The sequence below is a fragment of the Lepisma saccharinum genome, chromosome 3 (genome assembly GCF_977018435.1).
Source record: "Lepisma saccharinum chromosome 3, izLepSacc3.1, whole genome shotgun sequence".
Classification (NCBI taxonomy): Eukaryota; Metazoa; Arthropoda; class Insecta; order Zygentoma; family Lepismatidae; genus Lepisma; species Lepisma saccharinum.
The window spans coordinates 111,888,547-111,949,494 of record NC_139231.1 but is presented as its reverse complement, the minus strand read 5'-3'; the positions used below and the strand labels follow the sequence as shown (position 1 = coordinate 111,949,494).

At 38.4% G+C, this 60,948-nt stretch overlaps 1 protein-coding gene and 1 long non-coding RNA gene across 3 annotated transcripts; both read left to right on the top strand.

Moving 5' to 3' along the window:
• Positions 1-5,178: 5,178 nt before the first annotated feature.
• On the top strand, positions 5,179-54,731 carry LOC145985962 (uncharacterized). 2 transcript variants are annotated; one of them, XR_014441470.1, is made up of 4 exons: positions 5,179-5,238; positions 50,698-50,770; positions 53,342-53,398; positions 54,084-54,731. It is a non-coding gene; the product is annotated as an uncharacterized LOC145985962 (long non-coding RNA). The 2 variants fall into 2 exon arrangements; XR_014441471.1 differs by lacking the exon at positions 53,342-53,398.
• Positions 29,368-34,360, top strand: LOC145985961 (DNA damage-regulated autophagy modulator protein 1-like). Its single transcript, XM_083120107.1, has 4 exons — positions 29,368-29,476; positions 30,557-30,695; positions 32,803-32,954; positions 34,188-34,360. The coding sequence occupies exons 1-3, from the start codon at positions 29,408-29,410 to the stop codon at positions 32,907-32,909; spliced, it is 315 nt and encodes a 104-aa protein (XP_082976233.1). The 5' UTR covers positions 29,368-29,407; the 3' UTR covers positions 32,910-32,954; positions 34,188-34,360.
• Positions 54,732-60,948: the final 6,217 nt, after the last annotated feature.

The window sequence follows — 60,948 nt, the reverse complement described above, 5'->3', positions numbered from 1 at the left end:
TTCCGAGCTCGAAATGACAGGTTTTAAAAGTTCGAATCATTGCAGGCCAGAGCCAGAATTTTATTTCGGGATGGGGATCATCCCTTATTAGCAGCCGCCACATAAAGTTGAAACAGTGGGGTTAGAAGTCCTGAAGATGAATCTCAGATTATTACAACGTATTATGCAAAGTGTTTAATCCTGCTAATGAAGTAAAATTAATTACCACTATACACTTTTTAAATTAGATATTTGTAAGATTTCGGGGAGGATGGGTTTCATCCCCCTGAGCCCTCCACCTGGCTACGTGCCTGATGTGTTTTTTTCGTTTTATGTTTAAGTCGTTCATCTTCATCACTATTAATCTAAAGAGGCGGAATATAGCAACATAAATTAAGTAATATATATATATATATATATAATTTATTTTTGATATCTTTCCCTTTAAAAAATATTCAGTTCCGTGAAGGAAGTATTCTCGCTGCTTTTGAAAATTAGAGAGGAGAAACAATTACTATTTTTGTAAATACAAGGATGGGTGAAGTCAGCATATAGGTGCTTTAATTGCTTAAGCTTTGAATTTTAATTTAGTTTGCTTCATCTTCAATATTTAAGCTTTTTCCTTTTGATAAATTTATGTTCAAGTAACAGAAATCAGCAAGACAGAAGCAAATGTAAAGTGAAAATTAGCGTAGAATTAGTTTTGCCCATGTTATTCAATTTTCCTGTTCTTCGCACTCTACCGGGTATGTTTTCCCTATTCAGCGGAGGGAACGGTAAAGGCTCTGAAGGTTGAGAGTGCGACCGGTGGACTCTCACAAGAAGGAGGTTACCCTGGGCACGGAATCACCGCGCCTGAGAAGCAGTGTTTCCTCCCCCTCTTTCCTCTCTCCTCCCTCCTCGCCAAGGGTTGTAAGGGAAGCGGGAGGAATGACGTCAGGGTGAGATTTCCTGAAGTCATTCCACCGGCTGGAGAAAGGTTCCCGGACATTCAGCGGCAAACGGTTGGAAGCATTCGCACGCTGGAAGCAAAGAAATGTATGCATCGAAATTGGTTTGGAAGGATATTGCGAAGAAATGTATACATTTTTAAAAAAAAAAAAAAAAAAACAACAACAGAAATACAGCCGGGTCATCTGCGATTACCTAAATGTCCCCGAGTATACGCCGCTGGTGTAAGGCATGATGAAATGATATCGTAAAGGAACATTCGGACCGAAGGGACATGCTACACGTGGCACATACCTCTTGAAAACACCTTATCACTGGTGCATGTAGAGTTTCAAGCCCATTCCGGTGCAGAAAGTTTCATTTTATTGGTTCCATTGCAAGTGACATGCTCAAGGCATACGAGTAAAACTGCTGCAGGATCTCGAACGAAGCACCCACCGGGGCTCGAATTAATGCCAAAAGTGGTGGCAAAAGGCAACTGTGAAGTTACTGCTTCTGAGGTTTAAGTCAAAGCAGGGCCTGCGTGGTGTGTGCAAAGAAACTCACGTTGCTTTAGGAAATAAGGATACTATTGAATATATATAAAAGAGTATATACCGCAAAATATACATTATTATTGACTCATGCATTCCCTGAAAGAAATGCATTGTTTTCTCTCACATTTCTGTCCGCAATGAATATAAATGTATAATCTATTAAATTAAGCAGGTGCATGCAGATTTAAAAATATTGATAAGATGATTGAATTGAATTGTTGTTTTTTAAGTCCACTTGTGCACAGAAAGGCTAATTGGGACTGGACCTACAGTTTATAGTGGGTTCCGAACTACTATGTGCCTCCACCGGGTATCGAACCCGGGACCCCTTGATTGAAATGTGACGACACTACGACTGCGCCATCGAGGAGGCCCTAGTCCTCTTACGGAGATAATTCGTTCGGAGCAATAGAAATGCCCTATCAAAACAATTGGGGAATATTATTTTCAAAGTGGATAGTCTTCGGAAAATATGTTTCTAACAACAGTTTACCTAAATAGTGGGGTCGTGGGGTGAGAGATAGGGACGGAGTTGGAAGAGAGAGAGGGAAAGCACACAATTTTCTGTTCAGTGCGAACCTTTGGGATTGCTTTTTCCTAGCGCACCAGAAACACAATACGTATAACCCAAATACAACCCAAACCTTCAATGGCAAAATTGTGAGTCAATCACTCAACTGGAATAAAGAGTACGGATTTAAATCTAGGAGGCCAGAAGATAGTTATTGTGCTACCATGTGCCAATACAAAAAAATCCACTTTGCCCGCGAGAATTGTCATGCCTGAGTGACATGTAGTTTACGTTAGTTGTGAGAGTTGCTTCAATTCCATTGCCTGCCAAGAATAATGATAGCGCTGAAAGCATAAAATACGGAAATGTGCATGTTTGGCGAGCTATGAGAAAAGTAGATCCTTGTGTTTTCTTTTCAAATTTTACTCATTTTATGTCAACTTTTACATATAGCCAATGGCGACAGAGGATGGATGATGCTTCAGGGAAATTGATGAAGATTGAAGAAACAACGAAAAAGAAAAACTCAAAATTATCAGAGGCTAGGACACAAGAATCCTGGCTACGCAACATGTTATGATATTTAAGTATATCACGGATTGCTGCTAAATCCTTTCCTAGATATTTGTAATGAATGAACCCCGCCCCCGCTACGAGAAAAAGAAAGACCATAGGATGTGAAACATTCACAATGTAATTGCATTGCTTTACATCGCTCTGGGCTGTATTCCAAATGTAGTAAGAGATCAGCGATAAGTTGGATTATCACTCTTCTGCCTCTTGAGTTAATCGCGATAATACGGATGAATTATCAATTTATAAAATTGCGACGGGACAAACTCAGTGATACATTCATGCCTGACCAGAGTTCGAATCTGGAACATATGACCTCGCTTCGCTCAAAAGGCTGGCAGAAATGTATCGGAAAAGTATAGGAGCACCAAGAACCGGTTTCACCAAGCACAGACGATGAAATCATTTACAGCGACTCGCTGTGGCAGTGTTGCTCGTCACCCCCTCCCCCTTACTCGCAGGTATAGATCGACCACAAGGAAAAAAACCTTGGGACGAAAAGGTAAAGAAAAATCTCGAAAAGAATAACTGCAACAATGGAGTTCGGGGGTTCGCATTAGCGCCAGTGATGTAAAAACCAATCACAACTTTCACGTCATTTTACTTTTGCCTTTCAAAGGTTGTTCCGAGCACACGTAAACCTTTAAGAAAATTTTAGTTTTCAATTTATGCACAGATACATTAATGGAAACGGAACTTATGATCTAGAGTGGTGGGTCACCAGTGGGAATTGTATCTAGGACCTCTTGATTACAAGGCGACTTTAGGCTATCGGAAGGGACTTTTTTTTTCTGAAATAGATAATAGAATTAGTCATACTCTCTCATGGGAGGTGTCAAGTATCCGAGCGATAACGATATCCGTGATACCTCCTTTCTTCACATATTCCTTCGGAAGTGGTAAAAAAAAGGTAAAGTCCTCCCCTGTGCATAGCACCACGCCATGAAGGCGTATAGGGGGTATGGGGGTAACGCCCCACACTTTCTTGATCCGGTCGTGGGTGGGGGTGATGTGATCAGCATCACGCCCCTGACCGCCTTTACCCCCCCAGGGTTTCCCCCAGGTACCCACGTTATTCGACGCTGGGTGGGCGCCGGGGCCGCTTCCATCGTTAGAAAAGTTCCCGGATATGAACCGGCCGGGGAGTGGTAAAATAATAATAAAAAACTCAAGCATAAATGTTAATAACACTTGTTATTATTACCAGAGACATTCTCAATATAAACTTGTTGTCCGTTGAAATCAAATCAAGAGGGCCCGACCCTGTGGCCTAGTGGTTAGCACATAGCGCTGCGGCGCCAAGGGTCCCGGGTTCGAATCCCGGTCGGGCTTGGTTGTTTGTGAATGTCCATTCATCAATTTCATCCTTTCATCACTCATCCCCATCTTCGCAAATTAGCCAAGAGGCACAAAACGCGAAGTAAAATAAACTAAATCAATCAATAAATCAATCAATCCAATCAAGAGGAAAGCAGGATCTCCACCCGGTCGCGTGAATCTGTGGCTAGATTCAAGAGTTGGAAACACTACGCTTCTCGCGAGCTGCTCTTCCTGGCGAAACTAGATGATATAAAATTCTGAGTTGCATAACCGTAATGGGGGGGCGTTTCCTTAGATTTTGAGTGTACTTCTTATTGGTGTGGAGGGATGAGCCTCTGCACTCCTTCCCAAGCGGTCACCCAATCAAGTATTGTCCCGTGATTCTGCTTGACTTCGTTGGCCGGTTGGACTACTTTTATTTGTTCCGTAAGAGAGATTCTATACCGATGCGACAAGCGACACCTGTAGCTTGAGAACGAATCCATCAATATCAACGTTTCACACCGTAGCCGCGCGACAGGTCGCGCAAGCTAGGGGTTTGATTGGTGAAATCCTGAATCGACACGTGTAAATTATTTTTGTGGAGATTACATTGTCTATGTAGACTGTTACTATAAGCCAATGTAACCTACGCGTAAATGAAGTGTACCTAGGTAGACAACAAATGTAGACGTATAGAATTATAGTCTACGTGGGGTGTAAGGGGTGATGCTTCCACGTAGTACACCCAATTGTCAAACTCACTTACACTAAGTACACCCTGGACTGCATTTTGCAGACTAACGAGGCTCTGGCGTCTGGACTCTAAGCCAGTATAATCTTCGTAGGCTGTGTGTGTGTGTGTTGTAAGGGGTTTTGTCTTTATATGTGCTGAGTGCCTTTTTACAGCCTCATCTTTTAACCAAAGTAAGAATATTTTAATCCTCAGAGACGTGTCTTATTTTTGTTATGATAAGGGGCTGGGCCCTGTATACTGTGACGGTGCAAAATAGCCTAAGTGCTGACGCACACAAAATTTTTGATTCAAATTCAAATTATAGTTTACGTAACATCACTGCCTGAAAGTCCTTGCCCTTGTTACATAGGGGGTTAATTAAGTATAAAAAAATATTGTGAGATATTCTAGAACACGAGACGTCATTAACATTGTGTTAAAATGCCTAACGTTCTCATGTGTAGTTTTTATCCTTTGGCGGACACAATTTCCTTCTGGAAAGTTCCACGGCATTCATTAGTGCCCCTTTATCTTCAAAGCCGTTTCATGCCACACAATCTGCTGTTGCTCTGCATTGTTCACAATTAGCTGAACAATGCTCCAGTCTGCAGCGATGCACAACAATAATGGACCAGTGAAACCATTACATGAGAGTAAGTCGATAATCATTGGAGCATCAAGCTGCTTCATTCATTTACTAGTATTGTTGTTATCACTGGTGACTGTACATAATAATATAAACTTAACCAATTCATTGTTCATCAATGTTTGAATTTCCGCTATCTATAGTCTTATGCACTGTGCGGATTAAACTGTTTGCTTTGTGGAATGCACACTTAGTGACATATTTGTGATTTGGTTTTGGGAAGGTTTTTTTTTGGGGGGGCATGCAAATTTCTGTGCATGTTACCAGCCAGTAAAGTATACTATTGCTTGGCGGTTCTCCAGTACCTTACGATATTGGTTGTAATCTAGGTCATTAAATCTTATTTAATACCCTTGCACGTAATTTAGAAACTGTATATTTACATTCTTAGAAACCCAAATTCGTACAAAAAAATAAATATCGAACTAGTAACACTTAAAGCCGAAAACATAAACAAATTTCCATCGCCAAGTTCTAACTTAAAGTTCATTTAACCAACCTAAAAGTTTCTTGGGAACAGTGTAATACAAGTTCGGTGAGGTTGGTCAGTTGGAAAATGGTGTCCTCTAATTCACAAGGATACATTTTGGCATAGACATCTTTGATTATTAGATCATTAATGGATACGAATGATTTTTCAAATGTGTTTATTGCATAGTTAAAAAATTGTATACTATGTGATTTCAGTTCCATTTTCTTTAAGGAGGATAAAAACATCCCTGGCAGGGATAAAAATATTTTTTTTTACCGGGGTAAAATGTTTTGTGGGGAGGAAATCTCTGGCATCCCCCCCGTTAATTCGTAGACTGACCTTATGTCAAAAAGGGTTAGAGAGATTAGATTAATATTATTATTCATATAATTGTAGGCGGAGGAGCGTCAAGGTTTTGAAAAGGAATAATAAAAAAAATCTGCAAAACCATGGAACCATGCTGGTCTCATGGGCAATTAATTTTCAAGATGACGTAGCACTGAGAACGACAAGATTTTCAAATTCTTCATATGAAGCTTCAAAGAAAGACAAGCCCGCCAGCACTTGATCTAACCTAATTTCTGTGCGTTGATTTCAAATCTGAAGCTAGTTTTTCTCTGTAAGTTCTAGTTTTTTTTCAATTCAACATTTTAATTTTTAAGAATTTTTCAACATGCAATTCAACATTTTAAAGTTCGATGCCATCTTGGATACCATCTTGGCGAAGATATTCTTCATTTATGTGTATGTGCAACAAAATATGCATTATAGTTTGAAAACTTTGCAAAATGAAACACTTGTTTGAACTGTTAAACATCGTGTCACCCCAGTCAAATTTGTTCGTGCTTCCATTTGAACTTAGAAAGTTCAACCTCTGCACTAGCTTACATTATCTGTGACTTGCACAAGATTAAGAATATTCGAGAATTAATCTGATTTTCTTAAAAACAACAAAATTAACCATTATGCAAACGTTTTTGGCATTTGAACAATATATTAGAAAGGTATGTTATTTACAACTTTAACTATTTTATGTAAATATTGTAAAAATCTATTTTAAATGCAAATCCATAGAAACCTGTAAATATCCACCAAGTTTCCTTGGTTTTTTTGTAAATAACCGTGCAGTATAAAAGGAAGCCGATTTTCTGTATATTTTGGGATCCATCGTTGGGAAGTCGAGGTGAGCAGACCCCTTTTTCACGTTGGCGACCTCAAAAGATAGAAAGATGCAGAGAACGGTATATGACAGGAGACAGCTCCAGAAGCAAAAGGCAAGAGAAGCCCAAGACGGAAGGAACCAGAAACCTGAAGATAAGACGGAATCCAACCAGGCACGCCAGATGGAGACAAACGTTCAATTAGCATTCCTGCACAGTATGTGCAAGAAAATCCACCCCAAGGAAGACGACACTACGATACGCAACGCCATCACGCTGTATCTCGCTAAGTGAGATGACAATGCACAGGAGGAAACTACCGGTGTAAAATCCATCATCCAGACAGAGTCCTCTAGCAGTAGGTAACAACCAATCAGAAAAAAAGAGTATGAAGATACATCCACAGCAGAAAGAATGGAAGAAGTAAATCACATGGATACTTCAATAGTAAAAAAAACGGCAGATGAAGGCTTCATCGTCGCAAGGAAGATAGCAAAAGTCAGTGAAAACGCTACATGAACACCTGCTACGGTTGAAACGAATAATATATTTCAACCTCTGAACATCCATCAGCCAGACATCACTGCACGACCTTCAGAGACAACGGGAAAACGACCTCCATCACTATTCCTATTTCACACTAAGAATAGATATGCATTCACCACAGCCATCACCAAAGTTGCAGAGAAAAAACCGACAGTGAAGATAACCCGAGATGGCATAAGGGTACAGCTCAAGACGAAAAAGGCTTTCGATCCAAGTCACAGAATACTGCAAGCTGAGTGACACGGAGTATGCTACTTCGACTCCAAAAATAGACAGACCAATCAAGATCGTCATAAGAAAATTGCCAATAGATACGCCTGTAGAAGACATCAAAGCAGAGCTTGCAGAGACCTACGACGTCCTCGACGCCTCCCAAAAGACAAAGAGAAACAAACGCACCCATGACAAAGTGCCGATGTCTCTATTTTTGATTGCCATCAGAAGAACAGCGAAAGCTAGAGACATTCACCAAAAAGAATACTTGTTAGGCTACAGAGTTCAGGTTACGCCATACAGATCCCCTGGAATACCTCAATGCCATAGGTGCCAGAGGGTAGGACACACACAGAGAAATTGCCAAGCGGCGCCTAGATGTGTAAAATGTGCACAGAGTCGCCTGTCCAGAGAATGCGAGAAGAAGGACGCTAAGTGCTGCAACTGCGGGGGAGAACATCCAGCTAACTTCAGAGGCTGTAAAGTATTCCAAATAGCCCCAAAACCAACAACAGCTGAGTCTCTTCAAAAGTCAACTCCAAGAAGAGAAACACCACTACAGACTGACCGAAAGAACAGAGGAGACACTACATATGCCATAACAGCAACTCCAAAGCAGAGAAGACCTGAATACCAAGAACCAAGGCAACAAAACAGCGAAGAAGACGAAGGAACACTCCAGTGGTTACTTCAGAAACTTCGCAGAGGCAACATCCTACAGAGGATAAAGAGTGCCAGAAACAAGATGTCACAACTTCAAAGTAAAGAGGACAAAAGCCACATCCCTGACGGAAGTCTGCCTAGACATCGTCGCAGCAGAGGACTTCTAAAACTCACAGATACGACATCAAAAACCAAGACGGCCCTTCTTAGGACCAAAAACGAATTGTCATTCCAGGCCCTTTTAAGGACCACAATATAACGGTTCTAACGGAACCAAAACAAACCACGAAGCAGATGTATACACCAAGCGACAGTTGCAGGAGGAAAAGAAGGACAAGTCAACCAACCCACGTCAATAGTTAACTCGACACAGGAAGAAATAGGAGCCAGGCCTGTTAAAGGCGATACTTCACAAAACAACCTTCAAATAAAGAAGTCAGTCAGTCAGTATATTTCGGCTTTCTTACCCGATTGCTGGGTATCACAAGTTTACCTTGTAGGGAGAACTACCCAGTCTTGGGACGCTGCAGTTTGCTTGGGCTAGTTTCTCATAACCTGCTGCTTCGGCTTTAGTTGCTTGCGACACCAAAGCAATTGTGAATAATCTTGGAAGGGTTACCCGTTTCAGATTTGTCATCAAATCTGCGTCAGTTAACCTAAATCTAAGATTGCCAGGGAATATGTATTATTGCACATTAATGACAATAAACCAATCTTTATTGGAAGGAAGTTCCAAACCTTTTCATTACTAAAAACTTAAGAAATGTATAAAATCCGACACCAGTGACCAAGTCAGGGTCTATAATCTAGTTACTCTATTAGCCAACTGAGAAATCCGATCAAGGGTAACTCAGTAACGAGCCCTAGACCCTAGAAGACCAGTGTAGGTGCGTTTCAACATGTATTCAGTGTAGTGAAATATAAATATAAATTTAAGTCTTTTTTCAGGCGCGTATATTCTAGGCTATCACCGAAGCTTAGATTAAATACAGGAAATAATCGACTAGCAAATGTGACTGATGTATCACTCTCAAACAACGACCGCGGGAGAAAACGATAGTATAAAACCCGCGACTCCTGTGCATCGTACTCCCGCGAGGAGGGGAGGGGGAGAGTGAACCATGCTCCCTTATGGCCTGAGCTGAACCGAAGAAAAGGCTGCGCGAGAATTTTTCGTCCAAGGTTTGTGTTCGCTCCATACATGGGGATGGACTCCTTTCCTTTAAAACTACCACCAGGCTTCAGCGGATAAATTCTTCCCCGACCAGCGCCTGGAGGCGGTCGGTGACGTATTTGTAGTATCTTCCAAACCCAAGTGTGGACAGGAAAGTCTTCACTTTACAAAGGCCATAAAACCTTACAGCGATTCCAGCATGGGATTTTTCCCAGGTAAGGGAAATTTTGAAACTAAGCTACTATTACAGGAACGGGAAAAGAGTGGCTCGCATGCGATAGGGATTTTGTCCTCTAGGCCAAAACAACACTGTCCCATCGAACACATGAAGAACTCACAGGCCCCTGACCTTCAACCAACCACGCTTTACGATGTTTTCAACCCCTCTGCTGCTTTGTTTATGACTGGCTGGGGTAGACTGATTGGCCGGAGATGACAAAGGGCATTTTGAAAGTGGAAATCGCGTTGAAGGAAGTTTAAGACAATTAGGTTTCTTCCTACACTTTCTTAAGTGTATCGAGTGAGTGAATTACGTATATATGTTTTGAATGATCTATGCTGCGTCGTATAGTGAACGAAAATGAGTAACATAATTAACGGACTATTGACGAAACAATTGACTCGGCTTTTGCATGAGGATAAACTTCAAATCGTGAATCTGGCATCGCAAAGAAGAGAAGAATGGATTTTGTTATTTTGCGTTGCTTTTCTGCCACTTTAGCTAATCGCGACGATGAGGATGAGTAACGATACGATGAAATTCATGAAGGGACATTCACAAAGAATATTCATGTCCATGCCTGGATTTGAACCCAGGTCGTAGTGCGCTGTGCTAATAACCATTTTACCACAGACGTTGCCAAGAGAAGAACGAAGTTCCTGTTCAAATGAAATATTCAAGGTAAGAAGTTTATTATACGCGTATATTTTATTCTCGCACGTATGCCTACATAAATATTTCACAATATGGGCCTCTATATTTTATAAATAACCATGAAATATTTGAAATGTTTTCCTTATTTTTTTCTATATTAATGAAAGTGATATTTTTATAATTATTAGTAAATTGTAATGTATGTATTTTAATCGCAATGTCATATCACCTTAAAATCCAAGAAATTGAAAGAAAAAGAGCCTCCCATTTGAACATTATGATAAAAAGAGATAGCCCAGGTTTTGAACCCAGCATACGCCACTAGCTTCTTCCTTGAAACTAACATGTACGCGTATGTCAACATACAGAAAGCAAGTAATGTAAAAAAGAGATATTCATGGAATGTAAAGTTCAAATAGGTTGTATTCAGGTAAGAATTTGCACTTGTAGCTCTCATGCTTATATACGTTCTCTTATTTGATGCTCCATCATTAATCTACCACCATATTTTTATCCCATCGCCGTTCATAACGCTCTTCCATCGTCTTCGGACCTTGATGAAAGCTCTCTCCCTGTTCATCGCTAATAGTTCCACCAAGGCTTTCGGAGAATTGATCAAGCGACTGTTCAGGAAATGGATCTTTACAGTAACTTTGCACCCAAAATCTCGGAAAGCCAACATTCAACCAGAATCTCGTAAGTGTTCCGACATTTTGTTACCAAGATTTTATTTTCTTAACTGCCACGAAAACAGTGCTGGCCTCTTATTATATTTCCTGACAAATTTCTCGTCACATACAAGAATGCGAATTTGAGGTCCATCGAACACATCTATTTTGATCTTATCGAAATATAGCGAGAAAAACAGAAACTATATGTTGAAAATATTGACAATTTTTATTCAATGCCTTCACAAATAGCTTCATCAAGCGAAACTTGATGTGGAGCCGGGGAAAATGATTCTGTCTCGGCTGACAATTATTCTCAATGTCTAGCATCCCTGCTTCCAGAGTTTCACAGATACGTAGGCCTCTCCTCCTGTGTCCAGTGTTTCTCTCAAGCATGGATACTTCGTGAAGCCTTTCTGCTGTTCAAGCACGGAGCTGATCATTTTGAGATTCCAAAATGATCCAGTTGTGTTCGTGATATTCGAGTAAGTCAATATAATTTTTTTATGTTATTATTTGCAAAATTAAAGAGAATTTCTGAGTGGCCAAACTGCTGACTCAGGGTGAACGACGCCCTTCCTGAAGCTCCCTCGCCACTGGAGGAATTGGGTGGGCTCTAGCCTACCGTGATATATTATAAGCTCACCCTCCTGCCCACTGCGAAGTTAGAAATGTTTAGGAAAATTTATAGTACGAGCGGCTTTGGCCGGGTATTTATTTATTCCAATCTTCTAATAGACAGGAAATTAATGAATTCTAACTATAGTGTAAAATGAACTTGGACTTGAACGGCACTCGGAGTGTCACTATTCATCTTAGCGACCCCGAAAACTATGGATCCCACACTAATATCGGTCGTTTTACATGTCACCCCGTTCCCACCCCCACCCCTAGAGGTTCCACAGATGCCTTGGATTTGAACGGTATTGGGGTGTCACTATTCATCTTAGCGACCCCGAAAAATATGGACTCCACACTAATATCGGTCGTTTTCGATTATTTTTACATTTCACCCCTTCCAACCTCTACCCCTAAGAGTGCCATGTTTGTCTTGGAGTTGAACGGCATTTGGAGTGTCACTATTCATCTTAGTGACCCCGAAAACTATGGATTCCACACTAATATCGTTCGTTTTACATGTCACCCCTTCCCATCCCACCTAGGGGTGCCAGGGGTGTCTTGGAATTGAAACACATTGAGAGTTCACCTTAGCGACTCCGAAAACTATGGATTCCCCACTAATGTCGGTCGTTTTACATGTCACCACTTCCCACCCCCACCCCTAGGAGTGCCAGGGTTGTCTTGGAGTTGAACGGTATTGGGGTGTCATACTCCCACAGTATTTCTTTCAAGATTGCAAGTGATAAGTGTACCAAGTTTTGTTAAAATCGCTCCAGGCATTCTAGAGTTATGCCGGAACAAACACACACACACATATACACACATACATTCATTACACACTCAGATTAAGAATTAGCCCCCCCCCCCCACTGTTTGCCAATTTCGCCCCCGTACTATGCTAAACTTTATCTACCAAGGGAAATATAACTGTCCTTGCTCCCTCCCCGAAGTTTTGGAACCCAATCACCGCTAGTGAGTGTTACATTTTAAATCTAGACTACAAGAAAATGTAATTTTCTAGAAACATTTTTAAGAAGAAATTTGAGTTCTAGGTTAACTCGGTGGTAGAAATACATAATGTTATGCAACCAAATTCACACTAAAAACTCTTCTTTTTATTTCAGACGAGCTTTGGAGTGAGTTGTATCTGGTTCCACTGGTGGGGTCACTGGCTTTTATCATTGGATTACCTACTATGTATGTAGTACATATTATATATATATAAACTTGCATCATTATATGAGTACATTTAAAAAAAATTGAAGGACAGTATGCTACTGGTAAAACCTTCCTGCTGGAATCTTAACCTGAGAAACCCATTTGTGCTGCAAGGTAGTAAAAAGAACATTAAAATGTAATGAGTGGTATAGTAAGGAAAGGAAGGACTAGCTTGATATTACATACGAGAGCAATTTTTCTTGCATTGCCAAAATGATTGACGAAAAACTCTCCTTATAGGCTAACATGCAGTACATACTCTGTCGATATTTTCAAACGGGCACAACATGACTTATATTTTATAAATGAGGTCCCAATAAGAACGTACGATTTAATTTTATAATAAAACTCATAATTTATTGCAAAAGTTGTATATTTTTTTTTAAAAAATGGTATGAATTTTATTTAGACATCAAGTACAGACATTGGCATTAAGGATTGAATACGATGTCAGACAAATGTCCCCATGACTCTTCTGACAAACTCTTGCTCTTTTGACAACATTTTTTATCACGTTCTTGCACATTTGTGACTCAATTTCGCCAATGAAGCGGAGATTCAACGCTTTGTTGGAGAAATTTTGTGGAAAATGTGCAGAAACATGATGAAAAATTTTGTCAAAAGAGGAAGAGTTTGTCAGAAGAGTCATGGGGGATATTTATCCAATATTGTATTCAATACTTAATGACAATGTCTGTACTTTTTAATATAGGTATATAATCAACACATTCAATTTCCGCCCTCATTGTACTCTATTGTTTATTTGGTCACATGAGGTAGTCCCCGAACACAGGATGTACAGAAGCATGGTGACGTCACAGCGACTGTTGGAAGTGGTCACCATTAGCATCAATGCATGCCTGCACACGCATCTCCATGTTACAGAAGGTAACCACCAACACATCAGGAGTCACAGCGTCAATTTCCCGCCGAATGCTGTCTTGCAGTTCAATGATAGCCCGTGGCTTGTTGCGATAGACCTTTTCTTTCAGCATGCCCCATGAACAGAAATCCGGTGGGGTAAGATCAGGCGATCTAGTACCGACTCATACTGTACTGTAAATCATGAACCACTGATTGTAAGCACGAACTTTCAACCGAACCAGAACAAACACGAACCACTATCAGGTGCGTCACAACAGCATGGCCAAGAAACCAGACTGAAAGCACACGTCCATACCATTGGCATTTAACGGCAGAATCGCCCAGACGACCGCAATCCCCACGCAAGGACTAGGAGACTGTAGCCTCATCTCCAATGACGTCACCATACTTCTCATACACCAAGGTAAGTCCGTAGCAAATGTCATTGCATTATGACCAATTGTTTGATTTTTATAAGGGAAAATCAGAGGCCGAGATCGAGTGAAACATCTTGTATTAACGACCATTATATAGCTAATACGGTATTTTTAAAGATTCACTTTCCAAAAATACATTTATAGTACAATCAACGACAATTTATAATCATTATATATTTGTATGCATGATAAAATGTTCAAATTTGAACAAAACACGGTTGCGTACCGTTTTCGTTGTAACGCTAGAATATTGTAACTACGGACTGTGTAGTAGCCTGAGCAGGCACACTAAGTATTAGAAAGTGCAATTTGGTACAGTTGATGTGGGAAGATTTTTTTTTCATCTTAGCTTCTACTGTAGCTACTATATTCGAATAAGTTGTTCTGAAGCGTATTTAAAATAATATTGATTGTAATTATTTTTGTCTCATAATTTCAGTTACGGCATTGCTGTGCTTGAAGGACATGTCGAGCCAATATTTCCTTAAGTTAGCGACGCAGGTGGCACCCCACCAGAAAGCTGTTAGTTTACATTCGTCGTGAATTTATTTTGTTCTCTATGTAAGTGAACTGTTCGTGCATTTTTAACATTTCTAAATTGAACACTACGGGTACGTAGTTTTGGGAGTGCCCAGCCTTTTTTCACTATGGGAGGAACAACACTTTCCCTGGAAGGGCAATGCTTTGTTTTGAAATATTAAATTGAAAAGGGAATAATATTAATTTTTACTTTCTACGTTAAAAAGTACAATGAACAGGAAAGAAAATGTCACTAGTTTTCCAGTGAGAAGGTAAGTATGCATGTACTACAACAGCAAAGATAATAGTAGGCAAATTGTCCATCACTAATTTCATTATTTTCTTATTCTACTTCTTATGTTGTTCTTAAATGTTAATTCTGTTGATGTGCTCTGCTTATTGACGTTTTTATTTCAATTCATGACTTTTGGGTGCCTTACCAGAAGGTCACCCTTCCCCCCTCAGTATTTCGATGTCGGGCCACCTTCTTCAGGACATTTGTGGAGCGACTACAAAAATGAAGAATTAGCGCACTCTGGTCTAGGAAGTCTGACAATCCCAGCCATTCGATTGGATTCACTGATACCCATCACGCAATGAAAAGTAGCTTGTTGTGTATTTGTCTTCAAGGGATGTTGCACGACGGAATTTAGAAGTTTTCCCACTCGTATAGGTTAATCGCGGTGTTAGAGATGAATAGTTATGTGATTAAGTACATACAGGGTTGTATTCAGTGTTTGAAAGAACTAAGTTACGTAGTTTCATGTAACAGTTACTTTTTGAGGAGTTTTAACTGTAACTAGTTTTAATAGTAAGTAGCTGTAATTGTAACGGAGTTCTTTTTTGCATTACAAGTAACGTTATTGATGGTGTGTAATTTGTTAGCAAGAGACTTTTTCCAAGAACTAACTGTAAAAGTATCTTACATTTTCTTTCTTGGACCAGTGCATGGCCGTATTTAGAGTTTTTTTTTAGGGTTCAACCCCCCCCCCCGAAACTTCTGGCATGTTGGATTAATGGAAGTTCAGAAACCAAAATTTGTAACACATTTTCAAAAATGTATTCGCAGTTTCATAAAAATACAACAGAGAGACAATCCTGGAATGATCGAGCTAGAATTTTCAAACATTTTGAATTCTGAAATTTGAGCGAAACTGATTGAATTCTCAGAATCACAGATCACCCGCGACCCCTTCATTTTCACTTTCAAGTGCTGTTCCTGGATCAGGCTGAAAATGCTCTTGTGATTGTCCCAAAATTCCCGTTCCAATTTTTAAATTACCCCATCCAATTTTGTATGGCGTTACATTCACTATCCTTCACCGAGCGGTTCGATATAGTACAGCCAACTGCAAATTAAACAGGATGAAAAATATTCTCCCGAAGGAAAATAAGTTGGCAATGTTGCGAACACCGATGCATTCTTGTTAAGACGCTTGAGGAGCGTCGAGCAAACTTTCCTGAAAAGCACAACTCCAGTATCGAAGGTCATGCTACACGTGGATTGGCAACTTTCGGGAGTATGCTATCTGTCTACACAATTCTTCCCAAATACCTGTTTGAATCTTCTACTCACATTTTATTTTTCAAATGTAGTTGTCTGACATTGTATTCATTTTACAATTATTATTATTTGTTCATATTTTGATTTGCTTTTATGTCACTTTTATAATATTAATCGAAACTATGAAGATTGATGATAATTAGATTAAATTGATGAAGAAACACTTAAAAAAGAGTTTACCAGACGAGGATCCGAACCCGGAACCTAAAGCGGGTAGGTTGGGGAAGACCGTCACTAACTCCCAGCCATGAACTGGCTTATAACATTTGTAATTGCTCAGGAGTATTTTTTGTTCTGTCCATGCCTAATATATGCTTTCGGACACTTAATTTATAAGTGACACACTTCGTTCGGTGAGGACAAGCAACGTATTGATTCAGAGGAGGAACACATCTCGTTCATATACTAGATACAATCATGGACTATACTTGAGAGTGACGTGCTAGACACTACTTTCGGAGATCAGTTCGACATAACAATTTTGATATACAAGTTGCATTTTCTCTACTTAGATTCATTATGTCTTAATTTTATCTTAATAGATAATCTCGCAACAACGCAAAATGTTTTAATTGACATGAATTCACAATGACTAATATATACAGAACCTACATTTTTTAAATGAGAAATCTAGGTGACGAAAATATGATTCATCACGAAATAAAAATGCAATATTCATTCAGTACACTAAAAATGCTAACGAAAGCAGACTTTATTATATATTATTAGTAACACTACACACTAACGTTTCCATCCTCTAACAGGGTTTCCTTCGGAGTACGATTCACAAGGCTTAATAGGATTATCGGTCACTACAAAGCAATAGCTATAAATATTAGATAAACCTGAAATGAGGGGTTAGTGTTCACCATAAGAGAGTTGCAGCAGGTAAAACAAAATACACATATGTAACGAACCTGAGCGTTTAATGTTTTATATTTGTAAGAAGTTAACTAACTAACTAACTCTCTAGCCTTCTTAAACCTGAAGGTTCATGGCTGCAGACACAGGCCTTCTATCTGTCCCTATCTTGAGCAAGATCTGTATACTCTTTTCCATCCCTACCGATTTCCTTTAGGTCCATCTCAACGTTGTCCCTCCATCTTCGTCTTGGCCTTCCTATAGGTCTCTTACCATCAGGTTTCCCAACAAGAATCCTGTGAACTCCTCTTTCCTCTCCCATTCGTGCCACATGGCCTGCCCACCTAAGTCTTCTTGATTTAATTATTCTAATAATATCTGGACATGAATACAAATTATGTAGTTCTAAATTATGTAACCTTCTCCACTCACCTGTCTCCTCATCCCTTTTAGGTCCAAATATTTTCCTAAGGATCTTATTTTCAAATACTCTCAATTTGTGTTCCTCTTTCAATGTAAGGGACCAAGTTTCACACCCATATAATACTACAGGCAAAATTACTGTTTTGTATATTTTAACTTTTAGTTTCTTAGATATTAAACGAGAAGACAAAAGTTTATGAATAGAAATCTAACATGCATTTCCTGAATTAAGCCTACTTTTTATTTCCTCTTTAATATAATTTTCATTTGTTAATATTACTCCTAAGTATTTGAATTTGGAAACTGGTTCAAATGAGTTGTTATCAATAATTAGATTTTGATTATTACCTAACACTTGGTTTCGGCCTGTAAGCATATATTTAGTTTTCTCTTTGTTAACTTCCAAACCTATCTGTTTAGCAGTTTTGAAAAATATTTTAGCATTATTCTTAATTGTATTTATATCATCCCCTAATAAGTCTACATCATCTTCATATGCTAACAACTGAGTCATACCATTTAATTTTAGTCCTTCGTTAGTTTCTTTTACCTTCCTAACAGCATATTCTAAGGCAAAATTAAAGAGCAATGGAGATAATGCATCTCCTTGTTATAACCCATCATGAATTGTAAATTTGTCAGACACATTAATACCCATACTTTCTGTTTCACTGGTGCATACTTTTATCATACTAACAAGCTTCTTAGGTATTCCAAACTCGACTAATATATTATATAATTTATCCCTTTTGACCGAATCATATGCTTTTTTGAAATCAATGAATAGCTGATGGACATTTTGATTATATTCCCACTTCTTCTCAAGTGTCTGTCTGATGTGAAAAATTTGATCTGTAGTTGATCTGTTACGTTTAAATCCACATTGATAATAACCTATAATTTCATTAGCATATGGGGTTAGTCTTGTTAAAAGAATGTTAGATAATATTTTATATGTTGTTGAGGGTAGAGAAATTCCACGGTAATTACTGCAGTTCATTTTATCACCTTTTTTAAACACAGTAACAATTATGGATTCTTTCCACTGTTGAGGTATTTCTTCTTTATTCCATATTAAACAAATTAATTTATGAATTTGACATATTAACGAATTTCCACCATATTTAATTAACTCGGCTGGTATTAAATCAATGCCAGTTGCTTTGTTATTCTTTAGCCTTTTAATAGCATCTTTAACTTCAGTCAAGTTAGGTTCTGGAACTAAAGGTTCTGCTGTGTGCACTTGATTTACTTCTGATTTATCTCCTACATGAACATTTAAAAGGTCATTAAAGTAGTTCTTCCATCTATTTAGAATATCGCTTGGGTCAGCTAGAAAATCACCGTCTTTATCTTTTATCAAGTTTACTTTAGGTTGCCACTCCTTTCTAAATTCATTTACACCTTTATATAAATCTCTGATATTTTTGTTTTTGCTGTTTGTTTCAATTTCGTTAATTTTGCTTTTCAAGTAATCTCTTTTTTACTTCTAAACGTGTGGTTAACTTCTCGCTTTATTCTATTATAATTGCTTAGATTTGTATCATCAGAGTTATTTAACCACCTAAGTCTAGCCTGATTTCTTATTTCTATTAGATTATGACATTAATTATCAAACCATGTCTTACTTTTTCTTCGTTTATGGTATCCTATATTTTCTTTAGCTGCTGATTCTATTGCATTACGTATGTGCTCCCAATTCTTATTTACATCTGTTTCATTTATATTTTCATCATCATTTAAATCCTGCAAAACATCAAATCTATTTGACAGTTTAATTTGGTAATCTTTCTTAATTCTTTCATCAGCAAATTTTCCTGTATGAAATTTTAGAACTTTTAGATTTTGTTGCTTATGATTTATCACTGCGAGTCTTTCTCTTAATTTAGCAATTACTATATAATGGTCACAGGCACAGTCAACACCTTTGTGTGTACGAACGTCAATTATACTAGTATGCCTTCTCTTATCAATGAGAATATGATCTATCGGATTATGAGTTTTACCATCTGGAGAAGACCAGGTATATTTATGGATATCTTTATGTTTAAAAGTGGTACTTTTCACAATTAAATTCTTTGAGGTTGCAAAAGTAATCAATCTTATACCATTATCATTACTTAATTCATGAAGACTTTCTTTACCAATCGTGGGTTTAAATGTCTCTTCTTTGCCAATCTGTGCATTACAGTCACCTAACAGAATTTTCATATCATACTGAGAAAATTTATCAAAGACCTGTTCTAACTCTGTATAAAAATCGTCTTTATCTTCCGTTGGTGCATGTATGTTTATTAAAATAATTTTACACCACCTACCCTGTAAAACTGCATATGATATCCTATCATTAATAAATTCTACTGTTTTAAGAGCCGAGATAATTCTATTATTTATGAAAAAGCCTGTTCCAAAATTATGATTTTCAGTACCACTATAGAAAAAAGTATAATTTTTAGTTTTACAATTCCCTTCTCCTGGCCACCTAACTTCCTGGACAGCTACTACATCTAATTTATACTTAACTATCTCATTAACTGTACACTGAAATGCCCCAGGCCGGTAAAGGCTCAGAATATTCCAGGTGCCTAATTTAATATCCTTATTCCTAATGTAGATCTTATCCTTAGTCCAGGGACCTCCCAAAGTAGTCCCCACCCGGAGATCCGAATGGGGGACTATTTTACCTCCGGAATATTTTACCTTGGGAACATCTATGGCGTTATATTGCTGTTTCTTGACATGTCTTTTTACAGTGTAGAGTTGTCAGCTCTACGCCTAACCCCCAATATGAATGGAGGACGCACCTGTCGTTGGTCAGCTACAATGACATTGTAGTCCACCAACCATACCCCACTTCTGCCGATTGTGGGACGCTCATAGAGCCATGACAGGACAGCTCTGTATATTTATATATATTACTGTTTGCTCTCTTAACGGATACTGTAAGGCCACTTGAGAGGTAGGGAAAATCTTAGAATGTACGTTCCAATACCATTGTAATCCATGGATTCTCCCGTTTACAGCCAAACTTTGCTAACATTCGATATACCTCACACATTAAAATAAACACCAAAGCAAATAATAACATTAATATTAAACCCCCTCTCTGCACTTATAGTTTCTAGAATTCATTCATTCATTGTTTCATTCATACTTGATTGGTTTTAGCTGTTATACCAGCTCTACACCAAGTGTCCTAAAAAGAAGTTAAGATTTTCAAAATGTTTGTTACTTCAAATAATGTGCAAGTTGTCACACACAACTATAGTAAGATTGATGCAGTTGTGTTTGGAACTTGTATATATGTTTATAAGTACGTCATAATCTGTTCGTGTTGACGTCACTTTCTCATCTCAGCAGAGGAAGTGAACCCACCTGAATGTTTTTCACCTGACGACAGACAGACTCAGTTAAAAAACAGGTGAAGGTGAGAAATCAACAGAAACGTGGTAACGGTGAATGGAATGCCCGAATAGTGTAATTGGTAATTATTTTCGTTTCCTTCTGGCTATACTCGGAAATAATAATTAAGTACAGAAACTTTTGTGTATTTACGTTTATCTTGTCCAACGTTAATTCTATATGCAAGTGTGTTTAGTAATTGGGATGTGCTTTAATATGCTATAGAATTGTTCCTCTTCAGGCAGAATGTGATTATAAAACTGCGTTTAACTTCGAATACTGTGTTGTGCTTCTTTTCTACCCAGCAAGCCCTGATGATTTGCAAAGATTCTCATGTTCCCGACTAAAGGAGTAGCGGACGACTGACGACTGGTGTACAACCGGGGGGACGTTGCATAGTTATTTTGGCACACCAACGTGGGGCCAGAGTACATAGTTATTTTGGTACAATCGTGAGCGCTCGAGTGGAAAATTATTTTAACAATTCAAACGTGATGCCCGATTTAGTGCATACTGAAAGTGTTCGTCCATAAAATTCACGAAGGTGATAGTGAAAGTCTTTGGAATTCACTAAGATAAAATTGTGATAGTGAAGTGAAGGTATTTACTGGGAGAGCCATAGACGGTGTTGTAAAATGGATAAAGACGCGACAGGAATGAATCTGCGAAGCAGAGGAAGATCGACAATGGATGCAGATACCAAGTTTGGATGATGTGATGATCTTACCAATGACAGGGAATTCTTCCAGAGTTGCCAATGTTTGCAGAGGGTTCATAGTAATTGTGATGGGCAGGAAGTAACCTGGCCATCAAATAAAGAGATGCGATGCACATCATGCTTGTCAGTACCAGAAACAGAATCAGAACCAGAACCGAGCGTTCCTACCAAACTCTCATCAGATCACTGGCTACTTGATTGGTTGATGAAAGATAAAGCAGAACGAAACCAAAAAGAAAAGGAGGATGAGGAGCGTAGACGCAAGGAAACGAAAGAGGATGAGAAACAGCGTAAGAAAGAGATGGCTCAGATAGAGAAAGTTCGAAAAAAAGGAGATGATAGAGTTTAAAGTCATAGTTGAGTCTATAGAAGGAAAGAGAAAGAGGAGGAAGAGGAAAGGAGAAAAAAGGAAAAGAAGAGGAAGAAGAAAAGAGACAGAAAGAGAAAGAGGAAGAAGAAGAAAAGAGAAAGAGGAGGAAGAAGAAAAGAGAAGGAAAGAGAAAGAGCAGGAAGAGAGAAAGAGAAAAGAAGACTTAGGTATTTAGTTGAATAGATTGGAAACTAGGAAGAAAGGAGGATACAGGAAGATATAAAACTAAGGTCAGAATTACAGACTCTATTCTCTCAGCACAAACTTGAACAGGTTGAGAGCATCAGAGGAGAGATAGAAAAACTTAGTATTAAAGTCACTGAAAAGGTGGACGAAAGGGTAAAGGAAATTGTGGAAGAACAGCTACAGTTCTTAACAGTTCGACAAGGACTGATAGAGAAGGAACAGGGGCAATTGAAGAAGAATATGGAAACCTGTCTTGACATTGTCCAGTCTGGAAGAGAATCTGAATGTGACCCTCCACAGGGAGTTCAAGAATTAAAGAGTTCTGTAGAGTCTATTAATGTAGCACTACAAACCTTCGGTGAACGAACGGAACTCATAGAAAATATAGTGCAAGAACAGAAAGTTGAAATAAAGGAAGCTGGAGAAAAGGTTAATTTTCTCCATGAGAAGGCTAAAAAGATGGAAGTATCTCTTCGCCAAAAAATTCAGGAACATACAGGTATAAGTACGGTCAGTGAACTGCAGGAAACGATCCATAACTTACAGATTCGACCAGAAACCTCTTCCGATATACTACTTGCTCCAATTCGAGGACTGAACCCAGAAGCTACTGCCTATGAGCCTCCTGTTGTACTTCCAAACCCATTCTTCCCCGGTACAACTTCTGATAGATGCAAGAGGCGTAAAGAAAAGGATAGTAATGACGGTTTTTCTCCTCGACGCAGAACAGAGTTTAAGATGCCCAGAATGGCTGATATCGCGAACATTCCAAAGTTTGAAGGCGATATCGAAGCTCAATCTGCCGAACGATATCTGCGTGAATTAAATGTGAGTTTTAACTAAATGCAAGTGTCTCAGCACTATAGATTGGAATTATTACCTAGGGTTTTCACCGGCAAGGCTGAGCATTGGTTAGCTGGTAATATGGACAACTTTGTGAATTATGCTGATTTCTGCGCACGCTTTAAGGATGAATTTGCATCAGAAAAGGCGAAACAAAGACAACTAGCGGCTGTGAGGAACCGAAGGTATTCTCGCCTGGTCCACGACAACTTAGAGAGTTTTGCCTGGAGTGTCTACGCAGCGTACAGAAACCTAGCTGACAATTTTAATGAGAGTGAAGTTCTTAATTTGATCATTGAACAGTTGCCGTATCGCATTCTGAATCTTTTTCTGGCGCACGCTCCACGAAGTGTGGATGAATTGACACATTTCTTAAAGGACTTCGATATTTATGATGACCCTGATACCTGGAAGAATAAAGAGGACTCTAAGAATAAAGAGGCTGCAGGCAATAAAAGTTTTAAGATCCGGAATATCCAGACGGATTCAGAGAGCCGAGGAGGAAATTTCTCACTACCTCGAAGATTCAACAGAGGATTAGGCAGGAGAGGTTTCAACCAAGATCAAAACCAAAGACAGAGAAATTTCTACAGGCCTCGTCCAGAACAAGAGCGGAACTCTCCAGACGGATGGCGTTACCAAGAACGACGTTATCCTACTTCGATCAGACGGTACTCTCCACCACGTAGAAGTGACAATTGTGGTTCCTTCTCACCAAGACATGACGTTGCCTCAGAGCAGGAAGAACCATTTTAGACTACTAGAGAGTTTCTGCAAAACCAGAGATCCCAATCGTGTCAGACAAACTAGGACCTTCTCTAGGTGTTTCGCTTCCGTTTAGGCAAGGAGCCTCTGAGGAGCGTCCCATACAAGAATTACATGTAAATTTTCAGTTAACAGAAATAGAAGAAATTAATTTACAAAGCCAATTAAAATCAGCTCGAACATAAAAAACTAAGTACAAATCTCCTGCAGTTCCTGCAAAATTAATGAACATCTCGGTGACTTGCATTATTGATACTGGAAGTGAATGTTCAATATTAAGTTACGAGATCTGGACCCAGTTAATTAATCTGATACCAGGCATTCAAATGTAAAAGGTTTCTGACATAAGACTAGTAGATTTTTCCGGAAGTCATAAGAAGAGAGTGTTCGGAAGTATACGGATAGAACCGGAAATTGGTGGCATGAATTTTAGCACAGAAGTATTCATCTTAAAAGGTTTTCGTACGGATTTTCTTCTAGGTATGCCTTTTCTAAGACAGCACGAAGCAGAAATAAGTTTCAGGATGAATTCAGTTACTTTGTTGTTCGGTAGAACTCCTGATCAAGAAGAAGGGAATCCTGCAGATATATAAATAGTGCGGTACATCCAAAAGGTGAAGGATGAGGAGGAGAAGTGAATATATAAAACCGCGGACCTCAGAGAGAAGGTTGAAACCATTAATATTTTAAATGATTCCCAGAAGCAGGAGCTAATAAACGTGCTGACTCGTTATTTAAAGGTATTCTCTGAGAAGCCCGGAACAATGGAGAATGCTGAGTGTGAAATTACTTTAACAAGCACCAAACCAGTCCATCGCCCACCATACCCCGTGTCACTTTCAAAAAGGGCTGCTCTGGAAAAGGAACTAGACTTATGGAAGGACTGGAATATCATTCAACCGTCAGTACCTCCTTACTTAAATCCTCTATTGGTTGTAGACAAGTAAGATGGGAGTGTCAGACCATGCATAGATTTCCGACTGCTAAACTCCATCATGTTAATATCTAAAAGTACGGTTCCGCCAATTGATGAGTCTCTTCAAAAGTTAAAAGGATCCCGGTATTTTACAAGTTTGGATCTTGCCTCTGGTTATTTACAGATTCCTTTAAAACGAGAGTTCCGCAAATACACGGCGTTCGCATATAAAGGCAGACAGTATGAATATTTGAAAATGCCTTTTGGTTTGTCAAATGCTGTGTCCACTTTTGTATACGTAATGCATCGAGTATTTGGGCCAGAAACAGAACATTTCATAACAGTTTATATTGACGACCTCTTGATTTTCGATGCGGATTTTAACACTCACATTCAGCACATACAAGAAGTACTTCAAAGACTGAAAGACGTAGGTCTTAAAGTGAAACTTACGAAGTGTAAATTTTTTAAGGGAGAACTAGTGATCTAGGACACTTGATTTCTAGAGACCATGTTAGAGTTGACCCTAAAAAGAATGAAGCAATTTTAAAATTCCCACAACCTAAGTGTAAGAAGGATGTTTGAAAATTTTTAGGTTTAGCAAATTGCAGGCGGAAGTTTATAAAAGAATTTTCCATCAAAACGAAGCCTTTATTAAGATTGCTCTCAAAGTCTGCTAAATGGAACTGTGACCAGGATCAAGAAACTGTTTTTCACCAGCTCAAAATTGAGTTAACAAATACTCCAGTCTTAGATCAGCCTAATCTAAAGAGAGGCTCTACCAAAGGGCTAGATTGCATCTTATTTCAAGAGCAAGGCGACGAGAAAACTGTCGTGCAGTACTCTAGCAGAAAATTAAAAGAAAATGAGAGACACTATTCGATTCACGAAATGGAATGTTTGGCTATTCTTTTTGGTATCAACAAATTTGAAATATATTTGAGAGGAAGGCATTTTAAAATATACACAGATCATCGTTGATTAATGTGGCTTCAAAATTCTAAAAATTGGAATTGCAGGCTTACAAGGTGGTCTCTAAAATTGCAGTCTTACTCTTTTGAAATTAAATACATCCAGGGAAAGGATAACGTGGTACCGGATATTCTGAGTCGCTATCCCAGCGATGAAGGCAAAGGGAAGGAAGAAGATAACTGTTTCCATGTAAATTATATATGGGAAGAATGAGGAGAAATAGAGGACATGACAAATTGGGCTGAAGCACGAGAAGATGATGTTTTTTTCCAAAGCATAATAAAGCTTTTGAATCAGCCAGAAATTGAAGACTCTCCGACTGAAACTAAGGTGAAAAACGTGTATCAGGTTTATGGAAGTCTCTTATTCCGAAAAACCTCCGGGGAAGAATTTACTTGGAAATTATGTCCTATAAAGTTCAAAGAAAAAGTGCTTCGGGAAAATCACGACGAACTAGGACATTTCGGGGTAGCAAAAACCCTAAAGAGAATAAAAAGTAGATACCTTTGGCCAAAGATGAAACAGGATGTTGCTAAGCACACTAAGGATTGCCTCGTATGTGCCAAGACTAAAATGGACAAGTTAAGAATCATCAAAGACAAGTTACATATTGATCAAAAGAGTCCTCACGAACTACTATCAATAGACCTGATCAGTAAATTGGCCATGTCCCAAGGATTCCAATACATTCTCTCCTTGGTAAATTCAGGAACAAAGTTCGTCTCCGTTTACCCACTGAAGCGTGGCACTGCCAGAGAAATAATCACTGTGATGGAGAAAGGGTACTTCACCCATTTTCCTAAAGTTAAGACAATCTTATCGGATCGAGGTACACAATTAACTTCTGTGCTGTGGAAAGAATATTTGGACAAAAAGGGGTGTTAAGTATTTATTATTATTTATTATTATCCGTGAGTTAAAAGAGAGTATTGTACGAGAAATCGGGAGAATTACAGTAGACGAGGGACATCATTTTCAACACCTTCTGTACACAATATGAAAACTGTAATTTTAATAAGCCGCCTCTAGCGACTGTCGCGAACCCGTTCACCAGGAAAGACAAGCGCTGATGCCGGGCCGCTTGCCGCCGAGTCTCGTAGCGAATGTCAGGGAATGCTCTGTATTATCTTTGCCGTTGTTTGTACATACATTTAACCTATATGCGGTCCTATAAAACACATACTTTTCTAGTGCATTATGGTTGTATATGAACAATATGAGCGTCGGAAAGTGGGATCGAACTGGTCTATAGAAACCCCCGCTCTCCCCTGAATTGACATAGTTTATTGTAAGTTATAAAACAGCAGAACGTTTGTTAGTTTTATTGTTAATAACGGAAATAGAATCCAGTTAGTTAGTATTCCAACAGAATAACCAAAGAAAAACGACGTTAGATCGAAAAATTGAGATTACAATATAGGTACAGTGGGATCCACTAGTATTGCTCGGCAAATTGTCCATGACCATTCTCATTAAATTTTCTCTTACATTCTATGTGTTGTTAAGCGAAAGGATTTTATGTGTGCTGGTGCAGAAGTTGTCAGCAGCTTGTTTTGAGTTTTATTTTAATTCTTGAAGCTCTTATTGGGTCAAATAAAGTGTACGAACATGGTGATGGACAATTTGTACGGTAATACTCATGGATCCCACTGTACCAGGTTATGTTTTACCATTTAATCCAAAGAATAACTTGTTCCACAGTTTTCAAAATTCCAAAAATTAAATTTTATGTGAATGGTCAAACAACGTAAACTGTATGACTAAAATTTCACGCTTACTTTTAAAGCTTTTTCTTGAGGTATCTAAAATTTAATAAAGTATAATAACAAAATATAATAACTGTTGTGACGTCTTGTTCCAATTCGTTCTTCTTCTTGGCAATCCGTCACAACCCATTTCTTTATTATTATTTTGGAAGTACGTGCGTTCCCTTGGATATCTCCCTATAATAGAAAATAAAACGACACCCCCCCAAAATACACACACACACACACACACACATATAATATATATATATATATATATATATATATATATATATATATATATATATATATATATATATATATATATATCTTTAGTTCCTCTATCTCGGGTATTTCGCGTGCTGTTAGGAAGAAAACCAAGGATGAAACAAATTCAAATGGGCAAGGTCAAACTACTAAAACCCAGTATTTCTAAGTATTAAATAGTGCATCGCTCCAATTCCTTCTCGCATGTACCGCCAGCTGGTCGGGAGTTTAGTTGCGGGCTCGTCAAGTCCCACTCCCGACGAACTAACGTGTATATGACTTTGAAAATATACAACTGATTTTTTGTTCCTCCAAAAAAATACCGGCTAGCCAAGAAATTATACAGGAGAAAGGTGAACTTATCCTACACGGCGCCCTGCACCCTCCTTCATTCCCTGAACAAGTAAGATCGTGTATTTTCTCAATATAGTTTTTATTTTCTTAACAAGTGCCATTTTGTTATTTTTACAATAACGATACGTAACAGCGTGTTCCGTATAAATAAGCCCCCTTCAAACAAGAATCTGTAAACAATTGCCCCCTCGACAGATTTCACAAAAATATTAACTACGACAATCAAGGTTGATTATCGTGTTTTTTGTTGTTGTTTTTTTTACATTTTCTTTTTTGGTTCCACTATCTCTTACAAACCTTATATCCTTACAAAACTATGTTCTACATGTACATTCCTTCTCTTAACTACTCTCGTATTTGCAGGAATTAACCCCGGTGATAGGAAATTATTCCCAACTTAGCTCGCGATGTTTTCTAGAGATTGACAAAAGGGGGAAAAAGGAAAGAGGAGTGATTCAAGATTTATCAATTAAAGTAATACGGTAAATTAAACCCTTTAGGTAAAATACTTAACTCCATATTACGTAAAGCTTCCACGTTCTTGTCGACGACCCAGGTGTACGGGAAAAGAATGGCTGAGTCACGCACACCTTGCATCGGGCGGCTATCATGTCATGGAGCACAGTTACTGGAGTTGATGTTGTCGCGGTCGCAGCTGGGAGAGAACTCTGACTCGTCTAACAAGGAAACCTCTGCCCCGAAAAACTCGCCAGGTGGCAGTGCCGTCGATCCCATGCGAGCTTCTGGGAGGCAGACGAAATTTCTCAGCGAACTAACAATCCTAAGCATCGGGTCTAATTCCTCTTATACCGGGTGGGCCGAAGAATGTGGCGAAACGGGATAAACGAGTCCCGATTCACCACACTGTGCATTTCAGTATACACTGCATGAAACGTAAACTAATAAATGAAAACATTTGTGCTTCATATTCACACTTCTGATGGATAGAGTAGAAAAGTCTCCTCAAGGATATAAGGACAGCTATAATAATAATAATAATAATAATAATAATAATAATAATAATAATAATAATAATAATAATAATAATTATTATTATAAGTTTGGAATTAATTAGTTTATGTAATTAAAATATTATTATTATTATATTAACAATTATTATTATTATTTCTATTATTAAAATTTCTTGCGATGCTCATGGGAACCGTGTCCCCTTTAATGTAACCTTTTTATTCTTTGTTTCCCCAGGTTTCATGTTGTTTTATCTTAACTACCAGCAAGCGGAGATATTCCTTAGAACCACACCCTATCCTATCTTAAGGTCTCTAAACCGGTCATGCCTCTGGCTGGGGTTGATCTCCGCTTTTACAGCGAACATCCCTGGATTTTGTCCTTTCACAGCCATGTTTGTTACGCACTTTTTTTGTTGCGCTGTTGGTTTCATAGGGCTCACCATTTACATGTGGATTCAGGCAAGTGCTCATTTTTCATATGTTTACAGCTCACATAATATTATTTACACCTATTTAATCTACTTTCTTCTTTACTTCTTACTTCATTTCATCTTTGACTTATCTGCATTTACCCCCTTTTCATTTTGTTATTCTGTGCAAATTTTCTCTTCCATTGCATTCTCTTCCCTCTCGATTCTTATTTATCATTGCTTTCTTATTTATTTTCCCTTTTCTTTCCATCTTCTTTAATTTACTCTATGGTTTCAACTCTCCATCGTTTTTCTTATAATATTCGTGTCTTTCTGATATTCTATTCTCTCTTTATTTTGTTTTCACTTGCCAATTCAGTTTTAAATCTTCAGTCCATGTCACCTACTTATAAAATATTACATTTCTGACCAAGGTAAAATTTATTGTAAAATAGCGTTTCCACCCTCTAACATGATTTTCTTCAGACAAAGATTCACACTAAAATGTAATAAAGAACCAACCATAACATTTTTTATACACACATTATAGGGTGTATATACAGAACACATGAAGGGGACAGTCCTTATTTATATAAATATATATTTATGTTTTTAATTTTATTTTTATTGCTTCTCATCTTTTTATAGGTAACAAAATAGCAAATCTAAAGTCCGTAGAAAGATATATAATAAATGCAAAAGTAATGTATTTGCTTTTCTATTTTATTACATCGCATTTCAAACTAATTCGGCGAATCGTGGTGTTCGTATTATATAATAATAATTTTTTGTGTGTTATCCATGACAGTAATGTGCTTTTATTTCTCTGTGCTGCTAAATATTGCCAGTGTCGAACATTATCCCTGTTCCTTGTACCTGAGTGTAGTCTGTGTGCTTCAGTAAGTCCCACTGCTTACCGCAGATCATTATCCCGTTATTGTATTTATACGTATATATTCATCTAGACCCTCCATAAAAAAAAACTGACAATACGAGTAAATTGATGTAAAAGAAATGCATCAACGTAGATTTGATATATTTTGAGTTGCGAGTGTAGAAAATACATAAACACTAAAGTTATTTATTGTGCTTAGTGCAAGAGTTTGTGTAATTCTGATTTCTTTTAAAGATGATTTTCGACTACTCCTTTGGTCCTCAATACGTTACAAGAACTACAGCAAATCTGAGAACCTCTCTTGTTATAATAGAATCGGTTACATCAGTAATCGCATTGGTGTCCTTTGTACTATCTTGGCCAGAATTCAAAGGTAAGGGAGCAATTCCTGCATCGAAAGTGACTCGTGTATATACACCTTTGTGTATAATGTTACGCAAGCAAGAATTTTATGAAAATATTATTGTGGAGTTGATTTTAAGGTACTAATCTGATATTCCCCGGACAGATTTCTTCACTTTTACAGAAGAAACTACTTACGGTAATAAGTTTCTGTAGCATTGTCTAACATCTGGAAGCTGTTTTGTGTGATGTGGGAATGTTTCATAGCGGAAATTCCGGTTCTTTGTGTTTCGAACTGTCTGTGTTTGCAACGAAAGTTAGAATCATGACATGTCGTGGATGCGTGGTGAAATTCGTACCGGGTGTGGAAGATCCAGTGGATTTTGTAATTTAATTGAGCAAGGGATCGTGAAGAAAGGAAAGGAATGTCGAAAATGTGGCAGTGAATGTAAGCTACTCGTCAGAAAGAATGGGCTGTGGGTATGTGCCTAATATGACGTGTCGTGGATGCGTGGTGAAATTCAGGTATGTTTTCCGTATCCTGTAAACGGATTTCATCAAATTTAAAAGTTTGGTGGCTCATTTGGGGGCAGGTGACTCCGGTCAATTTCTAACATGTCTTTAACACGGACTCTATAGAGAGCGCCGGAGCGGAGGCGGGGCCGAGGTAGCGGTTGGGGGCGGTAGGTCAATTAGCCCAGGGGCGGAGTCCGGAACGGTGGGGAATTTGAACTCAAAAATTTCAAACGAAAATAATTTTTTAGTTTAAATTTCCCACCGATTCCGGGACGGATAGCCCCAAAAACCATTCACGGATAGCCCCACGAAACCGTACAATTTTCTTCGTAAAACAATGCGAAAAAGTTAAAAAAAGAAAATGGATCAGATGAGCTTTGTTCACGGGTATTTCTTGGGTTCCGAAGGTTGAAACACTGCATAACGAATGAAATCCGACAGAACACAAGCACGACACACGATTATAGTGCACCATATTGTGTTTCAGGCAAGCGAAAACACTACGACGAAGAAGTACTCGTAATGTGAAAAATTGTAATTACATTGATAAAAAAAACAACGTGAATACACCTTCAGGAATGTTCCGCGAAGCAGATAGGTAAGTACGAATGTCAAAAATTGACAAAACGAAGAAGTTATAGGTGTCCGGGGAATATCAGATTTTTACCGATTTTTAAAAGGACTACAAAAGTTAGTGCAACAGGAAGTGTTTTGGCTCCGCTTCCCTTTATGATGTAGGTACAATATTCACATTTTAAGTGCGCGTTTTAACGCTTATGATGGCCCTATCATTTTAATTTGATAATAGTTCTTTTCAGATGAATATCATGAAAACATTGGATAACAGAACAAGAAAATGAAAAGAGATTCCAATTTCAGAAATGAATTTGAAGTCAGCATTCATAATTTAATCTGAAATCGAAATTTTCACTGAAAATTGTCAATTCTGTTGATCGTATTTCACCAATTTCACTTAGAGGTGTACAGTGAGATCCATGAGTATTACCGTGCAAATTGTCCATGACTATTTTCATTAAGTTTTCTCTTGCACCCTATATGTTTTTAAGCGATGGATTTTTATGTATGCTGGTGAAGAAGTTGTCAACAGCTTGTTTTGAGTTTTCTTTTAATTCTTGAAGCTCTTATTGTGTCAAATAAAGTGCACGAACATGGTGATGGACAATTTGCACGGTAATACTCATGGATCCCACTGTACAGGACAGAGCGACATTTAACCTCTGCATCTAGCACTAATTGAACAATATAAACTAGATAATGTATATGTGTTGTTATATCTCTATTCTTATACATTCTTTCTTACCTATTCTGCTAATAACAAAAACAATATTACTTAATTTACATATTTTAATAATTATTATTATGAATTGATCTACAAATTATAGTATCTACGTATTAATTATAAACATTTATATTATTATTATTGAGACAGTTGGTTCGGACTCCTCACGAACAAAACGTGTCAACTAGACCTCGTCTCCCCTAATTGCATAACCTAGGTATCTATGATTTAAAATTTCAAAACCTAAAACTATTAGTAATAAAGCGAATATTTTAAAATAAATCTTTTTCTGTTAACGTTTTTTATTATTATTATTATTAAGGAAAAGATCGTCTGAAATGGTCGCCTGAGGATGGTGGGTACGAGATGCATGTTATAAGTGCTGTATGCGAATGGATTAATATATTCACCATAAGCTTATGGTTTTGAACCTTCACGAAACAGATGGGGCGCCTTCAGCTTCAGAGACCTCAGGTAATTCTTGAAGTTGTTCAGAAATGACAGAATGACATGCTATAAAGAAATATATAACAATTTCACCTTTCGTGACATGTTGGAGACGGACGTGAAACAATAATAATTATGATTATAATAATTACACAAAAATGAGTATTACTAATACTAAATTATATTAACAAATACTAACTCAACTCAATTTCTGTTATTTGATTAGAAAAAAAATAAGCTTCAAGCTGAGATACCTTTCGTGCAGACGCTACAAACTATGCACGTTAAACTGGCTTGTTTAATGCATACGAACCTTGAAGTAAGCGCGCAGTGGAAGATTTCCGCCTTAAAGGTCTATTTATTAGCTATGGGGCAGCTATGCTATTCGAATGTACAGATATAACACTTGTTCCAGATTATGCGAGTTTATTTACATAATGTGCAAGCACCATTAGACTACATAAATAAATAAAGTTTGTTGAATGAACTCGCTGAATGAATAGCATTGTCTTCTCACTTAGGCCAGTTTGATGGATATTCGTTTAACTAATTAATAATGAACTAAATCTGTCTTTTGACTGTCAAGTCACTTCTTCACATAGTATAGACGAGAAAGATGATGAACAAAATATAACTGAGTGAGTGAGTGCAAGATCGGAACTTAAAACATGACGGAAAGTACTTATCCTTGTCCTCCATATCGTGGTTCCTCGGACACCTTCACAAAGTGTCTACCTTGAGGAAAACAACTTCCTCTCCCTAGGTCAGAATCCAAAATGCGCTGCCTGAAGGGCTGCGAGGTCGCACCGAGACTTCCTTATTACAAGTATGTCATTGCGTAACCGATTCTATTGACCTCTGGTGGCAAAATTAATAATGATTCCATCAATCTGGCACAAATGAAACAGAAATATAACAAAATGACTGCTCCGCGCGTAGTGTTGTCCACGGGACGAGACGGGACAGGCTTTTAAAAATTCGAGACGAGACGAGATTGACCATGTGTCATGAGACAAACGAATATTTTCGAGACGAGACAGCATTTCCACGAGACGAGACAGGCCAAAGTCTCGTCTCGTGGGCAACACTATCCGCGCGCACTACGGTTCATAAAACTACACGTGGGTGTGACGGACCAATCACATGCAAGCTTTGCTGCTGCAGAATGAATTATTCATAATGATTGATTCGTTCTCCAACGACGTGTGCGAAAGCTCTCTCGATAATGTATAAACTTTAACACATATCTTATTGTTACAGATCACTATCTCCGGCCAAGAAGCCGAACTACACTTTAAAAATGGAACGAGTTTTTCTGATCAGAAACCACTTCAACAGTGACTCATGAAAATATCATTGTAGCATTATTATCATTCGCCCCTGATTGCTCCATGAGCACAACTTATTCTTGTAGTTCAGATGTCATTTAATGATGTTGCAAGGTGAGAAGTTACATTTTAAACGTTGTTTTGTTTTGCATTTTTGTATTAATTGAGAAATAAATTCTTATCAAAGATTGTTTATTTTGAAAAATAAATGATAAATTCATTTTCTTATTGAAGTTTAAAGTTAAGTTTTCACATGTGAGAATGTTTGTAATATATTTTCGAAATTTCGCAGTAAAGGTTAGAGATATGTACGAGGGGAGGCCGAAAAGTTCATACTCTTGCCTTGTTGTAGGTGCAATAGAGATATGTAATTTTACAGGTTGGTACTTCAAGAATAAACATGCCTTGTTTTTGTCAGTGCACTTAAACTAGAGTTAGAACCATGAGAGTTTTATAAGGTGCTACTTTGAAGAAAATTTAGTATCAAGGCATGATACGGCTCCTTCATCTTCAAGGTAAATTGTTCAAATAAACCATGAAGAGATTTCAAGTTGTGTATGGCGAGGAATGTACTACATCATGTAACACAGCTATATAAGCGGTTGTAGCCAAAGTTGAGCAGGTAGTGTTGATTGAACGAGTGTGTATAATTTACTTCGCTTTTCTGCTACTTTTGGGTAATCACGAAGATGAGGATAAGTAATGAAGAAACATATTAGTAGAGTTTCTGTTTATAACATTGATGTCATTTTACGTGCCAATAAGGTAACCTTATGATGGAATTCCTGGTTGTTCAAACTTTTCCAAGATAAGAAACGCGTGGAATAGACACAAAACATTTTGACTCTTACCAAAACGTTACGAGCTAAGGTTCTTGTCCCAGGGCTGATCCCTGGAGGCACAATTGGTGGCGTTAAAACCTTAGTCGTATCGGATTTCACCCTCTATATTAGAGGGTAGGACCCGTTGACCAACGGCGACGAGTCAGAGGTGAAGCACTAAAATTAAAGAAACACTAATTGAATAGTTACGTGACTGTTTTTTATTTGGCAAGCACTCCAATATATTATTTAAGAGGGAGAAGTTAGGGGAGAAGGATTAGCACCATAAAGGGGCAGATACTTATCTCCGGATCGCCTGGACGCTGGAACGGTCTGTTGGACACTGCTCCCGCTGGCTGGCCTCAGCGTCTCGCATCTGGACAGGCCCCGGCTTGGCACCCACGGATTCTGGGCGGCCCTGTAGACGATTCTCCCGTCCGGCAATCTCGCGACCCGATCTCAATCCTTGGCTTACTCGTTGACTTCTGCTGAGGCAGGTTGTTAACACCATTTATAGTGAGTGTTCTCGGGAGTTAGGAAATGCTTAGGATAGGTTTTCCGGGTATGGGCGGTAACGAAAAGAATGAGGACTTTTAAAACTAATTAGCTACTGATCACGGATGAACACTGGGGACATCTAGGTGATCCTCAAACAAAGCAAATGGGCAAAGCGTAGAAGCATGCCCCACCATCCACCTCGAAAAGGCTTAGTCGTAAGCAGGGTGGCTAAACATAATGATTTTTATTTTTAAAAAATCGTTCTTCACAAATTAGCCAAAAGTGGCACAAAAAGCGAAGTAAAATAAAGAAAAGCAATCAATTATTTCCACCGAGATTAGATTGGAAACATACGGCTTTCAATGACAGTACTAAGGAAGATATGCTAATCGGGACTGGACATACATTTTGAAGTGGAACCCGAACCGCTATGTGCCTTCCACTGAGTATCGAACCCGGGATCTCTTGATTACAAGGCGACCGCGTTACCACTACATCATCGGGGAGGCCCCTCTAAAGATTTATGAACTATATGTCCAGAAAATAAATGCTCGGTTGAAGGTGGCCTTGCAAGGAAAACTTCATAGATGAAAAATTTTGAGGTTAAATGTGTGACTGATCACATCATTCCTACCTGAAGTTTTTTTTTTTAAACTAAGATATTCTCTTTTCTGTGAGTTGCATCCCAATAATGTATTCCATAAGGATCTCCATGGGTGGCAGAAGGTACGAGGGCCACTATTGACATTTTGAGCCTTGGCAACACTGATTGAAGTTAGGCGTGATTTGACGTTTGCACGGAATCGTCTGGCATTATTGACCATAACGTACTTCAAATGTTTTGTCAATAGCTTGATTTGTGTTGTTTATGTTGGCTTGAAGATTGCGCGACAACAATAAAATGGAAGTAACTCGTGAACATTTTCGTGCGATGATTTTTTACGATTTTCGACGTGGATTATCAAGACAAGAGTGCATCGATCAACTTACTTCCACATTTGCCGATGAAGCCCCATCCTTTGCCACTGTGAAACGCTGGTATAACGAATTTAATCATGGCCGCCATTCGCTCACCGACGAGATTCGCGAAGGTCGTCCAAAATCAGTTGTTGTTCAAGAAAACATTGATGCTGTGGAAAACCTAATACTGCAAGATCGTCATGTGACATACTGTGAGATTGAGGCAACCATAGGCATTAGTTCCACCAGCATATATAAAATATTACATGGTCATTTAGCTGTGAGAAAGGTATGTTTTCGTTGGATCCCACACAATTTGACAAAAACTCAAAAAGACGATCGCGTCAATTGGTGCAAACAAATGGTCAATAAATACAATCGTGGTGCTTCAAAAGACGTATATAAGATTGTAACAGGTGACGAATCATGGATATATGCATATGAGCCGGAACGTAAACAGCAGTCGACTGTTTCAAGATGAACCCAATCCAACAAAAGTTGTTCGCGCTCGAAGCACATCGAAACAAATGGTCGCCTGTTTTTTCGGGAAAACTGGTCATGTGGCAACTGTGCCTTTAGAGTAACGTAGAACGGCAACTCTGAATGGTACACAACAATTTGTTTGCCAGAGGTCTTCGGTCAAATACGGAAAACAAACAAACGCCGTCGAATCATTCTTCATCAAGACAATGCCAGCTGTCACGCATCTCGTCTAACAACCGACTTTATGAACAGTCAAAAAATCGAATTGATGGGTCATCCGCCGTACAGTCCTGATTTGGCACCCAATGACTTCTTCTTGTTCCCGAATGTCAAGAATAAATTGCGTGGACAACGATTTTCGTCGGCGGAAGACGCCGTTGATGCGTTCAAAAACCATATTATGGAGGTGTCTCAAGAAGATTGGAAAAACTGCTTTGACAAATGGTTCGAACGAATGCAAAAGTGTATTGGCCATAAAGGAGAATACTTCGAAAAACAATAAAGCAGTTTTCAATGCCAAATTCCTGTTTTTTCATTGTTAGGCTCAAAATATAAATAGTGACCCTCGTAAATATATGTATTGGTCTGGAAAACAACTACATCTGAAAGAAAATAAGCGAAAAGAAATTCGCGTCACCAGTAGTGAAACAATTCGAAAACTCACATGATAAGTAAATAACTGCCTACCAATAGAATTTGTATGCGAGTGGTTAGTGTCACGACTTCACACTCTGAAAAATCCGTGTTCGAGCGCGGTTACAGATTTTCTTTTATAGTTACTGATGAGGCACCAACATGTGTGTATTCGAATCCGCATTTAGAGTGATTTCTTTTTTAAAAAATCTATAACCACAGCACATGCATTCTTAATCCATGATTTCGCCTGCTAATTTCGAAAAACACTTTAGATTTTTCCTACTAAAATAAATAAATAATAATAAACAATGGTGCGACAGCCCTCGAGGGGCCTCGGCCTATCTCCCGACTGCCAGCCTCCCTCCAACAATCTTACATAGAGTTGTGGAGAACTTCAACTGGTAATGGGGTGACATGAATTCAGCACGTCGAACCCTCAGCCGTTATAGGAGATTTCCGAAACCGGGTTACGCTACTCACTCGTAGCTCCCCAATTTCCTCACGCTGGTGGGTTGCTACTGGTCCTATACACAGGCCGAGAACCCAGGCGGACCCAGGCCACCCTTCGTGTGGCGATCAGGTATCATAGTGACTGGACCACACCATCCTTCTTGATTTATCGCTTATAAGCTCCTACCCATGTGTTTAAACCATATTATACTATTTTATCTGTTATTCATAAAAAAGTATATTACAATTAAATTAGCGTTCCTTGAAACTATGAAACAATAATGTTTTCTTGTTAACTCTACTATTGTAAACGAGGACCTTAGAATTGGATCACCACATATAGGATTCAACAGTCTATACACACACACACACACACACACACACACACACACACACACACACACACACACACACACACACACACACACACACACACACACACACACACACACACACATATATATATAAATAAAAGAAGACTGCGAGCTGAGCATGCGCAGTTCTACGATTAGCAAGCTTCGTGATCTCTGTCTGAGCCCACAATTTACACAGTGAACGCGAAGGTTTTCTCAGCAGTATGACGTCATCCTTGGTTGTTTTGCCGCGGGATGCCCAAGACTTTGTAAAGAATGTATATGCAGTGGCATGTCAAGGGGCGGCCAAAGTGGGCGACCGCCCGGGGCCTCGCGTCTCATGGGGTTCATACAAAAAATGTATTAAGTAGTAGTGATGGGAAATAAGATGGAATAGGATAATTTTTTGAAGGCAATAAAATTAAACCATTGTTTTCACCTGGTTTTAAATTCTAGTTAACCGTTATAATACGTGAAATCAGGGGCGTAACATACAGGCGGGTGGGCTATAAGCCTAAGAGGGCCTGGAAAAATTAAAAATTATTGTCATATTTCTCATGTGTAACATTTTTGCAAAATTTCACGATATCTTGCGTGGACATTTTTAGCCATTTATTCATTTCTCGAATAAAAAGCAATTTGTCTTGTATTTTCTTGTTTCTCTCCACTTTGCACTCCAGATTTTAATATGTTAACAATAAAGCACCTCCAACTGCCACGAAGCAAGTGCGATGGATTTAAATGCTTGGGGCGTTTGCAACTCAAGAAGACAATGGATAATATAAGCAGTTCTTACTTTCTTCCTACAGCTTCATATTTCAGCTCCCAGAAAACAGAGAAAGAGATTATTAGAGTGAGTGAAATTACTAAAAATAATTTTCTTCAATAATTTTTATATAAATATGACAATTTGCTGACGTGTCTCTGAAGATTTTTTTATCGAGTCACTTTGAGATTTCAAATTTAAAATCAGGTTGGGGACTCGTATTGTCATCTCGCCCAGGACCTCGCGATATGTTGCTACGCCACTGGGTATATGGGTTGCTATTGTTATATTTTATTTTAAAACAATCAACTAATATTTTACCTAACAGGGTGAGCCTCAAAGGGTTAAGATTTTCGCTAATATCACTCTCTGTCCACCCTATTGCCTTCTGTTAGAAGTAATTCACTATTGGAGAAACTACACGAAAAATACATCCTAAGTGGCATCAAGGAATTAGATTTATCGTATTTTGCTTGTTATAAATGTCGACAATACAATTTCTACTTAATTAAAAATATAATCGGCTATAAAAGATATTTGAACCTGCGATCTTCAGACAACTGGGCAAGGCCTTTACCACTTTCCCACTCCAACAAACTTACTTGATATCTTGCAAACTTTGTTAACATACACTAGTTTATTTTTACAAGCTGAAATAGACTTAAAGTCTGCAACTCAGAACTAGACTTCTGTAGCAACTAATTCTCTACCGTCTACATTACTGTGACTAAAATAACGTATTGTAAATGTGAAGAGGCATTGTTACATGTTGCAAATAATTTCTCATACCATCGTTAGCTCCAGATTTGGCCACAGCCACCGAGCCACTGGTAATATAGTACACCACTACTTACAATAATATACATACATAAAATATTAATCAGAAACTTTACTTTTCATCAAATGGACGTACCATCATTCTTTTTGTTATTCAATAAATATTCAATTTTTTTTACTTCTTTGACATTAATTTCCTGGTGTCGTGTCGTTTGCGCCGAGTCATTTGCGCCGAGGCTTCTTACCGGTTCATTTCCGCCGTGACATATGTCAAGATCTTCCACAATGCAGAGTGTCGCCACTGGCGCGCGCACGTGTGTTTATGGACACATGGTGCATAGTGCATAAAGTGGACTTAAAACATAAAAATCAAACGTGTGTTTATGACGTTGCACAGCTGTGTTTACACTGAAATGTTAAACCTATCCAGAGAGTCGAATATGACTTTTCTTTACTTATTTCAAAAGACGTTACACAGGATTACTTGTATCAACTTTATTCCACAACAGAAAATACATAAATCAGCATCAGCCTTTTAACTATTAAGCATTTATCGGTAATCGTTAATAAACATTGTAAATACAGTATTGTTAAAATATTGCAAGATAAAAAGGTAAAGATATATATATATATACACATGCATAGATTTAGTTTTCCAAATTCGATACACGGTGGCGGTAAATGGCACGTTGATTCCGATCTCTTTAAATTGTAGTCCAGTCCCGATTAGCTATTCTGTGCATAAAGTGGACTTAAAACTTCAATTCAACTCAATACAAAGTTTCTATGACAAGTGAATATTGAAGAATGATAATCAATATGTAAATATAGGGTAATTATTATTTACTAAATAGATATCTGAGCGCCTTTAGCTCAGAAAATGTGAGATTAATGTACAATCGATCTATAATATTTGTATTATTTAAACGAATAATGAAATTTTGAAAGTAATTTAAAGGTAAATAAAAAATCCAAGTTTTCAATAATAAATTAGTTTTTAGGGATGAACGCATAGCGTTACCACATGGTAACGGGTCATATTTCGAAAGGGGAGAATGAAAATTTTCAAAAAATTATTCAAAATCACTTATTAGTTCATAAGAATAGATATTAGACTAAAAACAAGAAAGAAAATTAAAAATAATTCATGCGTTTAAGGGTTAAAACAACAAATCAATCAATCAAGAAATCAACCAAAAAAAAACTCAATTGTGTGAAAAATGTGTAACCTTAGAAGATGCATATATAGAGATGGAAGGATCAGTGAGTCATTGGCACACATTTCATATCCCTAGAACATCCGGATCGTGGTGACGGTAAGCAATTTTTGGCCTCCCCCTCGTACAGATATTGACAATATATAGTACGAGGGGTTTCCCATAAGTAGTAAGCCTGATAGGGTTCCCATAATTCAATCTGAAAATAATTTGGGGATTTGAAATAGCAATTCTTTGTAAGTGTATATGCAAAGTGGTGTACAGTTCTAACCATTCTATTCGTCTTTGGAGGAGCTAGAAGTATGCTAAGTGTGTAACGCCAGAAAAATGAAGAGAAAGGAGATACAATCAATGATCAGTCTGTTGAAAAAGAGACTGATTCCCAAGGAGAACCATGAGGATATGGTGACAACATTAGTAGAGGATGCCCCATCCTCTGCCACAGTCAAGAGATGGGTAGTCGAATTTAAGCTGGGGAGAGCGAGTATGGAAGATGACCCTCGCCCAGGCAGGCCAATGTAGATGGTGACACAAGAAAATGTACAGAAAGTGCACAAGATTATTCTTGCAGACAGACGTGTGACTGTGCGATATATAGGAGAGGAACTGAAAATGTCCAAATCAACAGTCGAACACATTGTGCATGACCAGTTGGGGATAAAATTGGTTTCTGCACGTTGGATTCCAAAACTTCCGACAAGTGAACAAAAGTTGACAAGATGCATGATCTCAGATGGAAATCTTGAGCTGTTCCAGGCCAATCCAGACGGATTTGTTGAACGACTTGTGACTGCTGACGAAAACTGGGCTCCTCACTATGTACCGGAGCCAAAACAGGCATCAAAACAGTGGAAACATCCCGGCTTTCCCGCCCCGAAACAAGGCAAAGTCCGGTCCATCTGCTGGGAAAGTGATGACCGCAGTCTTCTGGGACTCTTAGAGTGTTTTGTTGGTTGATGATCTCCGAACGGGAAACACCATGACCGGAGAGTATTATGCTTCCATGTTGATGGAATTACGGGGTGTTTTGAAGACTAAACGACGGGGAAAGCTCTCTAAAGGGGTGATTCTGCATCACGACAATGCACGTGTTCACACATTCGCTTGTTGCGATGGCAACCATCCGTGATTGTGGGTTCGAATTGTTGGAACATCCCCCTTGTCACAGGATCTTGCTCCATGAGACTTTCATGTCTTCCCTAACCTGAAGAAAGCTTTGGGCGGTGTTCATTATCAGTGTGATTCTTAGGTCATCAGTGCTGTGGGTGACTATTTTGCAAGCCTCGAGGAAAGCTTTTATGAGACCAGGATAAAATCACTGCAGAAGCGTTGGCAAAAGTGTGTGGACCTGCAGGAAGACTACGTAGAAAAATAGGTTGCTATTGTAGTCCCATCATCTTCCCTTCTACAGCCGGGAAGAAATAACCTGGCAGTGACGCCACTCCCTGCTAAGTCAGCGTTGCCAACTACTATGAAAGGTACCATGGCACGAGTAAGAGTATGAGCAGTAAGGATCGCGGTGCAAACTACCAATTTTCAATTTAATGTTAGCACTACTAGATGTTTATTTTATGTTTCTTTATTTTAATTATTTCATATAATTCGGCTTTCAGCAAACCTTCTGTATGCGGAATATTGTGAGATGATAGCCACGACTTAATTTCATCCTTCTGCTGTTTGATGTTGGGATTTTTTTTCAGTAACTTGTTGTGGTATGGAGGATTGTCACACACAATAAAAAGTTTGGGGGCAGATTGGGAAGAAGCTGTTCTTCGAACCACAACATAAAATTGTTAGTGTTCATCTCCCCATTATAGTCACCAGAAGTTGTTTTTGAAAGGAACACTAACTTTTCGACCCCCTTCACAAATCCACTTTCACCACCGGCATGCACAATAATAAACCTGGGACCCTTTCCTGTTGGCACTTTTAACCCCCCCGAATCTTTGGAATCCAGCCAAACTTTGGGGACAGTGTGGTGTGTGTTCACGAAACTTTCATCCATGTAAATGAAAGACCGGCAGGGTTGCTCTCTGCGCAGTTCTTTAACTTCACGCAAAAATGATCGCCACAACGCAACGATGCTTTTTCGTTCAAGGAATAGCTTCCTGCTGTTTACGCTGTGCTTTTTAAATCTGAATTATAATTTTCTTATGATCATACGCAACGACCAACGCGAAACCTTAAAATTAACATTTTCTTGCAGTTCCTTCATCCGTTTATGTACGGTGACAACAATGCCTTTCGTGTATAAATCATGGATTGTTCGGCGAACGACTGCTTCATCAAAAACATCCAGATTTGTGACACGTTGCTGGGCGTTCGATCGGTTTTTGCCCGCCGTTGAAAAAGGTTTCTCGCTCGCAATCGCAACACTTTTGTCTTTCTCCTTCAAAATTCTCAACACAGATCTTTCACTAACATCTGTCGCCACGGGCGTTCTGAGAACAGCTGTGGTTTTGTTTTCATCGCAATCAAAGTACTTATACACATTGAAAACTATTTCTCTTGTATCGCTGTGCAAGGGTTTACCTTTCTTTACTCCACTGCTCATTGTACAACAATGACAAAACTAGCCAAAAACACCTCCCTAACAAAGAAACAAAATAGCCTGCAATCCCTCGCTCGTAGCTGCGTTTTGTTAGACTAATGTAGCCGTGTGGGGGTTTGCACGCCTGCATCACCCCTCTCGGAATGATTTCGATTGGTTTGCACGTCACCTTGTCGTTCACTCTAGCGAATGAGCCTACGCATCTGGAAGGAGAGGTGAAGGTGGGAGATGACGTCACTGCCAAGCTATTTCTTCTGCGCTGTAGGATAGGCTCGCTACTTATGGGACACCCCTCGTATATTCACTGATCTCTGTGACAATAGAGAAAGTAATGAAACGTTGAGGTGAAAATCTCGCGTGCATTCTCTCTTTGGCTCTCTAACTATCTCTCTCCCCCTCTTCTTCCTTGTTTTTGTTGCTTCCCTAATTCTGTCACTGTGTCTTCACTTTGCTTATATTTCTGTATATATTTCTTCCCCTCTGTTTCTATAGCTTCTATTCGTTTATTTCTTTCTTCTCACTAACTTCGCTCTGTTTTGCGTTTAATTCTCACTCATTTTCTCGGATTCTTCCCTCTCTGTCCCTCACCGCTCTATTTCTTTCTTTACCCTCTCGCTTCCATTCCTCTCTCATACTCAGGGGAGATGATGGGGCTACAGCCACTCCAGAATTTTTGAGAAAATCAATATTTTCGAATGAAAGCAGTAAAGGAAGGGAAAGCACAAAGTGGCAAATGCAAATGTTAAGTGTGCATAATATCTGAATCGATATTCAATTGTTTTTTTTGTAAAGTTATTGATTGATGAGGTCGTGTGTTCAGCCCAAGGTAACTTAATATATAAGGTAGCGCCATCCGAAAATTGCCGATCATGCACGAGCGCGTGACGTCGTATGGGAGGCTCGGTTATGCTCGGTGCCCCTTCGGTTATGTTCGATCGGGCTTGGCCGAAGCAAACGGCCGCTATAATTTCTATGCGAGGTTCAGAGAGAGAAAGTGTTCTACATGGTGGCTCAAAAAGTCACTTAACACCCTCGGTACAAGGCCACTGCAGCCCGCAACATGGAAATGGTGATGACCAATCGTTATCAGACCAAGGGGGAACCACATTGACGCCACCCGCGCGGTCGGCGGCCATCTTGATGTCCGCCATCTTGAATTCAACTTCAGAATTTTAAATAGAAAGGGGGTGATATGATATATCAAATCAGGCTAGAATTTCACGGGAAATGCAATGGTGAAGGTTTTTTCAACGTATCTTTAATCAGTACAAAGTTATCACTGAATTCTTGTACCAATTTGCTCCTTTTCGAGGTGTTAGAAAAATGTCTTAAAATTTGTTTAGCGCATCGGTAATGTATCGAGATCAAAGTGATGTCTAGGGAGAGAAGTTCACATACCATTGCACACGATTTTAATCAGATACATCCACAAAGAGCTGCGCATTATGAATGGTTGTCGAGAAACAACTTACACTGTGACGCTGCCATTGAATTAAAAGTCCTTCACAGTGACACGGCTAATGTTTGTATTCAATGTGACGCCTTTACCAAAGGTCTAGGTTGCATCTTATTTCAAGAGCAAGGCGACGAGAAAACTGTCGTGCAGAACGCTAGCGGAAAATTAAAAGAAAATGAGAGACACTATTCGATTCACGAATTGGAATGTTTGGCTATTTTTTTTTTGGTATCAACAAATTTGAAATATATTTAGCTAACTATTTCCATGTAAATTATATATGGCAAGAAAGAGGAGAAATAGAGGACATGACAAATTGGGCTGAAGCACAAGAAGATGATGTGTTTTTGCCAAAGCATAATAAAGCTTTTGAATCAGCCAGAAATTGAAGACTCTCCGACTGAAACTAAGGTGAAAAACGTGTATCGGGTTTATGGAAGTCTCTTATTCCGAAAAACCTCCGGTGAAGAATTTACTTGGAAATTGTGTGTCCCTATAAAGTTCAAAGAAAAAGTGCTTCGGGAAAATCACGACGAACTAGGACATTTCGGGGTAGCAAAAACCCTAAAGAGAATAAAAAGTAGATATCTTTGGCCAAAGATGAAACAGGATGTTCCTAAGCACACTAAGGATTGCCTCGTATGTGCCAAGACTAAAATGGACAAGTTAGGAATCATCAAAGACAAGTTACATATTAATCAAAAGAGTCCTCACGAACTACTATCAATAGACCTGATCGGTAAATTGCCCATGTCCCAAGGATTCCAATCAAGAGGAATCTTATTTTTGCCTGCTATTTATTTTATTTTGTGTATATTCTCTCCTTGGTAGATTTAGGAACAAAGTTCGTCTCCGTTTACCTACTAAGGCGTGGCACTGCCAGAGAAATAATCACTGTGATGGAGAAAGGGTACTTCACCCATTTTCCTAAAGTTAAGGCAATCTTATCGGATCGAGGTACACAATTCACTTCTGCGCTGTGGAAAGAATATTTGGACAAAAAGGGTGTTAAGTATTTATTCACTACGGCCTGTCAGGTTATTTTGTCACCACGAACATCAAAGTTGGTCGAAATATTTATCAGAAATTGCCTGGTTACTGAACAATTCTGTTTCGGACAATGCTGGGTATGCTCCTTCAGAACTATTTTTCAATCGCCCTGTGCCCAATGAAATATTGGACCACTTTTATTGGCCTGATAACGATGATGATCCTCATTTAACTAACTGGGATAGAAAGATGTTTATGGCGAAGAAAAGGGAACGCTCGAAAAGTGAAAGGAGAAAATTCAAAGTCAAGTGCAATGCTCTTCAGCTAAAGGAAGGAGATTTGGTGCTCGTAAGAAATCACAAATTAAGTTCTAAGAAAAATAAAACCATCGCTAAGTTGCTTCAGGTTTATATTGGTCCCTACATTGCAACAGATGTTCGAAGCAATACTACCCTACTGTTACATCCCAAGTCCAAGAACCCGATCGATCGAATAAATTTTGACAATCTTAGGATCTTTAATTGTTCTCAAGAACACAGACAAGCATTGGTTGGTGAAGTTGACTTAGTGTCAAGATAATTTCTGTATTTGAAGTTTCATTGTGTACTCAAAATTTTTTCAGACTTGCAAATTACAATTTCTTCAAAAAATTTCCCCGGACGAGGGACAGAAAGTATTGCAGTTTCTGCAACTACAAGAAAAGGAGGATGACAACTACATGTACGTACTGCTCCTGTGGGAAGTCAATTTGTGGAACACTACCGTACGTAAAATTTATGTATGCTTTGCGCTCAAATCCCTCCCCTACCTCTCACCTCGCATCCACTCACCCCTCTGCATAGCAGTGCCTCAAGTTGTCTGTCGGACATAAGGCAGCACTGTGGTAACGTCTTGATTTGGTTTGTTATGTTGTGCACTGTACGTCAATTTTACGTAGTTGTGTAAAACGAGAAATATATTTCACGTAATTTTGACATTTGTAAATTCGATTTGGATACTTAGATTTTGAAAACGAAAGTTTAGAAGCATACACTATTTTCTTGTAAGACTTTAAAATTACATTTGTTCCTTATTTACAGCGTTATGAATATTATTATTGTTTGCTTTTCATTGTTTGAACTTTTCGCCTTCATTCTTAATGTACGAACGGGCTTGTCAAGCAAGACCTTCTCTCAAAATATTCTATGTTTAATAAAACCATGTTTATACATTTTAAAATTAAGAATAAAATTCCAATATAAGGAAAAATAAACAAAATAATGTTCACAATGAATAGAAATTTGTTTTCATGATGTAGAGGTTGTTTTAAAAATAGATTCCTTCATGTACGTAAAATTTACGTAGGGGTAGTTACACTGTAATATTGGAACACGGTAGTGTTCTAGGGTTAAGCTATTAATTAAAACTTTATCATTATTATTATTATTATTATTATTATTATTATTATTATTATTATTATTATATGTGAGACACTTCGTTTGGACTTCTCTAGAAATATAGTTCTAGATACGTGCTTAGTGCTTACTGATCACATCACCGTCCGTCACTATGCCCGAGATTGAGAATGTGTGGGACCAACCCCCCCCCTACGTGTCCTCATGGCATGGTGCATTACACAAGGGGACATCCTAGGGGCGCATTGTCATCAAAGGGTCGATCCCCTGTGGTGGTGGCATGGTGGTTCAGATCCCACTTTAATCTAATGTCATGGACTTGAAACAAACTTCAACAATACACAGGAGGGAGATTTACCTACTCTTTTCAACACCATCGGCACATTCTATAATACGCGAATACATTGCTATTAACCCATCGCTTTGCAAAGCAGGCAGTTCCAACGGTCTCTCCTCGACCACTTATCCTGGAAAGAGAACACAGTTCCTTCTTATTTCTTCATTGTGGAACTCCCCTTCTGCAAACAGAGCTTCTATTTATAAGTCTGGTGCATGCATGAGTATTTGCACCTTGAGCGGACGAAGAAGATTGCAGGAACCGGTTGGATCGGTCAGAAACCTTTGCTTTCACCCATCCTCTTGGAAGTGAAGGTGCTTCCGTAAACATTCCTCTCACTTCACCCGGTCTCAAAAGTGTCGTATGGTGGAAGTCCGTCCATCCGTCGGTTTCCCAGAAGGATGAAGGCTCACGCTGTTCTAGTGACAATCGCTACCTTCCCGTCGGTAAGTCATGTTTAAAATTGAGACGCGAGTATTTTTACACTGAGCAAATCATCACTTGTCCATGGGGTTACCGTGGTTTTAAGGTTGTGATAAAATACTAAATCAGTGTTGCAACACGAGGGGATTTTTTTTATTATTTCTCTTTTCCTTTTGGTGTCAAGTGTTTCATTTTGTGTCAACCCTCTTCAAATATCTGACATTGATAATTTTCTAGGTAAGTCAGGCTAAAGGGGAGGGGGTTATAACCCTCAACAAACCCCTCCTCGCATTGTCACTGTCCTTTCTTGTCACTAAGGGTTGATTTTATTTTTGCATACGTACGGTTCGTCAATATCCACCCGTTGCGGCTTGTTAGAAATGGCAACGTACCTTTTCGGTTCGGTTAATTGTTTAGATATTTCACTACGTTCTCCTTTTCAGTGTGAATTAAATTATTATTTAATAGTACATATTATAGCATTTGTGTAAGCGTTCCCTGTATGTGGATAACGTTGTTGCCGGAATGGAGTTTAGCAGAGTATGGTGGCGTCTATGTTACTTTTGATGTTTTGTGGTTCTTGTTTTACTTTTAATTTGTTAATTGTTAATATTTGTTGTGGCTTGTGAATTCGATTGCTCTGTAATCTGTTCACTAATAAGTTTGGAACAAGTACGAAGAACTTAAACTGCAACGAGCAGCAGTATTTCTTTCTTGTGTGTGAATGTCCCTTTTTCAGTGCTTTTCTCAACAGTAAAATTCAAGTCAGTCAAACTATAAATTCAATCATTGATCATACGCAAAATAACGGTATGGAAAGATCTATCACTTGCACGTATTATTAAGATAAAGTATTGAAGATATATACATTTAATTCAAAAATGTTTTTTTCAGTTGGGAGATTACTGTCTGTTTCAATTTTGAAAAGGGAAGAAAATTTCAGAACACTCGTGCCCGATGTATTTTATGTTATTTGATATTTAATTATTTATATAATATTTTAATATTAACTATTAATTGTAATATATTGCATCATATCACTAAAGTGCGCTTCAAATCTCCTGCATATGGCGATAGCCAATAGCAGCGCGCTGCAGCGGTGCCATATCGAGATCTCACACGGAAAAGAAATAGCGTGGTTGAGCGAAACGCCTTGTCACGGAGAGCACGGAACATTAGATATGAAGGAGTTGTACCCTTGACGTAACAATGTCACTTCTCTCCATCAGAAATTTACGACCGTCGTTGGTTTCCCTGTAATTGAAGCCTAATTGTTTCAATATTCTCAAGGTGGAAGTTGTAGAGCCTTTGTAAGATATTTTGTCCCGTAAAGAGTACGTTAGACATGTATATTTGGCAGTAGGAAATTCGCCACGATCATAAAATTCAAAGATGGTTCTACGAACTACGTGTTTTTCAATGTCATCTAAGTTTGTCGTTCTTTTCGGTACGTTAATGTGCTTTCTAGGTGATTGAATCATTGGAGCAGGCCCCGATCCACATTGTTTTGCCCCCGAACATATCCGAGAAACGGTAGCTTGATTCACACCACAACCTTGAGCTGTTAGATCCTGGCACTTCTTAAAGTCAATTTTACTGCTCTCTTCTTCACTCGAACATTTTTTTTTAAACATTGTACACCTGAAAAATCTCCTGTCGTGCCTGGCTTCGTACAACACTGTATTTTTTCTCTCTTCTCTCGCTACCACTACCACTTGGTTTACTCAACGACATGCTGCACACACCCACTAAACACACGGAAAAAACGGACAGTGACGGAATCCTCTTCGTCAACTTCGTCTTCTACCATCACTGGGAACGTACTTGCCCTGTTCCCTTCGCTAATCGGAAAGTTTCGGAATGCAACAGGAACGAAGGGAGAGCAAAAACGATACAATGCAAATACGTTTATAATAACATTGCTTCTACAGAGGGAACGGTATATGCTACAATCACGCTTGTTTTTCGTACATACTCGCAAATTCATTATCTTTCTATCTCTTGAACTACTGACACTTGAAATAATCTCTTTATATCCGAGCGCCAGGTACACGACTTAGTAGCGAGGTGAAACAAGTTCTGAACTAGGCAACGCCGCACGTCCGTGATTCGCTGGTGCTGTTCAGCTGTTCAAGGCCATATGCAGGAGATTTGACGCGCACTATAGTCCTTAATATCGTCGCTGTAGTAATAATATAAAAAGACAACACCATGTTACCGAAATAAGGCGTTCCTTTTCGTGAAATTCCATTTCAAGCCCTGCAAGTCACATTTTATTTAAATAATTAAATACTGTAGTCGAACATAATTTTTCCATGTTTCTTTTTCAGGAAACACATTTAGCAGAGGAGAAAGCAGATTCAGTAAATGGGGGTTACTCCTCACCACCAACAACTCCTCAAGGTATGTAATAATTTTAATTGATACAATATAACTGCAATAACTTGTATAAATATTAAGCATGAAATAGAAAACATTTGTGTATATAGTCAAAGTTTTCACACAATGTAAGATACTAATGATTGTACTATAGTTGTCAATAATTACAGTAATACAGTGGCGGCGATTGGGTTCAAAAACTGGGGGCAAACACAGTTTGGTAGATAAAGTTTAGGATAGTGAGGGGGCAAAAGTGCAAAAACTGTGGGCAACGCCCCCCTCCGCCACGTGTCCCCTAATTGCCGCCACTGCAGTAATATTGAAAATGAGAGGTCCTGGAATTAGTCTCTGACTAAGGCTTGGATGCTTTACTCTCAGTCCATTGGTAGCTTGATTGAGTTTTGTTTTAAATTCATTCTATCCACACATAGGTTAATCGGGACGGAACCTATAGTTTAAGGTGGGATCCGACCCATTATGTGGCTCCACTGGGCATCGAACCGGGATCCCTTAATTACAAGGTGAAGACGTTACCAATACACCATCGGGAAGGTCACAGTTCATTTGCAGTGTTTGCAGAGATGCTTGATAGGCATTATATCTCCTACCCCTATTGCCACACTCATCTGCCACAAGCTGGTATAAAGTGTTAGCAAACGGCAACCAGCAGCTTCCAGTGGTGAGGATAGCAAGAAAAGTCACAAAGAGGAGGAGTCATATCTGAGTCTGCAAATTGGGGAGTTGTCTTGATCGAGTGCTACATAAAGGTGGATTTGTAAAGGCTTGGGCAGAGTCCCGTGATAGATGCTGGCAACAAACCAGTGCTACAATATGACCCTAACACAATGGAACCCAGGAACATATCTACAGATACTGTGATGATTGATTGATTGAGTTTGTGTTTTAAGTCCAGTTTATGTACAGTAAGGCTAATTGGGACTGGACCTACATATTAAAGTGGGATCCGAACCACTATGTGCCTTCACCGGGTATCGAATCCGGGACCCCTTGATTATAAGGCGAAGACGCTACCACTGCATCATGTGATGGCATGTAGTCATAAGGTTATCAGTGTTTAACGGTCTTAACATTCCAGCTCATTCGTGATCTGCCGCATCACATTGTAGAAATTATAAATATTGGTGAACTTTAATAGTGTAGAGAAAATTTCTCTGTTGCCAGTATCATGTGAGAGGAGAAATTCCTGGCACTCCCTCAGCCCTCCTCCTCCTATTAATCAACAACCTGATTATGCCAATATTACATCAAAAAACTTCACAAGAGCAAAAAAATGTGCTTTATGTACCACCACCCATCATTGTGAAATACGTACTTTTACTCACAAGTAAAGGGTCACTTACGGTGAAACAAGTTGCCCGGTAATGAATATATTTTTGGAAAGTGCTCATCTTAACTAAGGGGCAGGTGAAGTATTAGGGGTAATGGGTCGGAGGTTAAGGAGATAAGGGGTATCAGAATTAACATGGGAGTCTATGGAAGACCCTAAAATCCGTCACTAATTGTCGCTAAAGCACTAGTGTTTCACTCCAAACATAGAGTGATGAGATTTTTATAGGAAATGAATGTCCAACTATGTTCTGAACACAACCAAACAATAATACATTTGTTTGTCTTCCCATAGACTCCCATGTTAACTTTGATACCCCTTATCTCCTTAACCTTCAGCCCATTACCCCTAATACTTCACCTGCCCCTTAGTTAAGATGAGTACTTTCCAAAAATATATGCATTACCGGGCAACTTGTTTCATCGTGATCCTTTACTTGTCAGCATGGTATTTTAAACTGGTTGAATTGGAAAAAGTTCCATAAGTGTCAATCATATGATATCAGTGCGCTCCTAGCGAATGTGACAAACATCCCCTAGAAATGTACCTAGCAGGGCGCGTGCACATCTGGTATGGATGTGCCTAGAAAGGTCTTCCACCTAGAATTAGGGCTGTTTGCGAAAATAGCCACGAAAACACGAAAACAGGAAAGAGGTCCCTTCTGATTTTACAGGCTGAGTAATTAGGCGAGGTTAACAATAAACTACAAATACTGATGATTTCAGAGACTGAGGTGTGTGTATCCAGAAACGCTATCCGTGCTGTTGCTGGATGTTTCTGAACTTTGAAGGTAAGGTTACAGGCTAAGTCCAGCGTTTGGAATCTCCATTGTGATAAAACGTAGGTGAGTAGATTGGGTTATCGTGTAGGATAAGATTAGGTTAGGTTACTAACGTTTAAATTATTAGCATTGTATTAAAACTATATTTGTCTGAATAATGAGTGCCTCTACTTTAACATTATCCTGATCTATTGCCCTCAATGAAATGTCTCACTTTAAGAGCGGCGTTTTAATGTTAACGGGGGGAGGGGGTGTTTGGTCGAGCCTTGGGGTTAGCTGGAAGGGGGGGGGGTATGATCCTATAGTTTAGCATGGTGACAGTGAGACAGCTGGAGGGATGCTTTGCGAAAATTTTGCTACCTGGGGTATACCAACCCCTGCATCCCCCCTCACTTCGAGCACTGATTTTGATTTTACAAACTAATTTTATGCCTTCAACGCTATCTTCTATACTTCTGTCTTTCAGAACCTGAGAAGACTTCAGGCTTGCTGTGGAAAACTGCTTCAGGAATTTACAATGTTGGTAAGTAGCTTGATAGTAAGAATTAATGAAATAAAAAGTTTTAAAAATATTTATAATAGAGGAAAGTTACAAAGATGATCTTTAGAAGAAAACCTAAGTGTAAACATATTTACATGCATATAATAATAATCACCGTATTTTCAATGAAAGAATGGAATAAAAATATGATATTACGGAACCACATACCAAGTACAGGGTTAAATAATCTGCATTGTAGAACAAATTTCCAGCAATGTCTTTATGTCAGTTCTAAAGCTAGATAGATTATGGTTTCTGAATTCCTGTGGCAATTTACTTGCGTAAATTTTCAGATTTAAAAAAATTGAATGAGTTCTTAACTCTCAAAACTCAAATTGAAGGAAGATCAGAGTTAAGATGTGACAACATTTTTTCTAAAAAAATAATAATACTGAATGATTGTGAAGAGGAAGAGAAAAATATAATTTAAACTTTGAAAAAAAATGACTTGCTATAGATCGACCACAAGGAAAAAACACCTTGGGACGAAAAGTCCCCGTGCAGCTTTCCCTTCTTCCCTCCACCTCGGGCCATAAGGAAGCATGGTCAACTCCCCCCGGCAAGTTGCTTTGCTTGTGGTTCCACTATATGCTAAGCACAATTACATTGAACTGAATACGATGAATTTATGAATGTTTTTAACTATTGTCGGTTTCTGTTCACACAGGCGCTGGTGCTGTTGGCTTAGAAGTAGACACTGTTAAGTGGACTGCTTCTACTACATGTTCGGTGGGTTCAGGAGTTATAGGTTCAGCTTCTAATGTAGTACGTACTCAAGTGAGCAAGGCGACACCAAAGAGAAAAGATAAGGCAGATTAATTTGTAGAATCTGATAATGATTTTGACTGAAAGCATTTATGAATGGATTAAGGAAATTACTGTGCAGTGTGTTCAAGAATATTTAAATGACTAATCTTAGTGAAGAATGTGTAAAATTGTTTGTGAATGCATATCCATATATTACTCATACACTATATGAGAGATATGACAATGTGAAGAAGTGTATTTTTTTTAGTGACTCTTTCTATAACACTTGTAGAAAAACATAATATTCACTATTTATGTCTATCTTTGTGATGTACTATTCAATATATTTTATGTAATGAAAATCTTGCTATGTTCATTCTATTTTGTAAAATAAAATAGATAATCGTACATAAGCTAGTCATATAAATATGGATTGCCCACCCTGGCCTAGAATGTCGGAGTTTTATTCAGGCACAATATCACTGACATATCAAAACATATTTATTGCTGTAATAGTAATAGAATACACTCATATTTGCAAAAAAATATTACTTTATTCATGGAAACATCAAAGAACATGCCTTTTATTTGCTGCTACCAGTTTTTTTGACACACTAGAATTGTTGAAGAATAACAGGTTTTAAATCATACATAACAGTATGCCAAACATAAGCACATGTAAGTTGTAAAGGATCGCTGTCGTTTCAACCAGCTGTGATTTCCACTTTTCAGTGTAATTTGATGGAATAACTTTGATAAGAAGCCCATAAGTGTGATACACAACATATTGTGCTTGCCGTAAACTGCAATCAATTACGGAGAAGTTATGTTTCAGAGTTGTTCGAAAAGGCCAATTCATCCTATTTGCACTCAAGAGTTCCAAACTTTGGGTGAGAAATTTAATGGAATTCCCTGCAGCTACAACCTGATTAAAAAGATAATCCAAGTTGTGTCCTGTCTGGCCTCTTAGATAATCTGCTACATGCTGTATCCAAATTCTGAGTTGAGTTAAATTGTTATGTATTGCATTGAGTGTAGGATTCATCGTCTTTCCTGAAAAAAGATGAAAATAAATTCCCAAGTTGTATTTTCTTTATGTTTTAGGCAGTAAAAAGCACAGTAGCAAATATATTTTACTTTTAAATTTTTGTTGGAGGTAAAATTTTAAATAATAAATATCGTACTAAATAATATGACCTCCACAAATATTTATGTCACTACTTTGATTCAATCAATTAAAGCCTGAAAATGTGAACTGGCATTTTCAAGAAGTTAATATGAGATTTTTGCACATTTCAAATAAATAAACATTACGTGTCTCACAGACTTCACTTAACCAAGCACTGTATATCCTGCCGAAACCATGACATTGGAGAAAGTGTTTAATAAGATTGTTCTTTCAGTAAATATTTTTAGTTTCCAATTGGGCTGTGTATATTAAGCATTAATTAAATTTATCATATCTAGTAAAAATATTATGAATATATAAAATTACTGTTGTGATAGATTTTCTCAATTATTTACTGTATTATGAAAGGTAAACAATGTATTCATGATTTTTTCATAATCTTAATTTGAGATATAATAGTGTTTGTTTCTTTGTTTGAGATTTGTTATTTTTTGCACGAATAGGCTAATTGGGATTAGACCTACAGTTTAAAGTGGGCTATAAACCACAATTTGCCTCCACCGGGTATCAAACCCGGGATTCCTTGATTACAAGAGAGATATAAAAATGAAGAATCGTTTCGTAAACAGTATACGTTGTAAAAATGGACATGAAACATGTTACAGATTGTTAATTTATGACAAAGAGGAGCAGTTGAAAATGAATTTTATGCAAATAGTATTATTTCGCTAATATGGTTATTTGCATGTATTAACTCTATTTAGTCAAGAAAGGCCTTATCAATTTTCTTTAAACTTCCAAAATAAGCCAAACAAGTATATACTTTTAGTCAGGACAATTTATTCGGAACAGAAGTATAGGATATGTGAGATGCAATTTACTCACAATGCTGAGTAGATTCTACTCAGGATCTAGGAATAGAGTTCTCTAGTATACACGTCCTTAACAATTACTGAATTCCATTCTATTTTTGCAAGTCTTACCTATAATTAATGCATCCCGTAAACTCGTAAATTTCTCATTGCCAGAGGGGAATAAGCCGTCTGAAATGAGAGAAAATTTGTCAGATTGGAGAGTTGCACAATTAATTGTTTGTTTCTCATTATTTAATGTTGTTTTACATTCTATTTTGGTTAATTGCAATGCATCTGATGAATGGTGATTAGCCTAGACAAATGAAAGAATACAATGGAATTCCAAATGTTCTTCGGGAATTTATGAATACAGAATCTTTGCAGGCAAGATCAAGTGTCAAACATCTAATGTACCCTTGTCACGGTATCCAGTGACATGTAAATCACATTTCAATATTTTTCATTATGTATAATTCATCATAATATGACTTTTGGTTTGAGATTTGGTTTTGTCATGTGAATGTGAAAGGTTCCTCTCTCCCTTCATTTCATTTCCTCCATTTCCAGGGGAGGCCTTTCAGGGTTGCTAACATTCCTATCAGCATATGTCAACAGGTGAATAACTAGAAAGAGCGACGCATAGCGTTACGCAAAATTAGGAAGGATACTTAACAAAACTTGCAGGGTTAATGTTGAGGGAAAACGCTCAAAATAAAATAAAACCAAGTATCACCCTTTTAAAATCAGAGCTTAGCTGCATAACTGGGAGAGACCTGCGCTCGATCGCTCGCCAGCTCTGAACTTCGAAGGAGACGAAGAAAAGTGAGCGGAAACATCTATAGCGACACTTTTGGCTGCTCTCTTGCTGAACTAGGCTTCGTGGCGTTCCTCTATCGAACCATTAGGCCGCCCTCTGTTGTCAGCGTCCTCGAGCACCAATCGCCCTCGAAAAAAAAACATAAAAGCGCAGCTATAACAAAAAAAGCATGAAGACAAAACATCCATCCTCATCTTTACCTTCCTATTTCCTTGAATCACCTTTCAATATCCAATTTCATCTGTTTCTTCACCTCAGCTAAACCTCAGTGGGCTAATGGGATACTCTGACCACTCTCAGGTACGGGAATGGTAATAGGTGTGCATGGGGTATGAGGCTTCGACTCTTTTAATTTATGTTGGCATAGGCTACTGAATAGGAGATTAGATAAATGAACAATATCTGTTTCTGAAGAAAATCTGCGTCTCCAGTAGGCTTCTTTATGGGCAATTCTTTTCCTGAAGATGGTTTATTTTTAAGATGCTTTTATAAATTTACATCTTAGTTACAGATTTAAATAAACATAGGACTGAACAGATTTCCTTCTTATAATCAAATCGATGCAACTCTTGCAATTTACATTACATTTACTGAACATGGATCAAGCTGTCATATCCGTTAAATAAAGACGACCAGGCGCTTGCTTGGAACTTTATGAACGCTCCCTGACATAATGAAGTACAATTTTGACATGACTGGCGAAGGTTTTGAGAATTGACTCCGATTTAATATAAATTGGACATTATGGTCTGGCTTCAAGATATGTGCAGAAATACAAACTGTTATAATTCGTAAAATATTAAGAGACATCAACTTGATATCGGGTATGGCAACATGTCAGCATGTTTACAGGGCGTAAACTAACCATGCCAGATATCAATAATGAATAACCTGATCAATAAATAATATTCATGGAGACGAAATAATCTGAACTTATTCTTCCGTATGATGGCATGTTAGCATGCCCACAGGGTGAACCTACTCATACGGCAGAATAACATTAAGTCCTGTGCTTTATGCAAAGTTGAAAATATATTATGTATATTGCGTATAAGTTTCGAAGAAATAAAACTGAATTATCACAAAGTTGTAAGCAATCGTAAATTAACTTATTCTCACGCATGGTGACATGTTAGCATGTCCACAGGGCGAACCTACCCATGCGTCAGAATAACAGTAAGTTGTGAGTCGAAATTTAACATTATTTTGCGAAGATTTTATTTAAAATTTCAGAAAACTTCAAAATAAAGTTGAAATGAACTTATTCTTTCGTATGGTGACATGTTAGCATGTCCACAGGGCGAACCTAACCATACCACAGAATAACTATGTTTCTAAGTTAATTTGAGAACGAAGACTGAGTTCTTGAACACTCCCATAAAGGGAGCTGAGTATTTAAGATGTTAATCCATCGGAGTCGGTGATGAAAATGCCCCAGAATTAAGTTCCGAAGCTGTATTTATTTGTGTATAATGGCAATATTCTAAAGATTAAACAGTATGTTCCATAAGGTTCATTTTTCTGTCTAAAACAACAATTATGATCGTTGAAGTTTCTATAATATTCTCTACTACAAAGTTGTCACATTCTTAAAGAAACTTCTTTCCAATGTCCATAAGGCTTATATTACTAATAACTCCAACTGAAATTTAGCTCTTATGGCTTTTATAATAGTTTGATTCAAAAACTGAGAACACATATTTTTGACTAATTGTCAACAATGAAAGATTTTGCTTTCAAGAAGCTTGCAAATAACAAACACGGAACTTCTCGAATGACAAAATTATGTTATTAGGTCAACTATTAAATATCTTATCTTTCATAGCGTTTTATAGTGAATATAAAAAGCAAAATAATTAAGAATAATATTAAATATGACCGAATCTTTAATATGATTCGGGAGGATCATATCAAATGTTCATAAGTATTTGTTGTGGAAATGAAATTCAAGCTAGACAACGAAAGTTAGGGACCGTTTCTGGATCACAGCAATAAGGTTTATTCCTTACGTTGCACCTGTACGAATATCGACCTTATCATCGACCTCAGCTTCCCATTGGCGGATCTACATGAAACTTGGACAACAGAAGGGGCACGTTAAAAATGATAACTGGCTTTTATTTCAAGAAGATTAACCGAGTATCCACGACGTAAGAGCGAATTGGTTTTTTGGACGATTCAAGGCGAAATCCTGATTCTTAAAATAAGGCGACAACGAGGGGCGAGCACTTAATCCGCTGCTCCTACCTGAAGACGCGTCTCGACCGAATTTTGGAACAATAGGTCCGAGGTTATTGTACTCCGCTGGAACCCAAGCCACGCTCATCCTAGCGTCCCTTCCAACTGAAATTTTCGAATCTTGTATAAAACGGCAGGATTCAGGATTTTCAACACAGTTTCCCGCGAATCTCGTTGCGAGAGCACCTCCGTGCTGGAACTCCTTCTACAGTGGACTTAGTATTTTAAGAGGACCGTCAGCGTGTGGTTATCAGTGAGACGCGATACGTGCATCTACATCGCTCACTAGAGGACGCCGAAGTGAGACGGTGGTTCGGTGAGATCATACGCAGTTACTTCGTTTTGTGAAAAGAGGACTATCCAAACTATGGCCGGCTAGACGAATAAGAGAAGGAGGGACGTCGGGCTCCCAAGTCCACGACGACGCCCTACTACCAGCCGACGTCCAAACCATCGACGTTCCACGCCATAGAATCCAGCCAATACCGACGCCGAATTCCATCCACCACGACGCTACTGCCCGAACATACAGCGCCCGATTGTACCGACGCTTGAGAGATGCCCGAAGCCCGAGAGAGAGAGAGAGGATTCCAGACCGACGCCGAGAGAGAGGATTCTATACCGACGCTCGAGAGATGCCCGCCGCCAGTGGAAACAGCAGGCCGGAGCGAGACACACCCGAGAACAACCACAGAGACGCACGACGTGTGAAAGTGATGAGTCAAGAACGCTACCCGAGGAATGAAAGTGTCAAGGATAACCGAAGAGTGTCCATTGCCGCGGTTACTGACCGAAGGAACATTTTTCGCCACAATGAAACCAAGTGCGATTAACCATACCAAGGAAGATGCAACATCCGACAACGTAGCCGAGTCTGGTATAGGATTCTCTTTGTTGATCCACATCCACGTGCGAATGTTTAGTTCTCTGTCGACACCCTACCACTAAAGCCAAAATCGTATTGATTTGTCATCCGCAACGTGACTTAGGATCTCTAACCTAACTTTCGTGTCTTACATTTGAGTAATTAGTAAAAAAATTGTCGTTTCATGTTTAATCTTAGTCTTTGATAACCTGCATTTAAAGATAAATCTCCTTTTATTACGTTAATTTTCATGTAACTTGTTTTAAAGTGTGCTCCATGGTAGTGTAACTAACCACCCAGTCATTTCAATTAACTTCACAAAGGTCTTTTAATTGTTGAATATGTATGTTAAATTGCCCAGTGTCGTGCAAGTGTGGTATTCTCTATTGTATAGTGATAATGTAATTTTTGCTCGCGCCGATGTTAAAGAAAGTGTTCCGGCAGCTGGAGACTAATTAAGTATTGCATCACCCTGTAGAGAGGTAATTGTTTTCAAAGGACGAGAGAGGCTTGCTGTAATACCCCCGTCCGAGAAATTGGTAAAAATGTCATACTTGCGGTACTGATGCGTATGTTAATGTGAACAAAAGGTTCAACCACGCCGACCTATCATTCAGATAATTGTTTTTCGAAGACTGGAGCATTTTGATAGTACTGAGCACAGGAGCATGGTCTAACGACCTAATTCAATTTCATCTTAACAAAAGAAAGAGCACGTTGACGAATAAGAACCTTGTAAGTGTATTTTTCATGTCGAAATACCCCAAGAGAATGAATGAGTGAGTGAGTGCACGTATGAGTCAGTGGGGACTTGTAATTGCAATTATATATGTTTCTTTTGATTCCAATATACATATTTTTACTGATGGTATGAGTTGTCAT

Coding starts and splice junctions, on each gene's coding strand:
- LOC145985961 (XM_083120107.1), top strand. CDS start 29,408: ATGTTTGTTACGCACTTTTTTTGTTGCGCTGTTGGTTTCATAGGGCTC. Junction 29,477..30,556: donor CCATTTACATGTGGATTCAG/GCAAGTGCTCAT, acceptor TTTCTTTTAAAG/ATGATTTTCGACTACTCCTT. Junction 30,696..32,802: donor ATCTTGGCCAGAATTCAAAG/GTAAGGGAGCAA, acceptor ATTATTATTAAG/GAAAAGATCGTCTGAAATGG.